The 64763-nt window shown below is 39.5% G+C and overlaps 1 protein-coding gene across 1 annotated transcript; it reads right to left on the reverse strand.

Moving 5' to 3' along the window:
- Positions 1-56624: 56624 nt before the first annotated feature.
- LOC145796515 (uncharacterized) lies at positions 56625-59484 on the reverse strand. Its single transcript, XM_082881754.1, has 5 exons — positions 58742-59484; positions 58453-58614; positions 57766-58359; positions 57585-57683; positions 56625-57376 (listed from the first exon to the last, which is right to left on the reverse strand). The coding sequence occupies exons 1-5, from the start codon at positions 59402-59404 to the stop codon at positions 56936-56938; spliced, it is 1959 nt and encodes a 652-aa protein (XP_082737880.1). The 5' UTR covers positions 59405-59484; the 3' UTR covers positions 56625-56935.
- Between the last annotated feature and the right edge of the window lie 5279 nt (positions 59485-64763).

Here is a 64763-nt window from a genome sequence, read left to right on the forward strand (position 1 = left end):
GACCGAGTAAGAAACGGAAAATGACAATTACCAATTTCAGGAAGATCAAGAAAAACCCGAAACACATCCCCCGTGATAACAAGTGACTTCTTCCTAACCCAAGTCTTAAAGGATGCCGGAATTTCTTTCCGAATGGAATGGATATTGCAATAGAATTCTCGGATGAGACTCAAATTTTGTGGACCTGAAAAATGCAACACTTGATCTCAGCCTAATGAATCAAATAAAGACCGAATGGTAAGAACCTCAAAGGCACTTGGGAGGACATTTCGCTCTAAATGGAATTTACGAGATGCAAACGACTCCCTAAACAACTTGGCCTTTTCTTTTTACTCGAACTTTTCAGTGTTGAAAGGGGGACGGGAAACAGTGGTTTTACGACGCTTGGATGACTCTGCCATGACTAAAACCACCCATAACATAAGAAGCCAACAACCCAAAATAAAGAAAGCATGAGACAACATTAGTCCAACATGCAGAAAACATTAGTCCAACACGAGTCCAAAACAAAGAAAGCGTGAGAATCCCAATACTCAGACCACAGTTTAAACACTAAAATGTCAAAACATGAATTAAACATGAAAAACAAACAGTATACCTGAAAGACACCAAAATGCTTAAGTGAAACACAGTAAACCCCCCACCAAGGGTAGAATAATAGAACCCCCAAATCCAAACAACAGATCACATTCTCACAAGATAATATATGAAGACAAAAACAATCCCCAATGTGAAATCCTAAATCAAAATCTCGAAATTTAAACCCTAGCAAAGAACAAAGTACAATGCTCCAACTTACTAACCCTAGGGACAAATGAGAGACACAAAAACAGTATGAAATAATCAAAAGCAACAAGAATAAAACCCAGATGAAAACAGAGCATGTACATAGTCACACGACAAACGAAGAAGAAAAAAAATAAAAGAAAAAAACTTACCAACTGGAGAATGCACAAGAATGAACGGAAAAGCCCCAAAACCAAGAGAGAAATCACAGATGAGGCTAGCAATGGACAACTCAGAAACCCTAGGGGAGAGAGAGAGAGAGAGAGAGAGAGAGAGAGAGAGAACACGAAGAAGGAGGGGAAAAAAATAAACTGAAAAGACACCCCTTTAGAATTTGAACCGCGACAGGTCGCTCGAGCGAAAACTTTGTAGATCGAGCGAAGACACCTATGCACAGGGGTTCGCTCGAGCCAAGAACTTGTTGCTCGAGCCAAAAACACACGCTCTCAGGTCTAATGCAGTAACAGAAGCACGCTCGAGCGAGGACTTCGTCGCTCGAGCCAAGAAGAGAAAAAACAAGACCCAAAAAAAAAAACTTTTTTTTTTTTTTGAAATAAACAAAAAACACAAGATACTCAATATCATGAAGTGAGACCTGGAACACAAGTAGATGATCACATTTGGCCAAAATTGATACTAAGATAAAATAATCCGCAGATCATGAATCCTGTAAACTTGCAATTTAAAAAAAAAAAAACAATGACACTGGAAATCATGAGCAAAGTAGATAAAATATAATCGGTGATCGTAAGCTACATGAGAATGTACAACTCAAAATCCAACATGAGATCTCACAAAATAAAGTGTGTGTGTGCAATCCATGAGAGTCCACTGAGCTAGAGTTAATCCTCGTAGTGATCGGATGGCTGGACCTCCGGCAAGAGTAACTGAACATCACAAAGAAAAGTCAAACCACTAGGAATCACGGGGTAGTTGTTGAGTAAATGCGGAAGCTCCCCCTCAATCAATGAGTCCCTTTTTTTTTTTTTTGACATTTTCTTTCTTGTGGGCACTCACTGGTGGCATTCACGCTCAAGAGTATGGAAACCAAACCAGAGAAGAATGAAATCATAAAGGATGTCCTGGTTGGTGCCTCTGAGGTAGCCTTTTCCTAATGCCCGGACTCCAATGAACTGAGGGAGAAACCGTGGAAGTGAAAAATGATGGTAGATGGTTAAGAGACTCAACATCACCCATGATGTACTAGTATCAGTCAATTCCACTATAAAAGTACAAGAAACACTGTTAGTGGTCCATAGAGAACTTTGATCACTTGTGCGGAAACCCCTGCAACAATTTATCTCAAGGATATGTACAGAATGAGATCATGAGGTTAATGAGCATGGGCATTCAAAATGAGCTATGAACAAAGAACAATGAGATCTTGTAAGCAGCATGAGTAGTGTGCATATAAAGATGTATACAAGTAAAACAGAAATCAATGACAATCTGATTATAACAACCAAGCACACATAAAGCCAAACACTCACACCCACTCAAGAAACAAGTAACACTCTAGTGATCGAGCATGACACCCAAGGTCTTTCTAAGGAACTCAAACCGAAGAAGATCAAGGGGTTTTGTAAAAATATCAGCTTTTTGATGCTCAGTGGGAATATGCTCAAGAACAACAAGGCCCTCTTCCACTAACTCTCGAATAAAATGATGACAAACGTCAATATGTTTGGTGCGAGAGTGTTGGACAGGATTTTTTGAAATGTTTATAGCACTTGAGTTATCATAGAAAAGAGCGAGAGTGTTCTGTTCTATCCCATAATCATGAAGCATTTGCTTCATCTACAGCATTTGTGCACAATAACTCCCTGCAGCAATGTACTCAGCCTCAGCAGTCGAAAGGGAGATGGCATTTTGCTTTTTACTATGCCAGGAAACCAGATTATTCCCAAGGTAAAAACACCTCCCGAAAGTACTCTTCCTATCATCCGCACACCCTGCCCAGTCGGCATCAGAAAAACCATTAATTTCAGCTGTAGTATCAGTAGAAAACCAAACCCCATACCCCAATGTCCCATTCACATATTTGATGATGCGTTTGACCGCAAGAAGATGAGACTTTTTAGGACTGGCTTGGTAACAGGTACAAACACCTACACTGAAGGCAATACTAGGACGACTGGCTGTGAGGTAAAGAAGACTCCCTATCATACTCCTGTAAAGGGTAGGATCAACATCAATACCAGCGGAATCTTTGGAAAGGTGAAGACTGGTGCCCATGCGAGTATGGGCATGTTTGGCAGACTCAAGACCAAACTTAGACACAAGACTTTTGGCATACTTAGTCTGAGACACAAACATTCCAGAAGGAGACTGTTTAATTTGAAGACCCAAAAAATAGGACAGCTCTCTCATCATGCTCATTTCAAACTCACGTGTCATGTAATTCGAAAAATATTTCACAAGATGATCAGCAGTGAATCCAAACACAATATCATCAACATAAATCTGAGCAACAAGAATATGAGACTTAGTATATTTCACACATAGAGTCTTATCCACACTACCCTTTTGAAAGTCATTATCAAGAAGAAAGGTAGTAAGTCTATCATACCAAGCCTGAGGGGCTTGTTTCAACCCATACAAAGCCTTGTCTAACTTGTAGACATGATTTGGACATTTAGGGTCCTCAAACCCTTTTCATTGCTCAACATATGCCTCTTCTTTCAAGTACCCATTCAGAAAGGCACTTTTCACATCCATTTGAAATAGTTTGAAACCAAGATAACAAACAACACCAAGTAAAATATGAATAGATTCGAGACTTGCAATTGGGGAAAACGTCTCATCATAGTCAACACCTTCTACTTGAGTGTAACCTTGAGCAACCAACCTGGCTTTATTCCTGGCCACAGTACCATTCTTATCAGATTTATTTTTAAAGATCCACTTGGTACCTATCACATTCATGTCTCTAGGCCTGGGAACTAGAGTCCAAACATTGTTATGTTCAAATTGACCTAATTCTTCATGCATAGCATTGGCCCAACTATCATCTAGCAAGGCCTCTTTGAAATTCTTAGGTTCAATTAATGAAATATAACACATATGTGATACCTCATCCCGAATCTGTCTTCGGGTTTTCATTCGATCCGATACACTTCCAATCACCTGTTGAGCTGGATGATTCAGTTTCACCCTTGCTGATGGTTTGAACTCAGGACTTGCAGTGACAGAAACATCAGGAGTGATGTTTCTTTGTCCACTCTTTGGACTTTGACTTACCTGTGAGGATAGTGCCGTCTCAACTTCTTGTGCTTAGACCTCAGCTTCTCTTTGACTTTGTGGTTCAGTATCCAAGATTAGAGACTCGCCATTGTCATCCTCATTTGTTGCTGGAGTAAGGGAACCTGTATCATCTATAACCACATTGATAGATTCCATTAAAGAAGAAGTTCTCAGGTTATAGACTCGAAAAGCCCTACTAGTGGTTGAATACCCTAGAAAAATACCTTCATCACTTCAGGAGTCAAATTTGCCCAAAGGCTCTCTATCTTTGTAAATGTAACACTTACTCCCAAAAATTTTGAAGTATTTTACATTAGGTTTCAATCCCTTCCACAATTCATATGGAGTTTGTAAAGTGCCGAGCCTTAAATACACGCGATTTATGACATAAACAGCAGTATTTAGGGCTTCAGCCCAAAACTTTGGAGGAAGTTTCTTACTAAGGAGCATGACCCTAGCCATTTCTTGAACAACTCTATTCTTCCTCTCAACCACTCCATTTTGTTGTGGAGTAATAGGTGCAGAAAATTCATGCTTAATTCCATGCATATCACAAAAATCCGAAAACGAACTGTTTTCAAATTCACGACCATGATCAATTCGGATTCTTATGATACGCCCAATGGAAACACCCTGTTCATTTTGAATTTTAAGGACTAAGGCCTGGAAAGCATCAAACGTATCAGATTTTTTCCTTAAAAAATTTACCCATGAAAATTGGGTAAAATCATCAACAATTAATAAAATATATCTTTTACCTCCAATGCTTTCAGTGCGAGTAGGACCCATTAAATCAATGTGAACCAATTCAAGAGGACGTTAGGTTGTAAAGTTGTTCACCTTTTTGTGAGGGGCATGGGTCTACTTTCCAAGTTGACATGGTCCACACACATGGTTCAGATTCTTACCCAGTTTAGATACCCCTCTCACAAGCTCTTTGTTGGCTATCTTAGTTAGGTCTTTGAAATTCATGTGACCTAATCTTTGATGCCACAAATCAATGTTACTCATGATGGCAGCGTGACAAGTGAGATCATTAGTAGTAACAATCCCATAGCAGTTATCAGATGTGCGAATCCCATGTAAGACAGTGTTTCCCTTTTTATCCAAAATTTCACATTTATTTTTTAAAAATAATACTTCATGATGGGAATCACACATTTGACTAATGCTCAAAAGATTTGCTTTAAGACCATCAACAAGTAAGGCATTTTCAATCTTGGGAAGACTAGCAACACTTATAGAGCCCTTACCAATGACTCTAGAAGTGCCGCCATCTCCAAAGGTAAAATTCCTTCTTCATATTTTTCAAGGGAGGTAAAGTAGGATTTGTTACCGGACATGTGACGAGAGCACCCACTATCAAGATACCACATGTGTGAATCATGTGCTTTTAGAGCAGTGTGAACAACTAAACAAGTCAAGTCATCTTTTCTCACCCAAATCTTTTTGGTCTTAACAAAATCAGGTCTAGTGGTGTTGGTAAATGTCTTGGCGTTGTGAACACCCTCATGAATCTTGGTATTCCGCCTAGACATGTAAGGTTGTCTCCTAATCCAAAAAGTATTCGAATTTCTACCGTTTTGAGACACCTTACCAAACAATTCAAAGCAATAAGGACGAATATGGCCATACCTACCACAGTGATGACAAATAAAAACAGGTCTTACCTCCCTTTTGACGATCTTACCCCCTTTAGGTTGATGAAGAGAGGGATCAACCTGGTCTACCTTCAACTTTCCCTTTGCTTGAGTCTTCAGGTCATGTGAAGTAGAGGCCTGTCCCGTGTGAGCTGTTGCACCATAGCCTAGCCCACTTTTGTCACAACCCATTTGTTGAGACCCGAGGATGTCTTCTAAGGATTTAGAACCTTTGTTCCACATGGCAATAGTGGCTCTAGCAATACGGAGTTCTTCATCTTTCTGACAGACTATCTCTTCCAATGTAGCTTGTGACATCTCAAGACTTTCAAGCTTCTCTTCATATGTGGAATACACCTTCAGAAGTTCATTCCTTTCAGTTTCACAGGATAAAAGTTTTCCATATAAGTCTTGCCTGTCACTTGAGATCTTGATGATATTCTGCTTTGTTGCTACAAGTTCTCCTTTCAGCTTGACATTCTCACTTTCACATGCTTTGAGTTTGAGAGAGAGTTTGTCATTAATTTTGGACAAATTTAGAGATTCCTCGTAAAGCTTTTCATAAGCTTGTTGCAGTTCATCACCATTAATCTCATCATTGTCTTATGATGTTTCATCATCCTCTTTTTGCTCTTCATTCTCCTTGACCTGATCCAATCTAGCAACTAAGGTAGGAAAGTTGCTGGATAGTGGTGAAAGTGAATCTCCTTTTTCATGAAATTAGCTCAGAATTTCCCATGCATCTTTAGCCTTTGTGCAGTGAGCAACCCGTTGCTTTTCTTTATCAGAAATTGCTCCATGAATAGTAATCAAGGCTCTCTGATTGCTTGCATTGTCAGCACTTTCTGTATTTTCTTCAATGGCCTGCCAGCCTTTTGGATCAAAAGCTCTCAGAAAAGCCCTTATTCTGATCTTCCAAAATAGGTAGTTACTCCCATCAAAGGTGGGAGCATGATGCAGGTTTTGACCACGAGCTAACTCCGCTGGCTTTGGAAGAGGTTGAGTGAAAGTGGACCAAAATGCCATGAAAGCACTATCCCCGTCTTCTCCAGATTCAGGTTCTTCGGGTTCTTGCTCTGACCTGCTTTCATCATCCCAAGTCACAGTGTAGACTTTCTTTCGATTCTTTTCGAAGGGCATTCAAGGGCAATGTGACTAAACCCTTGACATTCATAGCACTTGACCCCTTGCCCCTTTACAATCTTCTTTTCAGTTTTTGGAGCAAGTTTTGCTGGAAAAGTTTTAGGTTTTTCATTACTCTTGTCTTTTGAAATAGGGTCTCGGAATTAGGCTTCTTTTTCTTCAAATTTTTTTTAAACTGTTTAGTAAACATAGCCGTCATCTCAGACTCTAAATCAAATTCAGTCTCCGGAGTTTTTGCAGTCTCATGAGCACTAGTGAAAGCCACACTTTCTTTTTGTTTTTCCTTTGAAATCTGGTGGGCTTCATAAGTCTGTAAGTTTCCAACCAACTGATCAAGCTTGAGGGTACCAACATTTTGAGCCTCCTCAATGGTTGTCACTTTTGATTGGAACCTCTCGGGTAATGACCTTAAAATTCTTCAACAACTTTAGCTTCTAGGATTTTTTCACCAAGTGTGAAACAGGAATTCACGATATCACTGAGTTTTGCATAGAAATTATCAAACGTCTCATCATCGCGCATAAAAAGGCTTTCAAAAGCGGAGGTGAGACGTTGAAGTTTTGACCTTTTGACAGAAGTAGTAACTTCGTGAATCGTTTCCAAAATGTCCCAAGCCTCTTTTGCTATCTCACACGTGCAGATACGACGAAACTCTTCAGGTGTGACGGAGCAAAACAGGGAATTGAGAGCCTTACTGTTCCAACTCCAGTTTTGGTGACCAGTTGTGTCCCATTTATCAAGGGGTTTAGGAATATCAACACCATCAATGGTGACAGTAGGTTCACTCCACCCATAGATTACGCTGTGCCAAACTTTCTCATCGATGGATTTTAAAAACGCTCTCATACGAGCTTTCCAATAAGAATAGTTTGTACCATAGAGTAAAGGAGGTCTATGGGTCGAGTTACCTTCACGAATAGAATCCATATCACTAGTCACCCAAAATCACACTCCTATATTTTTAAAAAAAAACAAAGAGTGACCTGCTCTGATACCAATTGAAAATCCAAAGTGATTCGTGATTAGATCAAGAGTAGAATATTCCAAATCTCAATTATTCAAAACACGCAATCTAAATCATTAAGCACTTACGAAAGTGATTTAGATTGTTGTTTTTCAGAATAAACAATAAATCGACACAAACGATTTTTACGTGGAAAAAGCCACAATTGAAGAACCTTCAATTGTAATAAAAAACCACGGGCGAAACACCACTAATCAATCCACTATTGAAGAAATAAAGATTACAAAGATAATACACAAATTACCCAACTCAGTCAATTTACCTTCAAATCTTCTGTAACTCTTTCACCAAGCCTTCGTCTTGGAACTGATCCACCTGAAGTTGAATCCACAACTTCACTTGTCGAATTAACGACTACGTACAAAATCAAACGCCTTTTGAAACTCTACGTTTGAATCTTCGGAATCCACCGAAGAATAACACTCTTGTATGTATACGAACAATCTCCTTGATATGTGCTTCTCAATTCATGAGTTGAATGCTCATTCAATTTTATCAAGGAAAACTCACAAAAACCTCTCCAGAAGAAAACCTTAGAAAACCTCAGAAAACCTCAAAGTAGATCTGGAAAAGTAATCCTAGTTTTTTGGAGAAAACCAACTACTTATAGAAATCTAGATTTTGAAGCTCGCTCGAGCGAGAACCTTAACTCACGTGATTTCCATAAGTGCCTTCGCTCGAGCCACTAAACCTTCGCTCGAGCGAGAAATGAACTCTTTCAGGTTTTATGCAGACGCAGTTCTTCGCTCGAGCCACCTAGTCTTTGCTCAAGCACACATTCATCTCTTTCAGGTTTTAAGCTAGACGCAGTCCTTCGCTCAAGCGAGCACTTCGTTGCTCGATCGAGCAGCACAAAATAGCACAGAAAATTACAACTCAAGCACACAAGTTTGTTCGCGGGTTTGACAAGACTTAGGGACCTAACAGAAACAAAATTTTTCATTTCATTTCATTTGGTAAACTTTCAACAACACATTAAAATTCAAAATTAATGATTTTTAATTATCATGTAAGTTTAAGTTTAAAAATTTTACTTAACAATATTTTTAATTTAAAATAAGGATAAATTGATGTGGAACTTTCTCAACTATTGATTATGGATGGGAGAAATAAACACAGCCTTGGTTTGGCAATCCAGTTTTGGGTTAATTTAGCCACATCCATCCAAAATAAACTAAATTAGCCACAAGAGACAAAACATATTCACTTGCTAGGGAACAACTCAGCGTCGATGGAATTTACGAAACTACCCCCTAGTGCCAATCTGTTTCACACCAGTACCAATTCAAACCACACAACACTCTCTCACCTAGGTCACCGACAGACGCTGAAGGAAGGAGGCGAAAACACGACGCTGAATAGCGAAGAAGACTAGCAAAGCTCTCCATAGCCCAAGGCCACCGGAGTGCACATCGGCGGTGATGCTTTATTCATCGTATCCTTGACACCACTGATCGTTAGGTACTAAATTTTTTTTGTTTTGTTTTGCGTAATAACGTCTCCTTCAACCCAATCTGGTGGGTTTATCTCTGAAAGGCATTGTTTTGGGTGATTCAAAAATTTCGTCCAATTTTTTGTATGTGTTTATGTTCTTTGTTTGTTTTGTATGATGATGGATGGTCCATAAACAAATTCTGATGGATTATTACTTTCGGTTTTCTTTACAAATTATCTCTGAAATTTTTGGGGTCTGTTACCAAATTTTCCTTATCTCTTTCATTCTTGGCAGCATTTGTATGTCGATTTGTGTTCGTTCTTTTGGATTTGCCCTGCTTATCTTCAACTTTTATTGAGTAATTCTTGAAATCATTGTACACTCAGTGATGAAATGGAAGTCCCTGATTTCATTGCCGAAATAATTTTTTCTTAATTATTGTACACTCAGTTAATGAGACAAACCTTATTATCATTTTCTGTTACTTTTATTTTTTTCATTTTATTTTCATTTTAAGGGTTATTAGATATGGTCCGATTTTTTGATTTAAATATATATATATATATATATCTTTAAATGAATTCACACTCATTTGTGTCTGTCCCATGATTTTTTGGATAATGTATGTCGTGTGAATTTATAGAAAGTGAAAATATGATGAAATTTATCTGAGATATGCTGAAAGGTTATCACTTCCTTATCACAGCCTTTGACCAGATCAGAGACTTTGTTATAAACTTCCCAAAATAAATTCTTCATACCCAGGGGTTCATACTGAGAACCCCCACAGAGAATCATTTACTGAATTGTAGGGGGAAAAATCATCATACAACTCTTATTATTTTCTACTTTATCAACCCTATTACTTCTCAACGTTGTTGCTAGTATTTTCTGTCTTATTTGTCTAGTGGGTATTATTTTTGTTGTTTGGAACAAAGGAAAACAAATATCTCAGTTGAATCTATCTGAGCTTTCAGATGGATAGATCAGTTCAACAACAACGTGAACAGTTCGTTGCATCCATTAGAACTAAAAGTGAAGTATTATAATTATTTGGATTTAAATACTTTTTTTAAGTCTTAAGGATATACTTTATTTACACCAACTTGGGTGTGGAACAGTCGAATAGACACGTCTTTGCCAATATTGTGTTTTATAGGAAAATGCTAAAATATACATAGATTGTATAGGAAAATTTATAATGTACTAATGACATTTTTGTAATTATAATCCTTATGAGCCTTTGACTTCCAACAAATTATTATCTATGAAAAGATAACTGGTATTCCTCTTCAAAAGTATATATTTTATACTTACAGAAAAATAGCATAAGTCCACAACTTAAAGGGAATAGGAAATAGCACAGTTAGGACATTTGATGTACACAGTTCTTGTTTACTATTAGTCAAGTGCTTTTTGCTTGTAACATTTTTTTCTTTTGTAAAACCCCCATTTTTAAATAACAAATGGGGACATTTCTCATTTTATATATATTGTCGTCAAAAAGAAAATATTTGCCATCTTCAGTTTTTAGCTACTAATTTTTTAGTCGCTAAAAACAAGACACTCCTTTTTTGCTACCAATTTTTTAGTCGCCAAAAACTTTTATTTATTTTTTTTGGGCTACTAACTATTTAGTCGCCAATAAGTTTCTTTTTTATTTTTTGACTACTAAATGTTTAGTCGCCAAAAGCTCAAGCTTTATTTATTAATTTTTTTAAAATGCACAAATTGAATATTTTTCATTAATTTCTAAATTATATGCATTTCATTATCAATGCAACCTGTAACGTGCACGTATATAGAATAATACATCTATCAATTATAATCTAAATCCATTATCAATAATACCCATTTCATTATCAATTATTCAAAAATTTTAACTTATAACATCATATTCCAAATATCATATAAATTCATACAAACCAAATATAATCCATCTTAATTAAATATTACATGCAAAAACACTGAATTTCCAAAATAGAGGATTGTTCCAAAATAAATGTCTTCCATACACAGAACAAATGTTTTTTTGTACACATCCACAATAGCCCACGCAAAAGCAATCTGTAAAGAAAGAAAAACAAAATTAACCATTAGCACTTATTCAATAATATTGACGTTTCAAATTATAACAATTATAAAATTAATAATTTAAATATATTATACTCTGCAAATTATAACAATTCTAAAATTAAAATTAATTATTTAGATATATTATACTCTGCACATAATCCCATCAAGATCATTTTAGTGTTTCTGTTTTTTTGAAAATTTATACAACCTCTAAATTGAACTTCATGCGTGCCTAGTAAACTCTAGTTTGACAATTACATGCAATGTTTTCAAAATTTTCTTTTCTCACCAGTATGCAACATGATCCTAATTGTTTCAAAATCAAAATCCGTCAGCAGTTTTCATCAAATTTTGTTACTTTTGGCAATCTACATTTTCACAAATCTTGAACATTAAAGGCACTACAGTTCCACAACCTCCAAGAGTCTAAATAATTAGTTTACTAAACAAAATGATTCCTCTTGTTGCTGACACAATAGGCATTCATAAATAAGTAAACCTAAACTCCATCATAAATTATATCTAGTACCAGTTCTAACTAATGAAAATATCATCAAAGCACAAAATAAAAGGGGAAATAAGTTCAAAAAATAATTTCAGATACATAAGAAAGTTTGTAAAATTATCTTTTAATGTTGTAGCATTTAACATTAATATGTAAATATATATATATATATATATATTAATTTGCACTGAAATAAAATTCCCCTAAAATGAAAAACATGACAACTTAGGTTCAAACTTGAACCTTCACCAAAATTGTCCTATTTTCACACTCTTCTAGTCCCCCCCTCTCTCTCTCTCTCTCTCTCTCTCTCTCTCTCTATACAACCACATATATGACAAATAGCAAGAACAAAATCCCCCAAGAAATTGGACAATTTACAGAACCAGCAAAATTTGAATTGTAACAAGAGTCAAAAAATTCCAAAAATTGATAACCCAAACATCAAACTATTGTTCTAATTTGACAAATCACATCATATTGCAATAACAAAACAATCAAATTTGAATAAAACCTACATATAATCATACACATAAAGAGAAATTATACAGCCATACATACAAGTATGAACCAAGTGAAGAGCCTTACCATGAATTGATCAAGTATGAACCAATTGCTCTCTTCGCCATCGCTCTCGCTCCTTCGACTTGCCTTCTCTTGATTCATCGCCGTCGCAATCTCCAACACATCGGCATTCTCGTCATTGATGGATAGATAGATATATGAATATAGAGAGATTTTTAAGAGAGAAAATAAGGCAAATCTAGGTGAATCAGTGCTCCAATTGCATGCGACCGCGAGGAAGAGCGGCAGAGGTGGAGCGGCGGTGAGAGAGGGATGGGAGAGAAGCAACGGAGATGGAGAGGTAGAGGGAGAAAGAGAGAAACGCTGGAGAGAGAGAGAGAGAGAGAGAGAGACAGAGGCGCTGGTTTGTGATTTGGAAACCAAATATATATATATATATATTACACCATTAGCAACTAAATATTTTTAGTTGCCAATTAATTTTATAAATCCTTCCAAAATTTGAAATGTCTCCCTCTAAATATTTTAGTTTTTTAGTGACTAAAATTTCTTTTTGTCGCTGAAAATAAGTTTTTGGCGAACAAACTTTTGGTTGCCAAAGATAAAAAATAATTTTTTATTTTCCATTTGGCGACTAAATGGTTTTAGTAGCCAAAACTCAATATACAGTGACTAAAAAAAAAATTTGCTAAAAATATGTTTTTAGCGACCAAACATTTGGTCGCCAAAGATAAAAAATAATTTTTTATTTTACATTCGGCGACTAAATGGTTTTAGTAGACAAAACTCAATATATGGTGGCTAAAATATTTTTTTTGTTGCCAATTCTGGTATTTTAGTGACTAAATTTTTTTTTTGTCGCCAATAATTAATATACCCCAACTAAAAAAAATTAGTAGCTAAATATTGTACTTTTGCCAACTAAAAAAATTTCTGGTCGCCAATTCCAAAACTTTTGACAAATAAATTTTTTTTAGTCGCCAATTTTGATTGCCAAAGGTGCATTTTGTTGTAGTGATAATTGCATTTCATTCTGAACCAATTGACTAATAGCTTCGTCATTTTCACTCGTCAGCCCTGTGTCAGTTGGATTAATTGGTGCAAAGAACCAAGGAGACAGAGCACGGACTATGCCTCCTCCACAAACGACATTGTCATGCAATTACGGGATGATGCCATACACATTCAACAGTCGTTGCATCTCCTTAAAACCATTGTTTGTGTGCTGTGCATTGTCATCGTCATTTTGTTGTCGCATATATAAGGAAACTTAGAGTTTCTAATCCAGAATTGTTGTTAGGATGTTGATTGTAATCACTTTAATTTTGCCTTGCATTCCATGACTAGTTTGGGGGAGACGTTAATGACTACTTTATGTACTGTTTGTATTTCAATGTGTACTCGTTCTGCATGAATGTTATGTGTTGGTATACTTATGTTAATTACTGTGTAATGGTTATATATGTAAGATTCCTGAAAGCTTTTCTGTATATTCGATTGTGTCAATTTACAACTAGTTCATCAGTTTATATAGCCCTAAATCTATGACTGAAAAAAGAAATACTAGCTAATTCCTATTTACACAAACATGCCATATATACAATATATTCTCACACCCCCATTCAAATTTAAGGTGTTTTAGCAAAAAACACTGAGAGTTTACTAAGAAAAACTGAAACCAAACGGTAGTGTGAGTCTTGGTAAAGAAGTCCGCAAGTTGCAAAGTAGAGGAGACGAAAGGAAGCGAGATAAAACCAGACTGCAAATGCTGTCGGACAAAGTGACAATCAATCTCAATGTGTTTCGTTCGTTCATGGAAGACAGTATTGTGGGCAATCTGAATAGTACTGCGGTTGTCACAATAGAGAGAGGTCGAAGAAAACTGAGGTACACCCAAATCAGAGAGAAGACAACGAAGCCAAACAAGCTTAGCAGTAGCATGAGCCATAGCACGGTACTTAGCTTTTGTAGTAAAGCGAGCAACAACAGTTTGTTTTTTACTTTTCCAAGAGATCAAGGAATCGCCAAGAAACATATAGAAACCAAAGGTGGACTTGCGATCAGTAACATCACCAGCCCAATCAGAATCAGCATAGGCCACAAAGTCTAAAGAAGAAGTGGAGGACAACAATAAGCCCTAAAAAATAGTATTCCAGAGATAGCGAAGCATGCGAACCAAAACAGCCTAATGGGTAGAGCGAGGAGCAAAAGCGAACTGAATAATCACATGAACAGCATAAGTAAGATCAGGGCGAATGACAGTCAGATAAACTAAATAACCCACAAGCTCGCGATATAAAGTGGGATCAGCCAAAGGGACTCCATCAGTAGAGGTGAGCTTCATATTAAGCTCAATAGAGGTATCAAAAACCTTAATTAGTATCAATAAGACCAGCACGGTGAATGACCTCATTAGCATACTTAGCTTGAGACAAAAAATAGACCTTTGGAGAAGAAGCAACCTCAATACCAAGAAAATACCGCAATGGATCCAAATCTTTCATTTCGAAGGTGCAAAAAAGATGCTGCTTGACCTCAGACACAGCAGAAGAGTCAGAGCCAGTGATGATCATATCATCCACATAGAGTAAGAGAGCAACAAAACCAACTGAGGTATGTCTTAGAAACAAAGTAGAGTCAGAAACAAAGGATGAAACCCAAGCTCGATAACAACAGTCTGAAAGTGATCATACCAAGCACGAGGAGATTGCTTCAAACCATACAGAGCACGCCGAAGATGACAAACCTGCCCAGAGGAGTGGAGAAGGCAGGGGGAGGACGCATGCTGACCTCTTTAGTGAGATGACCGTTAAGAAAGGCATTCTTAATGTCCATCTGATAGAGAGGCCAATGTCGAACAGCAGCAACAGAAATCAAGGTACAGACAGTAGTTGTCTTGGCAATAAAGGCAAATGTTTCCTCATAATCAATACCATACTCCTGTGAAAAACCCTTAGCAACCAAGCGAGCTTTGTATCGCTCAAGAGAACCACCAGAATGAGTCTTGACTTTATAGACCCATTTGCAACCAACTAGATTCTTGCCAGTAGGCAAAGGAACCAACTCCTAAGTGTTAGTCTTCTGCAAGGGAAACAACTCATCCTTCATAGCTTGAACTCAATTAGGATCCTAACAGGCCTCCGTGTAAGACTGAGGTTTTGAAAAAGAATGAATAACAGACAAAAAAGTATGATAGGAAGCAGAAAAACATGTATTAGACCAACCCAACCTGTTTGGAGGATGATGCTCACAAGTAGGATATCGGTGTGCAATAAAATCAAAGTCGTTAGAGGCAGGAGGATTAGTAGCAGGGGTAGAGACAATTGGTAGAGGAAGAGCCTTACGACAAGAATAAAATAACAATGGAAGAGGAGAAGAAGCCGAAGGAAGAGAAGCAACCAGAAGTGAAGCAGGAGGAGAAAATGGAACAAGCTTAGAAGGAACAATAGAGATGTACTCATCAGACAAGACCTTAGAAGGAAATGGATCAATATGAACCAAATCCTCTTTGGAAACTGGGGCGACGAGAGGAGGAAGCTGAAAGTAAAGTAGACGTTAGAGAAAGGCAACATGGCAAGAGACATAAAAGCGACGGGAAACAGGGTCATAACAGCGATAACCTCTCTGAGTGAGATTATAACCCCAAAAGACACATAGGACAGACCAGGCACTAAGTTTGGTCCTATCTTTACGGGGTAAAAGGACAAAACAAGAAGACCCAAACACACGAAAGAAAGAGTAATTAGGAAGTTGGGAAAACAAAGCCTCATAAGGAGACCGACCAGAAAGAAGGGGGGTAGGCATACGGTTGAGAAGAAAAGCAGCAGTAAGAACTGACTCACTCTAAAATGGAGTCGGAACGAAGGTAGAGAGAATGAGAGACCTAGCTGTCTCAAGAAGGTGACGGTGTTTACAGTCAACTCGACCATTTTTGGCAGGGGTATTAGTACAAGAAGTTTGGTGAATGGTACCCAATTTGGCTAAGTATTCACAGAATTCTGTTTTAAAGTATTCCCCAACCTAGCCAGACTGCAACAATTTAATAGTAGGTCCAAACTGTGTAGTGACCATAGACTGGAAAGTACGGTATATCTAGTAGAAGTTAAAATTATGAGTCATAAGATAAACCTAAGTGTAACAGGTGCAGTCATCAACAAAAGACACATAGTATGCAGAACCCCTTTTGGTCAGAACAGGAGAAGGGCCCCAAACATCAATACGAACTAAAGAAAATGGTGTATCAGATATAGAAATACTTTTATGAAAAGGTAAGTCTATCATTTTGGCTAGTTTACACCCCCGATATTCAGTAAGTTCACTAGGAGAAACTTTACCTAATATACCCGACTGAGCTAAAGACCGTAAGCGATCAGCAGACAAATGCCCTAATCTAAAATACCACAAGTAGAAAAGGACTAGATAAAGAATCTAACTGAAAAGAGGAAAAGGCAGTCTGAGAGGTTGCCAGAGGCAGATGCAAGCCCTTCATCACATTGAGGTCTCAAACTCGACAGTCGATTCCAATCAGCTGCTTAGACAATTGATCCTGTATAGAATAAATAGAAAAAGAAAAGATAACATCAAAACCAGAGGCATCCAGCTGACTAATAGATAATAAACTGACAAATAATTGAGGAACATATAGGATAGATGGAATAGAGACAGTAGACATAGCAGTTGGTATGACAGATATAACAAATATACTAGACCCATTAGCAGCATTAATAGTAATAAGAAAGGCAGGGGGAGTACAATTTTGAAGTAAGGAGAGATGGGAAGTCATATGATGAGAGGCACCAGAGTCAAAAATCCAAATAGACGAAAAAATACCTGAAGAAGACCCAAACAAACCTGAATAAAGAGAGGAAACAATAGAGGTAGACGGAGATGGCTAAAAAGTAGACAATATATACAGAAGTTGACTAATTAGTGTATGCTGAAGCTGACTAATCTGAGTAGTCAAGGAAGCCAAGTCAGGATCAGGAGCTGGAGCAGATGTAGTAAAACCGGTGGGAGGCTGAACGGTACTCAAAGGAAAAGCGTAGAACTTGATCAGAAACTGCTGAGAAGACGAGGCAGACACAGACGAAGTAGACAAACATCCCTTCTTGGGATAATAATACTTCTAATGACTCCTCTGATGGCAAAAGGTACACTTGTCAGAAGCCAGAGGCATTATAGTAACCAAAAAACTTAGGGGTTCAAGTGCAATCAAACCAAATAGCCAAACGAAGGGTTCAAGTGTAATAATCACAATCTGAGGGGTCAAACTATAATAATAAGGAACTTATTTAGTCCAAACAAGAATAAAAGATAACTGGGTCAACCAAATTTAGAACCAAGTCGCGATTTCAAATCTCATACAGAGAGATGTCAGAAATCAGGTCCCGACTTCGAACCACAGACAGAGAGATGTCATAATGGGTTGACTTCAAACCACATACAGAGAGAGACAAGAGTCAAAGTCGACTTTGGAGCAGCCGACACAGAGCAAAGGGCTGAAGTTAAAGCCTGATCGAAAGGAACAAGGGCAGACAGCGCTTTGATCGTGCGAATCGAAGCAGAAGAGAATCAGGGATGCAACGAGACGAGCTAGACGCAACTCATGAACCAAAACCAGAACCAGAGAGGAAAGGTTACACAATCATGACTTGTTCTCTCTAAGGTTAATAGCATTCCGAATCAGAGAAAGAGATGCAAGCTTCAGACGAAAAACCAGAAATTCTACCAGAATAATCGCAAATCAAGAGAGAAAATAAGCTCAATCAATTTGTGATTCAGAAACCAGAGAAAGAGTTGGTGTCATGACCTGAATCCGCCCCTATAGATTAAGGTCATAACCGTCCAGTAATCATGAGATTACCTATGGCCTCAAACAAGATTAAACATATCTTAATGGTAATAAAGGGGCCAAAACGGAAGCATACTTAAAAAATTTGTCGAATGAGTTGTGCTTACATGGAAAATTAAAAACATTTCCCATATACTTGATAACAACTCACACTATATATTAGTAGTTAACGTCTTGTGCACCCAGGATCATTCAAACACATAGTCAGCTATACCAAAAGCTTATATACATTAATGGTCTATCATGACCAATGGAAATAGCAAAAGAAAATACAAAAGATCATAAACAAAGTCTCTTGTGTGAGGCACCTGGGCTGGCTTCACAAAACTCGAGTTCCTTTCTCAAACTCCACTAAGGCTGGGGTTGAACATCCCTTTGTTCACCTATATACATATAAATAAGAGTAGGTTAACGCCCAGTGAATAATACCAAAGTAAAGGGGTTATATGAATGAGATTCGTATTAAGTACATCGAACCTGTTAATTTCATATACAAACGGCCTTGACCCATTCTGTGTTTTTGTTGTACATGTCAAACGGCCTCGAGCCCATTTTAGGTCCTTAACAAACATATCAGATGGCCTTGGGCCCATTGTATAACTTGTCAAATTCATCAAATGGCCTCGAGCCCATTTCAAATGTATCAAACGGCCTCGGGCCCATTATTTCCATATTCATATTCATGTGCATTTCATACTCGTGGTCATGATCACCTTTTCATTCAAATGGTCTTTAGCCCATTACATTCATATTCAAACGGCCTTTGGCCCATTATGATATTCTAATGGCCTTTAGCCTATCATAATATTTAAATGGCCTTTAGCCCATCACGATATTCAAACAGCCTTTGGCCTATCATAATATTCAAAGGGCTTTTGGCCAATCACGATATTCAAACGGCCTTTGACCCATCATAGCCTTTGACCCATCATAATATTCAAACGGCCTTTGGTCCATCATAGTATTCAAACGGCCTTTGGCCCATTACGATATTCAAACAACCTTGGGCCCAAATCATGTTCTTTACAGAGCCTTATACAAAAATTAAGCATATATAATACTCATTCGTAATTCAAATCAACAATCCATGAAGCTTATATAGAAGTAGCATTTGGAAAATAACATACTTGAAAATATCTTTACTAAGATATTACTCACAATATTCTACCGATGGATTTGCCCTTGCGCTTGACCCTACACATTTCATAACGTATTGGGTCATAAGTGATTCAATCTGTTCTTAATTTGTTTATTTCTCTTAGGCCTCTTTCTTATTCCTTTAGTTCATTTACAATGTTCAATGCATGCCTAAGAGTGCTTAGAGATGAAAGAGAATGGAAAACAAAACACAAAACAACTTTTCAAAATTTCTAAAACAGAGCTCTCCGCTCAAGCGCAGCTTTGGTCACTCGAGCAGCCTACAAAGCTCTGTAAAAGTACTGGTTGCATGAATTTTATGCTCGAGCGAGATTTCTGACGCTCAAGCAGGGAGTGTTGCAAAACAGGGTTCGCTCAAGCATAAAGTCTGCCGCTCGAGCCACTGTGCAAATCTCTACAAAATTTCTGGGAGCTAAATTTTCATGCTTGAGCGAGTCTTTCCTCGCTCGAGCGGACAGGTCGAATTCTGGGTTTCAAGACAGCAAATTTGAGTTCCAAAAATGCATTTTAACATGTAAAAGCTTGCATGGCCATTCCAAACTCATGAAAATACTTTGATAATCATAAAAAAACATTTTAGAAAACTCAAATACAAGATCATCCATAAATCATTTGCTCAAAACCTCATGAATTTATCAAAATTGAACTCAAATCTTCATTCATGTGAGGATAAATTTCAAAACTCTTTTCATGACTTTCCAAACATAAAATTAAGCTTCCAAGACTTATGAAACAATGTTGCATGTGCAATATAACTTCTAATTTCATCATGAATCATAGATTTCAAACCCAAAATGATAAAATTCTACATATTCATCTTCTAAATTCAACATGGATGACAAGGATCATGCTCAAGAGTATGAAACTCTTCCAATTCATGAATTCATGTATTTCAAACCTTCAAGACTTAGAAAACATGATTGCATGTAAGTAACAACTCCCAATTCAACATGATTATCAAAGTTCATGTCCAAAACTTGAAGAATCAAAGCAAATACTTGCATGCATGTACAATTTGATCTCAATTCTTATAATCTTTGTTCAACTCACACATTTAATCTTGTTATCTTCTTAAATCCACAATTTAATGACATAACTCACAAATTGAGGTTCAAACTCTTGCCTACTATCTTCAATGAGGCTAGGTTTAGCAATTTCTTGAGCCTAGCTTCCAAAATCTTCAATCATCCAAGCCAATACCTCAAGATTGAGCTTCTATCTCACTAAGATGAAGATTTCTCTCTCTATATAGCTTAATCTCAGCAAAATGGTGAAGATGAGCTCAATTTTATGAGCCTAGACACTAACTCAACATATATATAGTGGGTGATTAGCTTAAGCTAATTAAGCATGATTAAGACTAATTAACCTTACTTAATTTAATTCAATTTAATCTAATTAATTTGATCCGAATCAATTTTTAATTAAATTTCATCATAGGCTCTAAAAATTACGCTGATTACAATAAATTAATCAATTTTGGTTGACGTCTCTACAACCCTCAATTTCGGATTATAGCAAAAATTGTAGCAGATATGTTTATAATCAATAGATAGGCATTCAAAAATCACATGAACACATAATTAACATCAAATTTCATATCAAGCACATTAACACTTGTACAATTAATGAATTAACAGTATAATACGAAACAGGGTTGTCATAGTTGGTGAATCAAGCAGCTAGGGTTTCAAACGTGGCTTTGATACCATATAAGATTCCTGAAAGCTTTTCTGTATATTCGATTGTGTCAATTTACAACGAGTTCATCAGTCTATATAGCCCTAAATCTATGACTAAAAAACGAATTACTAACTAATTTCTATTTACACAATCATGCCATATATACAATATATTCTCACAATATACTGACAACTTAGCATCCAATTGTTTTGTTTACTGTGCAATGGTTATATATTGTTTACGTGGCAACGAATTTAAATTATTGTGGTATGGTCATATATGTATGTATATAACAAGCAATTTTGTGATGGTGATAATTTTGGCCTGTAAATTACTTGGCTTAGCTACGTGGTTAGTCCAAATGGCATCCATACGTACTTCTCCTAGTACCCTATTGAAAAACAAAGGCATTGCTCCAGAGAAGTCTAGCAGTGTTGAAGAAACACACAAGCAATTCAACCACAAGGCATCCTGGGACAGTGAGTCAATCCAAATTTTCCTGCAGCTAATTGCCAGTGAGATTACAAAAGGAAATCACACATTCCTAGTCTTAAGCCAAGCTGGGTACAAGTCGTTGGCAAGGAAATTTGAAAAAATAAAAATAAAAAATGGAAAGAAACATGGGCTGAAACAGTTGAAGAATAAATACATGAGTCTAAAAAAAGAATAGAATGCTTGGAGACATTTGATGGATTCCAGCAATGGAGTTCCAGGGATTAGCTTTGACATCGAAACTAGTATATTTCAGGCGTCGGATGAGTGGTAGGATAAGATGGAATCGTTAAGTAAAATTTTATTTCCGCATGTTTGTTTCGTTTCATATTTTCCTGTTACCAATTAATTTTTCTGTTTTGGTTGTTAGTGTCCACCTATTGCATGTACTGAACATTTTTTTTTTTTTACAATGTCCAATTTTGCAAACAAACAAGGTGTGTGTGTGCAAAGTTTAGGAAAAAAACTTTGGAACACCGTGAGTTAATGGAGACGATCTTCACAGGGGCATCTATTATGGGTAAAAACCATTGGACCCCGGGAGAGAAAGTTGTTGAAGCTGCTACTGTGTCATCTGATTTTATGGATAGTATCTGAGCCCGTCTATTTGTTGATTCGATACCCGTACGTGCAACGACGTGGATTCAAATTCTTCAATGGAACCAATTGATATTGCCATGAAAAGAAAACGGACTCCATCAACAAGTTCTACAAAGTCGAAGAAGGTAACAAGTGGTGCGTCAATTATAGCAAAAAGTACGAATAATTTGACAAACGTGGTTCGGATCCAAAATCAGCAAGTTACGGTTAGGCACATCACAGGTAATGAATCATTGTACACAATTTTGGAGTGCATGCAACGACTCAGGAACATTCATTCCCTTCTCAGTACGTTGCTATTCGATTTTGCATCGACGTTGATGGATAACACAGATTACCAGGAAGTGATGATGTGCCAGCCCGATGACAACCACATTATAGGCTGGCTGACACAGAAACAACTGCAATGCAGTGCTACGATGCCATTTGCGAACCTATTCGGGGCTCACTGGGTTTGATAGCGGTGTGATGCTGAAGATTGCCTTCCATTCTCTTAGTTGCAAAAAAATTTAATTATCGTGGATATTGGACTTGTAATAAACAGTTGATACTTGTGCGTGCTATTTTTTTTTTTTCAAAGTTTGCTCAAGAAATTAAGATGTTTGTGTGTGTTTTTCATGATGGAACAGGATGGTTGTGTTTGCTTTTTATTATGGGAATTAGACTCGCAATGGCAGGCTGGCATGTCTTGCTTGTTTATTTATTTATTTGTTAGGTTTCTGTACCGTTAGTTTGGTTATGTTGGTAATGCAATTGCTCTTTTATTGGTTTGTATATTACCAAGTTGCAGTAGGTTCAATGCTTGTTTATTATGCGTTGATAGATTATTACATGTAATTGTACCCGTCTGTTAGGCATGTTTGACATTGTCACGCAACATAAATTTCTGGAAGGTCAAACAATGTATTTTGGAATTGTTATTACACTATCCCACTTCATCACATGTAAATTGATTGAAACCGTTACAATGTTGTAGGTATTGCTTAAATCGATGTGATGAACATTGGGGATGGAAGAAACAATGACGGTGTAATGGAAATGCTTAACCAAATGGCCATACAGCTTCAACAACAAAATAGCTAGACAATCCTCAAAGCATGCTAGTATGTCCAAGAGTGGTACGAAAAACACATGTGTAAGACACCATGTCGCACTTCTATTTTGACCGGACATGCATGGATAACCGAACTATATGTGGGCCATGTACGTCAATTTGAGAAAAGTGTATACATGCCGAAGGAAGTTTTTGGTCTTTTTGTCACACGTTAGTAACTGATTTCGGGTTACAAGTACCGCAACATGAACATGGCTTAGCTGTTCGAGAAAGCGTTGCAATATGTATCCACGTGTTGAGACAGTTTTATAATCGAGAAATCCAAGAACGGTTCCAACATTCAGGGGAGACTGTGTCCCGGCACGTGCATGAGGAAGGAGTTCACTGTTGCACATTTCAGGCCAACATATAGTTAGCATCATATATATTCATACGTGCAGTCCAAACGAAAATACCTACCTTTCAAGGTACTATTTTCAAACCTCACTTAGTTAAGTTTGTTTCAATGTTTGGAAATTATTTTGACGTGATGTATGAAAAATAACCATTACATGTACCCTTAGCAGTAAGATAACTAGGTTGTTGGCAGGACTGTATCGGAACTATTGATGGAACACATGTTACTGCACGGGTTACGGGGCTAGATGCCCCAACATATTTCGGTAGGAAATACTGTCACACCCAAAATATCATTATGAAGTTGGGGGAACACCTTAACCCACCCGCCCAACACTGGCCAACAAGTTGGGGGAACACCTTCACCCCAAGGACATTTGGGTAATTTCACATGTGGATACCTCACCAAAAAGCCAAAAAGCAAAAAAAAAGTCAAAAAGCCTATCCCAAACCAGGCTTTTTAGCCCTAGGCTAAAATAGCCAAAAAGCCAACTCACATCCCAAACGAACCCACAGTCGTTTGCCATTGATTTTTTTAAGTGATTTATATCATTTTTAATAATTTTTAAATTTTTTTTCCAAAAAGGTTTAGACTGCATTTGTCCATGGTATAATCACAAGTTTTCAAAAAGGTTAGAAGTTCTTGAAAGGCGACATTATGAAGTTTATAAAGGAGTTCTACCGTAATAGTAAATTGGGTTACGGAGTAAATTGCTCTTTTGTTACACTTATCCTTAAGAAGGAGAATCCAAGCTCTCTTCTTGACTACAGACCTATTAGCTTGATAAATTCTCCATATAAAGTGATGTCCAAAGTTTTGGCCAATAGAATCAAGCAAGTCCTGACTAGTGTGATTGATAAGGCTCAGTCTGCTTTTGTGAGGGGAAGAAACATTATGGATAGAGTGCTTATAGCAAATGAGGTGGTGGATTGGTGAAAAAAAATCAAAGAAGAAGGGCGTCATTCTCAAATTGGACTTTCAAAAAGCATACGACACTGTTAACTGGAATTATTTGCTACAGATGTCATCTAGCTTTGGTTTTGGGTCAAGATGGATTAGATGGATGAAAGAACGTTTGGAATCTGCTAGAATCTCCATCTTGGTTAATGGCTCACCCATTTGTTGAATATTGTCCACAAAAAGGGCTAAGACAGGGTGATGCTCTGTCATGACTCAAACCCGTCCCTATGGATTTTAGCATTGTAACCGGCCAGTAATTTGTGATTACCGAATGCCTACTTAACAATAAAACAATAATTACGACAAATAGGGGCTAGCGGAAGCCAATCAATAATAAAATACATCATCCAATGAGCTGTGATGACCTAAATGGAAACAAACATTCATATACATAACCACATATTCACAACACTTAGGCCTACAATACATCTATGTACAATAGCAAAACACAATTTAGGAATTAAAACCCTTAGTAAAAGTAGGAGTAACAAAAGTCATAAAAACACTGCATCCAAATAACAATTACAAAAGGGTGAATTCAAGACACCCGTGCCACGACACGTTTTACTTCGGAACCTCGTGGTGAGGCACAATGGTTGGCTTGACAAAATCAGGGTTCGAGTTGACGCCACTAGCTTTGATCTGGTGCTCGATCACCTACATATATATAACAAATGGACCTTATCATTTGTAAAGCTTTGATCTGGTGCTCGATCACCTACATATATATAACAAATGATAAGGACCATTATTTGCTAAGTTGCTTTGATTTTTCCTGTATGTACTGGTTAAGGCTTTGATTAAGACCTTGTTGAAGTTCAATATTTAACTTGAAATAAAGATCAAACCTTCAATGTAAACTCAATTTCCATGCAAAATAAATCAAACTCTTGAATTCAAATATAATCCCACAACTTTACATTCTTGAGTTCAAATCCTCTATTTAAAACTTAGTTACATGAAATCTACATTTTCATGAACCCAAGCTTAATTCATGTCTAATCTCTTCTCAAACTCCATGAATCAAGTTTGAAAATAAGTTTAGAATCACTGTTCTCTTGAAAATATGTCATGCATGTAAGGATTATGAGTTAAATTGATAAATTCTTAAGGACAAATTTAACTCATTTAAACTTATATCTTGGATGATGATGTGTAATAGAGCTTTAATATCAAGAATTTGAAATGATTTCTTACCTCAATTGATGCTTCAAGACCATAATTCCAGCTTTTCTTAAGGTTCCTATCTTCTTCTTTTTCAATTTCTCTTCTATGAACTTAAACTCACTCTTCCCCTCATTCTCTCTCTCTACGTGGGTCTGTTTGGTATGTGAAAAAGATGACTAAACTTAGGCAACCAAGCACTCTCTCTTGAAGTCTATATTTATGGATTCTAGATGAGTAGAAATATACTTTATTATTTAGTTTTTCAATTAGTTTGTTAAATTGAGGTTCCAATTAAATAAAGTAAAATAAAAATTAAATTTAAAAAACACTTATTTTTACCCAAATAAATTAATCCTCTACATTAAATAATCTCAATTATACTAATGTGAATTAGGCTCTAATTCCTATCAACTTGTTGATTTCTAACTTGTTAAAATTAGCAAATCAGACAGGTTTAATTCCTATTCTAATTTATTTGTTTAATCAAGCAATCAAGCAAGTCAATAATTATCAAGACAATCAATAACAATGAAGCACATAAGCACTCAATTAACAATAAACATATAATCAATTAATTAAATCAATTTTAACTAAGGAGGTGGTTGTCACATCCTCTTTCCCCTTTCTTGTTTAATGTTGTTGCTGAAGGTTTGAACATATTGTTGTCAAGAGCTAAGGAGTTGAGCATTATAAAATGAGTGGTTGTGGGTGGTAGAGAGGTTAACATATCTCATCTTCAATACACTAACGACACTATTATATTCTGTGAGACTGAATGAGCTGGGATTGTGGCCGTGAAACAAATTCTAAGATGCTTTGAAGTGGTCTCGAGGTTGAAGATAAACTTTCACAAAAGTATGATTTGTGGTATGAGAGTTGAAGATGGGTTTGTTGAGGAGTTTGCAACCAAACTTAATTTTCTGAGTCATAAGTTACCACTAAATTATCTTGGTTTGCCACTTGGAGCCAACCCAGGTAAGAAACAAACATGGCAGCCAATGATGGATAGGTTTAAAAAGAAATTATCTGGATGGAAGAGAAGGATGCTTTCTTATGCTGGAAGAGTCACTCTTATTAAATCTATCTTGTCTTCCTTACCTATCTATTATATGTCTTTGTTTAAAATACCTGAGTGTGTTGCTAAAGAAATTGATAAGATTCAGGCAAGGTTTCTGTGGGGAGGGGATGAATCTAAAAAGAAAATCCATTTGGTAAAGTGGAAAGATGTGCAACTAAATAAGAATCAAGAAGGTCTTGGAGTTAGAGATATCAGATTGGCTAATGAGTGTTTGTTACTTAAAGTGGTGGTGAAGATATGCCTTGGAAGATGAGGCTTCATGAAAATTTGTGATATATGCCAAATATGGTGTATCTGGGGGTGAATGGTTCCCTACATTGAATGATTCTATCTCTGTTTCTATGATCTAGAGAGAGGTTCTTGCTGTGACATATTTAAATCCTAGGCTGCATAATTTCTTTGTGGCAAATGTGGAGCTTAGGATTGGTGATGGGAATAGGGTGAAATTCTGGAATGATATTTGGCTAGGAACATCAAGCCTTAAATCTTAATTTCCCAAGTTGTACCAGCTGAATTTGGATAAGGAGATCACCTTGAAGATGCAGATTTCTTGTAGAGACAATAGAAACAAATGGTGCTTTAATTTTAGAAGGCCTCTCTTTGGATGGGAAGAAGAAAAGGTGATAAGGCTGCAAAATCTGTTGGGAGCAAGGCCATGCCTTCATCCTAATCAAAGGGATTCAATCAGGTGGTAAGCTAAGCAGTCAGGGATATTTAAAGTTGGCTCTGTGTATAACAGGTGCAAGCAAAGTTCTGGACCTGTCCTCAGCGTTCCAGATTTGGTTTGGAATAATTTTTCCTTTCTAAGGATAAATTCATTACTTGGCTTGCATGGAAAGGTAGGTTGAAAACATCTGCATTTCTTAGTAGAATTGGAGCTTTGAGAGGTAATGGGATTTTGCCTTGTGTATTGTGCAAAGTTGACGTGGAATCTTCTAATCATCTTCTTTTGTCTTGCTCTTTTGTTTGGCATGTTTGGTCAAACATCATGGCCTGGTGGGGAATTCAATGGGTGATACCAAGATCTTTTGAAGATTTGATGCAATGGTGGTTAGGATGGAAGTTCAGCAAAAAGGAAAAGAAAGTTTGGAGAGTTGTTCTTATTTTTTTTGTTTGGTCCTTGTGGATATACAAAAATGATTGTATCTTTAACATCACTCAACTTACCATTGATGATTTGTGTGAGTTGATAAAAATTATAGTGGCCATGTGGTTGAAGTCTTATGATATGGGGATGTTTATACTCCATTCAAGAGATTGTTTCAAATATAACATGGGTGAGAAAACCTTTAAGGGTTGGAGGAGGTAGGTGCTTGCTGAAGCGTAAAAGGATGTTGTCTCTTTTATGAGGTTGCTGGGGTTCTTTCATGGAGTTTTTAGTTGTGTTATGGCTGCATTATGGCTGTGGTTGGTTTCTCATCAACTTGATGGTGGGTTTGCAAATGTTTAGGAGTGCATTTGGGTACCAACCTAGTTGAGATCCTTGTATTCGCTTTGATTTTGCTGATTAAAAAAAAGAAGGCGTAGCAATATTGTGGTAGTAGCATTGTAACAGCATCAATATTATGCATTATAGTTGTTGGTTCCTCTCCAACCTTTGTGGTTGTGCTAGCTCATTGAGCTTTATGCACTTCCCTTCTTTATTGATGTAATCTCATATGAAATATATATTGTCGTTATCAATAAAGTTTCATTTTTGCTAATTAAAAAAAAAAAAAAGTTTTCTTTTCTTGCCTTTTATGGGTTTGGTGACTAGTATTAGGTTTATAGTGTTTTGAAGCTTTCTATGATATGAATTGAGTGTTTCCATGTGTAACTCTTTATTGAAATCATGGTGGTTTTTTTAATTTTTAATTTTTGTATACTGATTTTTTTTAATTAATTAAAATATTTTATTATAGTGAATTGTTACATTCATTGAAAATTTTGCAGTGTTTATTTTAGTGTATATATGCCTATGGTTCAAGTACTAAATAAGCCATAATGTGACACAATAGATTAGAGGGTGATATCGAGATTGTGATACAATGTTTACAGTCTAGTAATTAGAATTATTCATTTTGTATAACATTATAATTGTATATAAATTATTTATTAAAAAATAAATAAATTGATATGATATTTATAACTACTTGATTTTATTATATTTATGTTTGAGAAATAGAAGATGAATATAATATTAAAAATATTTTGGAGGGTTTATTTTCACACTCAAATGGAATAGAGACATGAACCCACGCTTTGAAGTTTTTTGACTAGCAAAAGTAACCTAGAAGATCAAGAAGGGTGAAACAGGGGCGGAGGCACTAAGAGATCAAGGTCACGTGCCCCCAAACTTTTCAAATATATATGTACTAGCGTATGCCCGTGCCTAAAGGCACGGTGTAAATAATATTAAGATTAAAATGCAGTTATAAAAATATATTTAATCCCAACATGACTAAAAAATAATATTAAGAGTAATTTTTGAATGTAGAAATGGTAGAGACTAAGAAATTGATTACAAAAAATACAACGCACACACATAAATTCTATCATTCAACAAAATTGTTTTCATCAGAAGGTTACATGTTGGAGAAAAGTTCCACAACAATAGACGCGTGTTTGAACAAATTAGAACATCTCAAATTATTCAATTTTATTTTTTTGGGTAGTGTAGTGTAGCCTAACTCTCATGTTGGGAAAATTACAGTGATACTCGGAAAAATAATTGAAACCTTGAGAAAAGTATCCATAATTCTACACATAACCCAAGTACTCCATTTCGGGCCGGTATTGTGATTTATGGGTGGAAAACGCCAAACCCACCAATTTTCCACCCATAAATCAAAATGGGATTCGTGGATATTTCTGTGATTTGGTGTGGCTCAAGTGTATGATAACATATTTAATGGGATTACTATCCCAATTGAGGATAGTGATTCCCTAAATTTAAACATTCAATTTAAAAATCTATAAACAAATCAAGAATGTTGATCCGGATCCAAACCCACCAAATTTTTTTTTTAAAAAAAATAGAACCCGGTTTGGTGGCATATAAGCCTACCAAACTTTAAATAATATTAAGATTAAAATGCACGAATCCCATTTTTTTTAATATAAAAAATAAAAAATAAAAATAGAAATAAAAGAAGAAGAAAAATAAAAATAAAAGCCTATAAGTAAAGAGACGATTACCACTATGTGAAAAGGTAAAAAGAAATACATAACCTGGAATATGATAAAAACTGCAACCTTATTCCAACATACAAAGATTGTTTGAACAGATAGGAACATCTCAAACGTGTGCGCGCGCGCACACACATAAATCACATTTTTTACAGTAGAAACTATGACAAACAATCTGGTAATTGCCGGTCATGGCATCATCGGCTTTTCCATCTTCTGCTTAGCAATTATAGCATTTTATTGCTTTGCAAAATGAACTCAAATCAATGTTATTTTTCTTATAAAAAACTAAATAATATGAAAAAGGAAAAAGAAGAAAAAAAGAAAAAAAAAAATATGATATAGTCTGTGATCATGTTTCAGAATAAAAATATTCAATGACAGGTCAAACTATCAATGGTATCCTTACTACATGTAAACCATCTTCCCAATACAAATTTCCAAATGTATATCTTCCTTGAACTTGAGCATCTTTGTTGTAAAATTGAAAAACAAAATCGAGGGCTCAACGGTCACATTTATGCCCGGGGGAGCTTCAATGCGAGCAACATAGAAAGATAATATCGGACCAACGTTTGTGACTGTTATTGACACTGTCCCAGTATGCTTCAACTCTGGAATAGAGATAGATAGCAGATTAAGGTTTAAAAGGAAGTTCGGTGTTCTTTGGCATGGGCTGCTATCCCTGGTTATTGAGCTGATGGCAGTGTCATTATAGCCCATGGAGCAACGAAATTTGACATAGTCTGTGACTTTCATGTCGTATATGAGACCGGGATTTATGGCTTTGTTAGGATCAACATGACTACACATGACCACCTCCGTAGTCGAATTTATGCACATACAAATTTGATTGCACAAAAACTATGTTATGTACTCCCGGAAATGCAAATTCAGAAACACCAGAAGTTTGTTTTTAAACTACCTTAAAAATCCAGAGCCAATAAAAAAAAAATGAAAAGGTATAGTCACTGACTCTCTTCTTCTTCTTCTTTTTTTTTTTTTTCTTCTTCTGTTTATTTCTTTTATTATTTTTCAACCAAGGTTGATTTGTTGAAGAACAAATTTGGGTTTGATGAAGCTTTTAACTATAAAGAGGACTTGGAAGTAGCTCTGAAAAGGTGAGCATTTCATGTTCTTGTATAGAAATACATCACAACACTAAAAGATTTAGAATCTGAGTACATTGTTGGATAGAATGGATGCTACTATAGATAGAAGGGAAAAAAAAAATCTACCTTCTAAATGACCCAAAGAGAGGTCGCAACTCTTTAAAACTGGCAAAGGTTTGTGATTGTCTAGAGGAATCAGAGGCCCCTGTTTGAACCTGTAGCTGCAAAAAATCTCGGCTGCAGGGCAAAGATGAATGCATATAAGCAAAAGATCTTACAATAAATATATCATTTCAATACCCATATCACATTATTCAACAAATCCACAATTACTTTTCATCTCAGAAATCCTAATTCACATTTAACTAAAACTAAGCAGATACAAAATCTTCAAAAATCAATTCCCTATTAAAAAAAAAATGGAAGAACATATCTCAACAAAGGTAGCAAAACCCTAATCGTGTGAATCAGTAATCGATGTCAAACCAATGTAAGAAACATAAAGTGAATCAAATTGATAATCAAAACAACAAAATTAAATAAATAAATAAATTCAAGAATGCCACTTTCACCGACAAAATCATAGATTGCAGATGAATTCAAATCCAAATTCCGATCAGATAAAACCTTAACAAACAAAAGATTGAGTCCTGAAGAACAAATTGCAATTATATAAATTAGGTAAAATTAGTAAAGGGTTCAAACAAAAATTAAAATGGAAAGATCATACACAATAAACTAAATCAAAATTGAAATGAAAACAATTTATGATTAAGGAACATTAGACAAACTGGATATATATGTTACTACTTGATAGCCTCACATATTAGATGAAATAGGATATTAAGACTCGACCTAAGTTCTTCATGGGTGAAGAAGTGATCCTTATGTAGGAAAATTACCTTCCTCAGAAATTGATTAACTGTGTAAGTCTAAAATGACTTCTAAATGCTTGAGGGAATATGCCCTTAGCATTATAAGTTTATTTTAATTAATGCAATCACAATATAAATCAAATATAACATATAATTAATTCAAATAAATCAAGACAGTTGTGATTGCAAATTCAATAAATCTAGATTCAATGACATCACCCACTTTTGATGTTGAGCAAACTTTAGATCCAATTTCATAGCTCTCATCTAATTCTCATGTTAGGAGAGTGACAATAGAAAGCTAGCAGTAAAAAAATACATAAATTAGAAAAAGGACTTAAAGTTCTAATGGGTAACAACTCCCCCTGAACAAACACCTCTACAATCAGCCAAAATCTGCCCGTGTGAATCAACCATTGCACACAAAAGATGCAGGAAAAAATGAAGTCATGATGGATACAGGTGTTGTTTACATAGGGGATATTTAAGGTTTAAAAATCCAGCAGTCACCTCTATTGAAAAGGAAAAAATTAAATCCAAAAGAGATCAAATAAAAAATTAAAAGAATTTACCTTCTAAATGACCGAAGAAATGTAGGCTTGATTTGTAATTTTTCAAGAATGCTGTAGGTCTTCCAAGAGAAAAGGCCCCTGATTTTCCCTTTTGGATGAATTGGCCAGGAAGCTAAATACATGCAAACCTGAATTTTCTGCACACCATACCAAACAGCACAACAATTTAAAAAATAGTAACCGAAATTTGGCAATTGAATGTTATAACCTTGCATGACAATTGAATGTTATAAACAAAATTAACATATATGCACATACAAATTTGATTGCAGTCGACTCACAAATGCAAAATCAGAAACACCATTGTTTTTAAACTACCTTAAAAATCCAGAGCCAAAAAAAAAAAAAATTGAAAAGGGAAAAAAAATATACCTTAAAAATTATTTTGTTTTCTTTCATTTTTCTTTGCTTTCCCAGCAACCAAATGTTGGGGCTAGTATTGTCAAAAATGCGTACTCACCCATTTCTTGGTGAGTTTTTCAAATACAGATAGAGCTCAAATCTAATTTTAATTTAAGATATTGTTGGTAGCTTAATAACACTATTGTTTATATTCATCTATAGTTATAGACTCCTCTCAAGTCGTTTTGATGCTGAAGTGCGATTAAGATGATTAACAAACATCATAATGTTTTACTTTATCGGTCCCTCTTAAAAGATAATTTTTTTTTTAATTCTAAAATTTAAAAAGTTAAAATAAACTTTAAAATGTTCACTATTTTTTTCCTCTAATAAAAAACGTTAACTATTTTTAAATATTTCATTTTTAAAAAAAATATATTTTTTTTTTCAACTTGTCTTGTCGTCTAGAAACTTGGGCACTCTTATATTTTGGTCTTACACATCTTCCATGTAGAGGTTAACTGGGCTAGTGATCCAAATTTCACATTTGAACTTGAGGATCTATAACCAACTTATGACCTTCAAGAACCACATATATGCCAGTTACAGGTTAAGACAGAACATAGATGCAGGGGTCCAGGTTTTTCTAAGTTTGGGGTATTGTCAAGTGAGACATGTTTTATAGGACTCTAATTACACTGGGAATCAGTTATCATCTCAGTGCTTGCAGGATTTTACCATATGAATCCTAATATCGTTGTTTATTAGAAAATGGTTTCTTTATTTTATTTTCACTATATGTTGATATGGGTTTGTTTATATTGTTTTTTATTCCAGACTTTGAATAAGTTTTTATGCGTAATATTAGGAGACTCAGCACGTGTTTTCTATAAAATATTCACTTTCCCTGAATTGAGTAGGATTATTAATTGGCAGTTTATCAATTATGAAACAGTTGAACAGAGTACTTAAATGGTTGGGTTTCACAAAGAATGAAGCTGATTCTCAAGTAAAATGGGCTGCTGTAAATACTCTCTTAATATTAGTTCGTCATCAGGAAGCTCGATGCAGAATAGCAGAAGCCATGGCTTTGGGAAAGTCCGTTGGCTCTTGCATTGATATAATGGAGAACACATTAATTGACAAAGAAATATAGATATATTATTACCTTTTGTTTCTGCCAAAACTATGTGTTAGTTGGACAGATCAAAGAAAAATCTTTCAAAGCCTTCTAGTCAGAGTTTAAAACTTGCTCCATATTGAGAAGTCAAGAAACCTAACAGATTACTAATGCAATTCAATTACCCATAAAGCCATAATAGATTTTTAAAAAGAAAAACCAAAAAGAGAAAAACCATTGTACATCACATAATTTAATTTTAAAATTATTTGAATATAAATAAACAAATAAAGAACGCATCTAATTTCGTACCTATCCCAATTTAAAACAAATGAGTTAATATGTTATCATTATTTTGGTGGGTTTGGCGTTTTTCATTATAAATTATTTCTTTTATTTATTTCTCAAATCGCAGTCTTTTTTTAATTAAACACATGAACTATCCCAATTTGAAACAAATGAGTCCCGGACATTGTCATGATTAAACCATACCTGTTTATCGCGAAGCCGCCACAGATGAGAGAGAAAGGTAAAGAGAGAGATCAAAGAGAGAGTAAAGTCGGGTTTCACAAAGAATGAAGCTGATTCTCAAGTAAAATGGGCTGCTATAAATACTCTATTAATATTAGTTTGTCATAAGAAAGCTCGATCCAGAGTAGCAAAAGCCATGGCTTTGGGAAAGTCCGTTGGCTCTTGCATTGATATAATAGAGAACACAATAATTGACAAAGAAATATAAATATATTATTACCTTCTGTTTCTGCCAAAACTATGTGTTAATTAGACAGATCAAAGAAAAATCTTTCAGAGCATAATGCAGATCATGAGTCATAAACTGACCCCATTTGTTTCGTATGTCGTCCACCTTATATTGTCATTTTGTTTTTCTTTTTTTTACATCTAGATCATTTCCCCTTAGGCGCCCAAGTCTCATTCACTTTTAAGTACATGTTTTTGTTTTTTTTCTTGTAACGTCTAATGTGATGTTTGGGTGTCAAATTATCTGGATTCAGTTTTCATGTTGAAGCACACATATGTTCTGATAAATGGTGTATGAAATTACTTTTCATGTTGACCCAAATTTCAGTTACTTTTCCTCAAATTTGGGTCTTCTAAAATTTCAGCTTCAATTCTTATTTTTTTGCCTAAAATTTCAATTCTTATTTTTTTGCCTAAAATTTCAACACACTGAAAATTCATCAACAAAAGAACCAAAAACAAAACAATTAATGATAATAAGCAAAACTCATGAAGCCGTAACCTGATAAATACCTGATATTGCCAAATATTCTCGTACTCAGCTCCAACAAAGATTGTAGAAAGAAAAATAAATCAATTGAATTGAATTGAATTGGGTCTTCTAAAATTTCAGCTTCAATTCTTCTATTTTTGCCTAAAATTGCAACACACACTGAAAATTCATCAACAAAAGAACCAAAAACAAAACAATTAATGACAATAGACAAAACCCATGAAGTCGTACCTGGAAAACCAATCGCTACCTCTTCGTCTCCAAGGGCATCAACGGCGATCTCGCCATCTCCGGATCCAAGAAAACAATCTCCGCCAGCCAATCTCTACGTGAATGATTCGCTCCATCAGATTCGAGTTTGTTCTCCGATTTCCTTCGCCACGTTGTGCCGGGACGATTGGAGACACTATCTCCTCAGAATAAGGTGGTTATTCGATCGGTTCTCCGAATCTAATGGATTTCGGTTTGATTTCCTTCTCCACGTTGTGCCGGGACGATTGGAGACACTATCTCCTTAGAAGAAGGTGGTTATTCGATCGGCGAACAGCGTTGTAATTGTCAACGGCGTTGCGATTCACAGTTCAGAGGTTGTGCTTGCTGTTTCACACACCATAGATGAACTCAAACATTCTTCAGCCAAGGGTCCGATTTCGAAGGGGAGAGAGAGATAAAAAGGGAATAGGGAGACGTGAGAGCAGAGAGGGAGAGAGAGACAGAGAGGGAAGGTAGGGAGACGTGGGTTGGTGGAAAGCTCAGGAGAAATGTTTGGGCGGGACTATAATTGATCTGAACCGTTAATATAAATATAAGATTCATCTTAGCCGTTGAAACAAAATGTATCTCTGATACATTTTACACATTTTCAAAAACATTTCTATCTTATTATATAGATATGGCTAATACTACATATATATATATATATATATATATATATATATATATATCAATTAATGTATTAACTAGTGTATTAATTGATGATGCGACATAATTTAAGAGATTTTTGGTATTTGAAATGTGATTAATGAGTGAGGTCAATAATGATATTATAACTAGTGTTGGTGTACATTAATTGGTATATGTAACACCACCGTATATATATTAACACAGCCTCACTTGTCAATTTTATTTTATTTTATTTTTTTAAGCCCTATTTAAACTGAACACTAATATACACAGCCCATAGCCTCCCAAAATTACACACATCCCAGCCAAACACTGAATGCCCTACTGACTTTTCAATTTAAATTTTTTTAAGGGCTGTGATTCCTACACCCAGTGGGGCGACCCCCACTGACGACCCCCAGTGAGGTGTTGCCTCCACATTGGCCGAAAATAAAAAAAAAAAAATAACAGTTTTTTTTTTTCCACCAATCACATGCGACCCCCAGTAACCCCACTAGCGGTCGGAGGCATTTTCCTTTTTTTAAATTGAACTGACCCACACGGGTCTCGACTTTTCTATATTTTTTTTAATATATATATATATATTTATTTATTTATTTATTTATTTATTTTTATTTTTTTTTAAACTTGCTAGGCAAGGGTCAATTTTAAAAAAAAATAGAAAAATAATAAATAAATTTAGAAGGCAAGGCTTCAGCGACAGTCGGCAAGATTTTTAAAACTTTAAAAATGTATGAAATTCTTTATTATTATTTTTATTTATTCACATTACTTGTTAAGTATTTCCGTATTTTCTTTATCATTTTTGTCTCTTTTTGTTACTTTGTAATTTATCGACTTGCGATTTACTAGATTGGAATCAAACAATACAGATTTGGGATCATGCTACAACTTTGGTATCTTCTCTTAATTATTTACAGGTAATTTTATTTATTATTTTTTTCTTTTAAATAAAAATAATGAGTATTAATTTATAGTTATTTATCAAGTTTTGATTTGTAAAAAAAATTTATCTGTTATTATTTATGTTAAAATAAAAGATTTTGATATACTAAAATTATGAATATTCATTGGCGATGATTTATATTAAAATTAAGGATTTTGATTTGTTGTTGTTTATGCTAAAATTAGGGATTTGATTTGTGCTAAAATTAAAAATATTAATTTGTAGTGATTAATATTTAAATTAGGGATTTTGATTTGTTATAATTTGTGGTAAAATTAGAAATTTTGATTTGTTGTGATTTGTGATAAATTTAATTTTTTTTTATTTTTATTATTTTTGATAGCGTTGACAATGATACTATCATGGAAAATTTTCAAAAGATGAAAACTTGTCGGGATCAATTATAAAAATTAAAAATTAAATTTTTTTTGTAATAAATATTAATTTGTTATGTTTAATATAAGCCTGAAAAATTATTATTATGTTATTAGTATTGATTAAAAAAAATTGAAATTATAATTAATAGATGTCCATATATTAAATTTCTAACTCCGGTGAAAGTATCTCACGGCTGGCTGTAAAAAGCTCCTCCAAAGCCCAATGTTTTATGTCAGAAGGATCAAGAATTAGAATTTTCATATTTGATCAAGCGTCATTTCTTAAGCTTTGCTTTCTCCTTCATAGTTGAGCCCTTTCCAAATTGACAAGAACGAAGATGCTGCCTAGATCCAGAAGACTACTACATCTTTGTTCAATAAAAATAAATAAATAAATTACAAATACACTCCTGAGGTTTCCTTAAAATATAAATTGCCCTTATAATTTGAAAAATTACGAATACTCTCTTATCATAATTTTTTATTTAACCGAATTAACTAAAAAAATGAAATTCATAATTGCTCTCCTATATAATAATAAAATTACCTAAATTATTAATTGAAACATATTTCTAAAATTATTAAAAACTGTTAATTGATTTGATAATTTATTAATAAAAAGAACAATTTGTTATGAAATTAAAAACCTTAGGAGATGGAATGTAATTTTCAAAATTATAAAGAGTGATTTGTATTTTAATCAAATATCAAGGATATATTTGTAATTTATCCATAATAAAAAATGCTTCTTGGGCCAAAGTGTCATCTTCTGACCATCTAAGTGATGGGCCATCTTTTTCTACTGCGCCCAATATAGTTCAGTTATTCAAACCCTCGTCAAATATCTAGTTAGGATTAATTATATTGATATAATTTCTTTTATTTATTATAAATGATATATATATACACAAAGTCTCACAAAATGGACGTCGATTGTCAGAGTAGGATGCGCAATAAGCCCATGGGCCCAACAATTCTTTAATATTGTATTTGATGGGGGATTTAAGAAAATATTTAGAAAAGAAAATGAAAAATATAAATAAAATATATCTATATTTCAATTAGTTTCATACATATTTTTTTTTCTTACTTTTTCAAATCTCTCAACCAAATACAACATAAATCTACACAAAATAGAGAGAATCCTCAAAACTATTACAAAAAACCCCCAAAATATACCATCTATAATATACTATTTTGAAAATCTTTCTAAACACATAGACAAATGCTAACTTGTATACTTGGAGCTTTGTTTGTATCGGAATTGAGGTGAAAATGTTAAAAGAGTTATAAAATCTGTATAAAAAAATCAAAAATAAAAAAATTTAAAATTGGTTTAAAATGTCCTATTTAAAACAAAAATTAAAAAAAAGTCAAAATAAACACAAAAAAGAAGTTCACCATTTTTTGTGTTTATTTTTGTCTTTTCTAAACATTTTTTGAAATTAAAAAAAAAAAAATTCTAGTTCGTTTCATCAAGCTGAATCTTGAGCCTAATTTTTTTTTGACAATTTTTCTTTTAAAAAAAAAATCACTAAGGCCTCATTTGGGACAGGCTAATTTAGTAATTTTTTGGCTATTTGGCTAAAATATAAGCTAAAAAAAACTAGTATGTTTGGGATGATTTTTTGACTTTTTACGAAAAGATGTGGAAAAAGTAGAGAGAAAAGAGGATCTTTGACTTTTTGGTATGGGTTGTTGGCTTTTTAGCTAATTTAGTAACTTTTTGACTTTTTTGCTAAAATGGAGGGTTCCCAAACGAGGCCTAAAGAAGAAATAAGTCCCCAAAAAAAAAATACAAAATAAGCAAGGGAAAATTAGTCTAGGGTCCCTCTCCCACTTTTCGTAATGGAAGGGATCCACAAAATTATTTTTTGATGTCTAAGCTCCTTCAACCCCAAACTCATATATCACAGAGAAATTTAAGAAGTCTCTCTCTTCTCACTCTCTGCTCTCTCTCTCTCTCTCCTACATCAACCCCAAACCCTAGCTTCTTCCTTCATCCTTGTGAGCTTGCTCACAGCTATCAGACCTTGTTCTTGCTCAAACACGTCTAGACCCACGAACCGTGGTCTTGACGGAGCTGTGAACATAGACAAAATCAACGAGTTACTCCGAAAGCACCGAAACGGAATCGCAGCAATCGACAGGCCGACGAAGAGGACTCCGCTCTCTCTCTCTCTCTCTCTCTCTCTCTCTCTCTCTCTCTCTCTCTCTTTCTTACTGGAAACTCTCTTCTATTTTTTTCTCCCTAATCTCTCCCTACAAAGTGTGAGTTTGCTTTTTCTGTCCTTGCCGGCTTTGCCTCTGGATGGGCTTTTTCAAACTTTCCCCATTTCTCTTCCCTTCATTTCTGACTTCAACATCTCATTTTTCTCTGATATATTTTGCAATTCCGTCTCCTTATCCATCAAATTTGCCCTCAAATGTTCAATGTTGTCTTTTGATTTCTTCAGTTCCTTTTCCAGTTCATATTCTCTCTAGCTTGGTAAGCTCTTCTCAAGCTTCATATGCAGCCCCTCATTCTCCTCCGAGATACCTTGCAATTTAGTTTCCTTGAAATTTCTCTGGTTGTTGAAATTTCTCTAGTAGATCTTTGGTTTGTTCAAATTTCTCTGGTAGGTCTCTAGGTTGTTCAAATTTCTCTGGAAGTTTTGTTATTGCCTCATGCTATCTCCAGTTAATCATTTATCTTGTTGTGTATTTGTGTTGATGCCATCAAAGTGCTCTTGCTTATTTTGCTTTCATGGTGCTGCTACAGATGATGTAGAAAAAAGATGATGATGATGATGATGATGATGATGAAGGTTGCTTGCTGCTTTTTATGGTTGTGAAGAAAGATTTCAATGTCAAATGGAATTTGATGAATGAATTCTGAGAAATTTTCAACTATACCAACTTTATTAGATTTGATTTCATTGAATTTTCAAGACCTCCTCCTCTGCAGAGAAATTTCAATTTTCTTTGCAGAGAAATTTCAATTTTCTAACATCTCATTTTTCTCTAATATATTTTGCAATTCCGTCTCCTTATCCATCAAATTTGCCCTCAAATGTTCAATGTTGTCTTTTGATTTCTTCAGTTCCTTTTCCAGTTCATATTCTCTCTGGCTTGGTATGCTCTTCTCAAGCTTCATATGCAGCCCCTCATTCTCCTCCGAGATACCTTGCAATTTAGTTTCCTTCAAATTTATCTGGTTGTTGAAATTTCTCTAGTAGATCTTTGGTTTGTTCAAATTTCTCTGGTAGGTCTCTAGGTTGTTCAAATTTCTCTGGAAGTTTTGTTATTGCCTCATGCTATCTCCAGTTAATCATTTATCTTGTTGTGCATTTGTGTTGATGCTATCAAAGTGCTCTTGCTTATTTTGCTTTCATGGTGCTGCTACAGATGATGTAGAAAGAAGATGATGATGATGATGAAGGTTGCTTGCTGCTTTTTATGGTTGTGAAGAAAGATTTCAATGTCAAATGGAATTTGATGAATGAATTCTGAAAAATTTTCAACTATACCAACTTTATTAGATTTGATTTCATTGAATTTTCAAGACCTCCTCCTCTGCAGAGAAATTTCAATTTTTTAACATCTCATTTTTCTCTGATATATTTTGCAATTCCGTCTGCTTATCCATCAAATTTGCCCTCAAATGTTCAATGTTGTCTTTTGATTTCTTCAGTTCCTTTTCCAGTTCATATTCTCTCTGGCTTGGTAAGCTCTTCTCAAGCTTCATATGCAGCCCCTCATTCTCCTCCGAGATACCTTGCAATTTAGTTTCCTTCAAATTTCTCTGGTTGTTGAAATTTCTCTAGTAGATCTTTGGTTTGTTCAAATTTCTCTGGTAGGTCTCTAGGTTGTTCAAATTTCTCTAGAAGTTTTGTTATTGCCTCATGCTATCTCCAGTTAATCATTTATCTTGTTGTGTATTTGTGTTGATGCCATCAAAGTGCTCTTGCTTATTTTGCTTTCATGGTGCTGCTACAGATGATGTAGAAAAAAGATGATGATGATGATGATGAAGGTTGCTTGCTGCTTTTTATGGTTGTGAAGAAAGATTTCAATGTCAAATGGAATTTGATGAATGAATTCTGAGAAATTTTCAACTATACCAACTTTATTAGATTTGATTTCATTGAATTTTCAAGACCTCTTCCTTTGCAGAGAAATTTCAATTTTCTCTGCAGAGAAATTTCAATTTTCTAACATCTCATTTTTCTCTGATATATTTTGCAATTCCGTCTGCTTATCCATCAAATTTGCCCTCAAATGTTCAATGTTGTCTTTTGATTTCTTCAGTTCCTTTTCCAGTTCATATTCTCTCTGGCTTGGTAAGCTCTTCTCAAGCTTCTTATGCAGCCCCTCATTCTCCTTCGAGATACCTTGCAATTTAGTTTCCTTCAAATTTCTCTGTGTAGACACCCCATTTTTGACAGACCTTAAGACTCAAACGTCGCCAATTGAGCGCTTGGTGATGTTGCATAATGTGCTCGTTCAGAAGTTTCAGAGTCGCGGCCGTAAGCCCTGCCTCCGGACTTCCGAACCCTTTTCTGTGCCTTGTCTCGGTTTGCGAACCAGACTCGGTTTTCTCTGTTTCTTTTCCTGAAGGGAGGGAGAGGTCCCGTAGACCATCTCTCAATGTCCGTAGGCTACATTTGGTGGCCGTAGGCCATTTTGCCCATTTCGGAGTCCGGTTCCCGGTTTTCGGAGCCGTCAGGCCGTGTGCCTCGGTTCGGGACCGCTTAACCATCTCCTATTGCTCTGATTTTTGGCATACATCTTATTTCATCCATTTTGAGGGACACTGGGGGCTGAGAAACCCACTTCGAGGTCGAATACAATTTTCGGTGCTTAACAGCCCATTTCCGGGACCCCGAACTGCGTGTTTTGGCTCCGGAACATTCGTTTTGCAACGGTTTTCGCTCATTTTTGGCAGGTACCTCTGTTTTATCCCGAGGAAGGTCACTGAAGGGTGGGAGGCCAGCAATTGTTGCAGCAACCAGTTATCTCTCCTCCCGAGCCTCCCGGCGCCCGTTTTTCGCACTTCCGGGCTAATGTTGAATACCTTAGAGCTAGCGTTGCCAACTTTCAACCACGTATCTGTGATCTACACACCTGAGAGGCCCCTAAAAGTTCATAGCCGGCCATTAAGGTCACCTGACCCTTTTGACCCCTTTCTTCCGGGCTAATGTTGAACCTCTTGGACCTTTTTTCTTGAACTTTGAACCACATATCTGTGATGTACACACCTGAGAGGCCCCTAAAAGTTCATGGCCGGCCAGTAAGTCAACTTGACCCTTTTGACCCCCTCTTTCCGAGCCATTGTTGAACCCCTTGGGCCCACTTTCTTGGAATTTCAATTACATGGTTGTGTTGTACACACATAGGGCTACCTCCCCAATACCTGGCCGGCCAGAAAAGCTGGTTGACCCTTTTGACCCCTAGCCGGCCGGCTAGGGGGTGTGGCCGGCCGGCCACCTCCAGCAAAAGTGAGCGGCCGGCCGTGCTCTCCTCACTGTACCCTTTCCAGCTGTGGGGCAATATCCCCCAGATATTTTCTGTATCCGGGGGATATTTTGGGAGAGAGGATTCCTCTCCAACTCACCCCCCTTTTACACCCCTTTCTTGACCTTATAACCAGCTGAGGGTCTTCTTCATGAAGGTTAGAAAAATTCTTCTCCAAGGACAAACCCTAAACTCCATTGTCTTCTTCTTCAATTCTTCAAAAAACCCTAAGTCTATAATCTTCATTCCTTCTACACCACCAAGCTCCACCACCACCATCTCATTTCCAGCAGCTAGGAGGGATTCTTGAAGGCTAAAGAAGCTGCAAATCAACCCAAGAAGTAACAAAAGCTTGGATCTTCAAGGGTAAGTTACACTTTGATCCTTTTGACCCTTTCCTTTGATCTATTTCTAAGCCTCATTTATTTTTGGTTTCAAGCTTCGGCCCTAACTGAAAAGGGCCATATTTTGAGCTCATCTTCACTTCTCATTAAGGGCTCAACCCTGTTTGAGCCCTCCATAATACACTTGCTTCATTGACCATCTTGTATGTCATAATTTTGCATGCTATTTTTGACCCATGAGCAATTTATTTTCGAGCATGTTGTAAACTGATATGAGGCATATTTTGAGCCCCTCTTCAACATTGGAGAAGGGCTCAACATTGTTTGGTGTTTCCATATGTCACTTGTAGTTGTATCCCCTATTTAGCCCCTTTTTTGCATAAATTAATAGCCCTCTTTTCTTCTGTTTTTGGACCTTGGTCCGAACTGAAAGTGGTCTTATTTTGGCCTATACTTCATGTTTCATTCACACTTTTTTTCTGTTTGGTGATTATTTTATACACTTCATGTTTTAGCACCTTTTGAGCCTTATTTTGCATCATATTTTTAGCATGTTTGTATACTGATTTTGAGGCTGCCATATACTGTAAATGTTCATATTTTTGGTCCATCTTCAGTGTTGTAGAAGGAAATTTTTCAGTTTGAGTTTTGCTTATACCACTTGCTTCATTACCCCTCTTTTGGCCCCTATTCTTGCATGCTATTTTCGCCATACCTATACTTGCTGTTTGGCCATGTTTATAACTGGAAATGTGCTTATTTTGGGACTGTCTAGCTTCTGTCTTTGCATTGCATGTCCATGTTGTGCATGTCTAGTATGGCTATAGGCCATTTCGGATGCCTAATGTTGCATTTCGGGACATTTCCTTGCATTTCATGTCATTTCGCTTCATTTCGGGACTGTTTTCCCCCATATTTTGTTGCTGAAATTCCATTAGCATGCTTGCATATCATTTTTGCCATGTTTCATTGCATTTTATCATTGCCTCAGTTTGCGTGCTCGTGTGCACGCATTTCGAGGCACTCCGTTTTTATCCGCTGGCATCCGATGTGAGTGTGGCTGAGGCTCACTCATGTTGGTATAAACCCACTTGTCATTTCCATGCCATTTCATTGCATTTTAGCACCGCCTCGGTTTGCGTGTCCGTGTGCACGTACTTCGAGGCATCTCATTTTCATTGCATCTGTCATCGCCTCGGTTTGCGTGCCCGTGTACACGTACTTCGAGGCATCTCATTTCCATGTCACTTTAGCAACGCCTCGGTTTGCGTATCCGTGTGCACGTACTTCGAGGCATCTCATTTTCATTGCATCTGTCATCGCCTCGGTTTGCGTGCCCGTGTGCACGTACTTCGAGGCATCTCATTTCCACGTCACTTTAGCACCGCCTCGGTTTACGTGCCCGTGTGCACGTACTTCGAGGCATCTCATCTTCATTGCATCTGTCATCGCCTCGGTTTGCGTGCCCGTGTGCACGTACTTCGAGGCATCTCATTTTCATTGCATCTGTCATCGCCTCGGTTTGCGTGCCCGTGTGCACGTACTTCGAGGTATCTCATTTTCATTGCATCTGTCATCGCCTCGGTTTGCGTGCCCGTGTGCACGCACTTCGAGGTACCTCATTTGCATTGCATCTGTTATTGCCTCGGTTTGCGTGCCCGTGTGCACGCATTTCGAGGCATCTCATTTTCACTGCATTTACCATTACCTCGGTTTACGTGCCCGTGTGCACGCATTTCGAGGCATCTCATTTTCAACATCCCGTCACTTCCTCGGTTTGCGTACCTGTGTGCACGCATTTCGAGGCATCTCATTTTCATAGCTTTGAGTATGTTAGGATTGTATCCTAGTTGCATTTCACGCATATCATGCACATTGCACCATGTCCGGAATAGGAGTTAGCCCGGGCACGGGAAACGAGGTACATTTCGTACTCCGAGTGACGGAATGTGTCTCAATTCCCCAGTCACCGACACTCCGAATTATCCATGATGGAGTTAGGTTTTAGCTGTAGTTTCATGTGCATTCATCCTATATTGAGTTGTGCATTTCGACTCCTCGGCCATCATGCCTCGGTATGCGTGATTGGTGGCACGAGGATCGAGACATGCATATATTTGTGCAAATACATTGCTATGCCCCTTTCCTGCTCTCTGTTGCAGCAAAACGCAGAATCAGCAACTTTTCGAGGCTTGGCACGCATTTCAAGAAACAGGTGTAAACAGAGGCTAATTGGGGCATTCCGGTGGATTTCCGCACAAGACAATCCGGACATGCATCATCCATCAGAAGCAAGACAGCCCCTGGCTTGCACGCCAGTTTATTTGCTTTCTAGTTAATTCATTAATTAATTAGAATTCTGTAATATTTTGGACTGTAATATTCTTTTATTTGGGGACTGTAATATTTGGACTGTATTATTTATTTGGACCCTCCGAGCGAGGGCACAACTGTAATAAGTGTGGGTGAGTGTGATGTATGTCTTCCAACCCCACGTCTTTCTCCCTTTTATTTATCCGCTTTTGATGGTTAGATTAGGGCATATTTTAATTAGCATACAGTATGACAGCATGTTTGCATCATTCATCTGTATTGCATGCATCGGGCTCGGCGCATCATACTAACTGCATTGTACTTTCAATACCAAGTTGAATACATGTTAGTTGTAGCATTTCATATGTCATCTTAGAATAGCCGAGCCTACTATAGTTGCATTTTGCATGTGTTGCATTAGGCATTTCTGTACACTTAGGATCATGCATGATTTCTAATATAGTTTCTATTTTGGCTTGGAGTACTCGGTGAGTTTTATGCTTTAGCATCCTTGCATGTGTGTGAGTGAATGCCATGATAGCATGCTTACCATGAGGCTATGTGCTTATCTGATATATCTGCCTGAATGCCTGTGGGTGAAGGTTGGGTTATCTGAATTGGAATGAATCATCAAAATGTTTCAAGCCTACCTACGGGTAGCAAACCATTTTCAAAAGCAAACATGAAATGTTTTGTTCCAATTCGGGCGACCCGGTCTATACTTATATGCTGTGAGCATCACATAGTAACCTAGGCTAATAACCGGAATAAGAACTCACAATGTTTTCAAAAATTGATATCATGGTTAGTAGAGGCCGGTCTATGACCGGGCGAGCGGGGGTGCTCACGAAGTGACCTTCCCCAATCGTACCCAAGTTCCCGAGCCGAGGCAACTTTGGTGATGACGGACACGTGGCCTTTTGGCACCGAGTCAGGGTTTCCTAAATTTCCCAAAATAAAATATTTAGGTGGCGACTCTGTATCTGGCAAAGCAGTCCATGTTTGGCACTTCTTTCAAAAATCAGTTTTCCTAAAACGATTTGCCGGATTTGGACTCTTTGGTTCAGATTAAGAACCGTGACAAACAAAAGTCGAGTCCGAGCTGTAGCGAGGTCCCCCGCGGGCTTGTTACAGTTTCTGGCGACTCTGCTGGGGATTTAGAGAACTTGACTCGAACTCATGATATCTATTTTTAACTACACTTGTATGTTTCTTTGCATTGCATTTGCATTGGTGCGCCTAGGACACCGTGTTTGCCATCTGCTATTCCTGAACGGTTTGCCGGAGGCTTGTCTTGTCAAGGCATGACCATAAGGCTGACCGGTTGTGGGCTCTGCCAGTATGGGAACACAAACCCCGGTTTTACCGGGGCACCCTTTTTGACCATTCGACCTAGTGCATATTCGGATCCATAGTGACCATTCTAAATTAGGACAGGTTGCTTACCCGTTTATAGGTTGTTTGAAACCGCTGTGTGCATAGTGAAACCCTAGCTCCTGACAAAATAGGACAGGGAAACCCTACCCCAACATAGGGGTGTTTTGGCTCTCACTTATCTGTTATGTGCTTTAGAGTGCGTCTCTACAGGAATGCATGTATCAGTATATGAGTTTGGGCATCAGGCCTGCGGGCATCAGTTCAGAATTGTCAGCATCAGGCCTACGGGCATCAGATCAGTATACGAATTTGAGTATCAAGCCTGCGGGCATCAGTTCAGAATTGTCAGTGTCAAGCCTGTGGGCATCAGTTCAGTACATAAGTTTGGGTATCAGGCCTGCGGGCATCAGCCAGTATTTGAGGATTAGTTATCTGCGGATATCAGATTCTGTTTCAGGGAACAGTGATACAGGGATAATAATCAGTGTTCGAGGACAGTGTTTATTCAGCTTTTTGACTGTGTGTTGATTATGCCCGACTGTGTGTCTTGCATTTTATTTTAAAGCTGTTATGCTGTCCGTTTATCTGTTTATTTATTTCCTTTTCGCTTTATTTATCTTTTGCTAGGTCAGTTTTAGCACGATTGCTTCCAACCCAACAGGCATTCCCCAAGCACCTTGGACACGAGGTCGTCGACTCCATCGATCTGAGGATCTAATCGACGGACAGCCAGTGTTCCATTCTCTACCCCCTACTACAAGAAGGAAGCAGAGAAAACGCAGTACATCTGAACAGAGAGCACCTGAACAGTGGTATCCTTCATCAGTGGACAATTGGATTGAGGTCCCCATTGAGACAGATCTACCGGTAGTTCAGACAAATCGAAACAATATGACGGCACCGACAGGGGTTGAGGATATGATACGCCAGATGCAGGAAACCATGCGGGCTATGCAACAAGATGCCGTCCGCCGAGATGAACTCGCTAAGCAGCAAGCTGAAATTATGACTCAGCAGGCTGAACTGATTACTAGACTGCAACAACAGAGTACAGCATCTGCTTCACACCAGATTCCTCCTCCAGCAGGAGCCCCATTACCTGAGAAGGCTCCTGTTATTCAGGACGTCCCTCCTAACACCCAGAATACTGTACCGGCTGTCCAAATTCTGCAAGAGGACACGAGTCTTCCAACGGGGCCTGTCCCGCCCCCGATTCCACCACAACTGTCCAAGGTCCACACATCCAATCACCCGGACTCTCCATCCGAGGTCGAGGTTGATCAGACAGCTCTGAAATTGAGCAAACTGGAGAAGCTTTTCAAAAAATCCCAAGGGACTAAGGCTATGCCGGATATCGGAGATGGATATACCGAGGAGGCCGTAACACTTCCCGATAGGTTCAAAATGCCACAAATAGACCGTTTTGACGGGACTGGTGACCCCATGGTTCATATCCGACTGTTTGCGGATGTCTTGCGGCCAATGGGCCTAACACGACAACAGAAGCTCTCACTATTCGGCCGAACCCTGTCGGGTGTGGCCTCCCATTGGTACGCAAGATTATCGGATGAGGTGAAGAAGAATTGGGACGAGATGGCTGAGGCCTTTGTCACACAATATTCGTATAACACTCAGATCGAGATCACAACCCGTGATCTTGAAACGACAAGGCAAGAGCCTAAGGAATCTTTCTCGGACTTTGTGATCCGATGGAGGGCAAAGGCGTCGACGATGACTTTAAGACCCACTGACAGAGATCAAATCCGGATGATTGTGCGCAATCTCCACCCCAAGTTAATGCAAAGAATGATTGTGGTCCCCTTCCCTACTTTCGCAGATTTACATGATATGGGGGTGCAAATAGAAGATGCTATGAGGCAAGGTCTGTTTGACCAGGACAGAGAACAACCGAGGAGGACCTTTAACCGTAACAACAATGCAGGCCCAAGCGGCGCTGCTAATACAAGAGCCTCGGAAGTTGGCATGGTCACCACCACTCCCCCTCCCCCTCCAAGGCCCATGACTGCCACACCATTCTCCGGCGCGTCCGGAAGTAACTCACAAAGCAACCGATTCCAACCCCGGGGCCAAAGAACCTTCACCCAACTATACATGCCCCTGTCCAAGGTTCTGGGAATACTGATCAGGAAAAATCATTTAAAACCCCTGGAACCAAAACCATTACCAAATCCACTTCCCCCCTCATATGACCCGTCAAAATATTGCGCATACCACCAACAACACGGTCATGATACCGACCGTTGTTACAGATTACGTCATGAGGTCCAAGATCTTATTGACAAACAGGTAATTGCGCCTCCTGATAAACCTAATGTCACAACTAACCCTCTTCCACCACATAACCAACCTCCCCCTCCCAACAGAATTAATTTCATCCAGACTGGGGTCGTGTCTTACGATCCTAGCATCTATATTACGCCCACCCACCTACCCAAGCCGGAGGTGCTCCTCCCCGCTTGCACTGACCTTTTGTGCATGGTGGACGTCTCCAAAACCCAACCGGAGCCGGTGGTGGTGACCATCGAAGACAAGGCAGGGCAGATTTTAGGAGAGAATGAGTCTGTTAAATCTGGGACTGGGCAGAATTTTGCTGAGGGAGCTTATGATCCGAGCAGGCACATCCTATCAACGAGCCGAAGTGGGCTAATTGTAGAATTTCCCGAGACAGGAGAACTGTGCATGATCCGAGGGGATGGATCTGGGCTATGGACAGATGAGCCGACAACCGTAGAAGAGGATTTTGCTAACTTGCAATTTCTCGATGATCAGGAGCTGGAGGATGCGTCCATTAACTGGAATGATTATGAGGGATCAGAGGAGGCCACGGGATGGCTCGAAGATCAACCGGATGCAGTGGGGGAAGCCCAACCAGAACAGAGCCCGGCAGGGGCAGAAATATCAGTTGTGGCCGGAACGGCCGAAAATCAAGTTGTACCGCCGGAGAGCGCCGGTGTTAAGAATTCCACTCAGGACATGGGCATTACGGATGTGGGAACTGTTGAACAAACAATTGTACTGACGCAGTTGGAACAAGCAAAGTTTGAGGAAGCTGAGAGGGCCAGAAAGGCGAAGGGCCCTGAGGGGACCGAAAGTGCTGTGTGCACAAAGACAGACAATGCTGCGAGCATTTGGACAGAGAGCACTGAGAGCGCGAGTAGACTGGAGCCGGACAGATGTCTGTTGGCTGCCAGCGGAATGTGGTGGGAAGATGACGATTTGTGTCTTGCCCACACCGATGAAGACTGGGGAAATGGCCAGCCGGATGATACTTGGTATCTAGATGAAGTGGACCACATGACAAGAAGTGGGCGGTACTTCAAACCCCCACACCTGGACCAACCCGAGGCATCCGGGAAAGACAGAGAAGCGGAGAGACAGAAGGAGAAGCAGATTGAGGATGAAGCTGTGCTGAAACAGTTAAAGAAAATACAAGCAGACATCTCCATCTGGGGACTGCTAATGGCATCACGATTACACAGAGAAGCTGTCCTATCTGCCATGGACAAGTCCAAACTCTCCATAAACACCACGCCTGAACAGCTGGTTGGGCTGGTTTTTCCGGGAGGAGGTTCCCCGGCATTAACTTTTTCGGACAAGGAGCTACCGCCTGAGGGCGCAAATCATAACAAGCCTCTCTACATCTCTATGGAATGTAGAGATAAGTGGATACCGGTGGTACTTGTTGATACCGGGTCTGCGATTAATGTCTGCCCAACCAGAACGGCATATGCAATCGGGTTAAAACCCGCGGACTTCATCCCAACCACCCAAGTGATCAGGGCATATGACAATACCAGCAGAGAAGTGATGGGGACTGTTAAAATTCAAACTAAGGTTGGTCCAGGACAACACAACATCGAATTTCATATCCTGGACGTTCCCGTAACCTTTAACTTACTATTGGGGCGACCGTGGTTGCACCAGGTCAAAGCAGTCTCTTCCACCCTACATCAAATGCTGAAATACCCTCACGGGAAAGGGGTAGCGATCGTTTTTGGGAATTCATCAATCCATCCGCCGTCGGAAGTGTCTACACCTGTCTTGGAGATCGAGCACGGCACGGAGGATGTGTTTTTGTCGGGGTTCACTTTGGCCGAGGCTCAAGTGGTGCAGAATGTCATGGCTGCGAATGAGGGCATGTATGTCAGCGCACAATCTATCTACCTCATGAACAAGCTAAAACATACCCCTGGGATGGGATTAGGGAGAAGTGGCCGGAAAGGCGTCTCAGTGTTGGCCGAAGTGCCACACAACCCTCACACCTTTGGACTGGGTTATCTGCCCACCAAAGAGGACTGGTTGAGGAAAGGAAAAGAAATGGCCGGAAGAGCCAAAGCAAAGAAGGCCGGGAAGCCATTTGATTTAATGCACAGGCCCATCTGGGGTACCCTAAACGGACGCTTCGTCCGGGAGGGGGAAGATTTTCCATTCTGCGGCTTCCCGGAGCCATGGCTAAACGCGGAGGGGACGCGCGTGCCTGGTTTTGAAATCTTCTTCGATATACAATTATCTGGGGATGACGTTGCCGAAGCACAGACAGACCCACCAACTGAGATTGAGCAATATGAAGCAGTGGATCCTGAGAGTACAGAGCTGGAAATGGGGGTAGCACTGGCGAGTCTACTATCAGATCCTCCGATCGGCCAAGAGTGCTTGGGGGATAACTCTTCGGTTTCTATGATTGGAGATGAAATAGCTGCGGGCTTTCCAGCGCCGATCTTGGATGCATCTATCGCACCTTCTCTCATCTGGCAATATGAAGAAGGCTTTTTATCTAGCGATTCCGGGTCAGGTAGTGAGCCGGAATCTGATTCTACCGAATCTTCTACGTCAGAATCAGATTCCAGCTCGACTGAGTCTGAGTCCGGTATTCCTGGGAGTGATAACCCGGATACCACAGTCCTGTCTAGGTCGTCTTTTTCATTTTCTTTTGAGTCTGTTGTAACAGAAGAATCTGACGGCTTGGAAGTACTTAATGAGAATGATGTGGATGTGGTTTCCGAGTATTTCTCTGTGCCTTTGATTTATTGCTTAGACCAGGATTTTCAAAATTTTGACGAAAACGACGAGGGAGAAATTCCTCCGGTTTTGCAACGATTAATCAATCAAGAGCAGGAAAGATTTGTTAAACCTTTAATGGATGAAATCACTACTGTAAATGTTGGTACTGAGAAGGACTCGCGGCTGGTCCAGATCGGGTCCACGTTGTCTTCAGGGGAGCGCGAGCGCTTAGTCGCTTTATTAAAAGATTTTAAAGATGTTTTCGCGTGGTCCTATGAAGACATGCCTGGAATCGATCCTGAGATTGTACAGCACCGGATCCCTCTTGATCCAGAGGCCCGCCCTGTCAAACAGAAACTCAGAAGGATTCGCCCGGACTGGGCCCTCAAGATTAAGGAAGAGGTCACCAAGCAAATTGACGCAGGGTTCCTGCTGGTATCTGAATATCCAACTTGGTTGGCCAACATAGTTCCGGTGCCAAAGAAGGATGGAAGAATTCGGGTCTGTGTAGACTTTAGAGATTTGAACAAGGCCAGTCCGAAGGACGACTTCCCCTTGCCACACATCGATGAATTGGTGGATTTCACGGCAGGACACGCCTTGCTTTCATTTATGGATGGTTTCTCAGGCTATAATCAGATAGTGATGGCACCCGAAGATCGGGAGAAGACTGCGTTCACTACCCCGTGGGGGACATATTGTTATAGAGTGATGCCATTCGGGCTGAAGAATGCTGGAGCTACGTATCAACGGGCAGCAACTACAATATTGCATGATATGATCCACAAGAAGGTCGAGGTGTACGTGGACGACATGATTGTCAAGTCCAAAGATAGAGAGGGCCACTACACCGCCTTACAAAAATTCTTTCAACGGATCAAAGAGTTTCGGCTGCGACTGAATCCCCAGAAATGCACGTTTGGTGTTACAGCAGGGAAGATGTTAGGGTTTCTGATCACACAAAGGGGCATCGAGGTCGACCCTTCCAAAATCAAGGCCATCTTAGAAATGCCACCACCAAGGACTGAAAAGGAGGTGCGAGGCTTTCTAGGTAAAGTGCAATTCATAAGACGGTTTATCTCTAAATTAACCTTGACTTGTGAACCACTTTTTGGTCTCCTGAAGAAAGGAAAGAAATTCCAATGGGATGGCCAATGTCAAGCAGCTTTTGAGCAGATCAAAGAATATCTACAGAACCCACCCGTGTTGTCACCGCCAGAGCCGGGGAGACCGTTGATACTGTACCTTTCGGTAACTGAGACTACCATGGGTTGCATGCTCGCGCAGGAGTCGGAAGACAAAGTGGAAAGAGCCATCTACTATCTGAGCAAAAAGATGCTAGATTACGAGACCCGCTATACACCGCTGGAGAAGGCTTGTTTGGCCTTGGTATGGGCAGCCAGGAAGCTGCGGCACTACCTGTTAGCCCACTCTGTAATGTTGGTTTCGCGTTTGGATCCCATCAAATATCTCTTCGAGAAACCAGCACTTACGGGTAGGCTGGCTCGCTGGCTGCTGTTGCTCTCCGAATTTGATTTGAAGTATGTAACGCGCAAGTCAGTAAAAGGCAAAGCGGTAGCGGAGTTCCTTGCCGACCACCCGGTTGAGGGGGATGAAGCGTTTGAGTATCTATTCCCAGATGAAGCCATTCTGCACGTCGAAGATGAAACTTGGACAATGTACTTTGACGGAGCGTCAAACCAGTATGGGTATGAGATAGGGGTGTTGCTGATAGCGCCTGATGATTCTCGTATCCCTTTAGCATTCAAGCTCCGGTTCAAAGTTTCCAACAATGAAGCAGAGTATGAGGCATGTATTGCTGGCCTAGAAGCAGCCCTGGAACTAGGGGCAAGACAAGTGGACGTCATTGGGGACTCGAACCTTGTTGTGTCTCAAGCAAAAGGAGATTGGAAGGTCAAAGAGGAAAGGATGATAACCTACCACCAAGCCTTGGATTTGCTAATTCCTCGGTTTGAGAAGCTAAATTTCACCCACCTCGTAAGAGAGAACAACAGGTTTGCAGATTCACTAGCAACTCTATCTTCTATGATAGACATCCCGTCCGGAGTCCGGATGCGTCCAGTCATTATTGATCAGAAGTTTGCGCCAGCATACGAGTCGATTTCCGCCATAGATGAGGTTCAAGACGGCAATCCCTGGTACTACGATATCTGGAACTTCTTGGAAAAGGAGACATATCCACTAGGGGCAAATGCCAAGGATAAGAGGGCTGTCAGAAGAATGGCTGCTCAATTCGTTATCTGCGGGGGAAATTTGTACAAAAGGGGTCATCTGGGAATGCATAAGCTCTGTGTAGAAGCTGAAGAGTCAAAACGCCTGATGGAAGCCATCCATGGGGGGGAGTGCGGTGCACACATGAATGGAGTAATGCTGGCCAGAAAGATCCTTAGACAGGGCTACTACTGGTCAACCATGGAGGAGGATTGCATTGGTTTTGTTCGGCGATGCCACAAATGTCAAATTCATGCAAATCGCATGAACATCCCGCCGTCAAAGCTATACAACATGACTTCGCCATGGCCTTTTTCAGTCTGGGGAATTGATGTGATCGGAGCTGTTACCCCGAAGGGGTCAAATGGGCATGAGTTTATCCTAGTAGCGATAGATTATTTTACAAAGTGGGTCGAGGCCCAATCATACGCAGTGTTGAAGGCGTCGCATGTCGCAAAGTTCATCAGGAACAACATCATCTGTCGCTACGGGGTGCCAAACGAAATAATTTCAGATAATGGTTCCCACTTCAAGAAAGAAGTGATAGACTTGTTGGAGAAATACAATGTGGCTTTTCACAAGTCATCTACATACAGGCCGCAGACCAACGGAGCGGTTGAGGTCGCCAACAAGAATATCAAGCATATACTGCAGAAGATGGTGGAAACCTATCGAGATTGGCCAGACAAGCTGCCGTTTGCTCTGTGGGGCTATAGGACTTCAATCAGAACTTCTACTGGAGCAACTCCATATTCATTAGTCTATGGAATGGAGGCTGTTCTACCCATTGAGATTGAGGTTCCGTCGTTACGAGTATTGGCTGAATGCCAGATAGCCGAAGCGGATTGGCAGCAAAGCAGATTCGAAGAACTCATGCTCTTTGATGAAAGAAGACTGAAAGCACTGTACCACATCCAAGGCTATCAACGCAGAATCGCCCGGGCTTTCAACAAGAAAGTTAAGTCCCGGAATCTGAAAGAAGGAGATTTGGTGCTCAAAGACAACCGAGCTCCCATCCACGACCCAAGGGGCAAGTTCAAACCAAATTGGACCGGTCCTTACATCATCAAAGCTATCTGGTCAGGTGGAGCTGTGGTTCTGATGGATCTAGATGGCTTGGAGTTCTCACAACCGATCAATATGGACAAGTTGAAGAAATACTATCCTTGAGGGGCTCGCTAGGCCGAAAACCCGAAAGGGCGACCTAGGCAAAATTCAGAGCACAAAAAAATTAGAAAATATAAAAACTGAGCTCGCAAGGTTGAAAACCCGCAAAGGGCGGCCTTGGCAAAAGTTAGGGCGCAAAAGGAGAGTGAAAATACTCGAGCGAACCCAAGCCTGAACTACGTAAGACTTGATTCCCATCTTTGGGATACGTAGGCAGCTTCGTCTTGAAGTTCAGTCATAAACTTTTCCCCGATCAACTTTGTCCATTTCGATCATCTCAGTCATCTTTATCTATCAGCATTTACCGTGATCTCCGATACAGTGCTGTTCAAACTAGGGGCAACTTTCCGTTGCTTTGGAGTGCCACATTGTTCTTCAGACTAGGGGCAACTTTCTAGTTGCAGGGATCTGAGGTTGTGCATCTCAGTGACAGATTTTCGGCATGTCCAGTTCTGATCCACATCGAAAATAGTTTTGAAAAGTTTTAATAAAAGTTGACTTTGTTCAAATTAATCCTTTTTACGACTAAGACCATTTTCGGACCAAAAGTGGAAAATTTTCAGTACCATAACTTTCAATTTCATTGATTTCAAAATAGAGTTCTCCTGCTCTTGCATTACAATCGAGGTTGCTTATTTTAGTACATTTATAAAGAAAACTTGAAAATACTAAATAAGCAATAAATTCGGGGCATAGTTGAGTCAAGTATCTCTGTGTCCCCTCCCAGAGCTGGACGGAGCATCTGATGCCAAGCTGGGCCCAACCTGTGCCTCCTCATTGAGCCAATCCACGCACTCATCGGACAAGGTGCAACTGAAAGTGGAAGCAGGGGCCAGAAGCTCTCTAGTCCTCCATGCCGTGGCATATCTCTGGCTGGCCAGCCATTCACTTTTTGCAAAAATGGCCGGCCAGCTCCCCGGGATGGCTAGCAATGCTGCAGTGTGTCTCCTCGGCCCTGTTTTACTCTTCGAAGGAGAACTCCAAGCATTTCCATGCAACAGGGAGAGTCGAAGGCCTTCATTCCGGATGCGTTCCGATGCCCAGATCGTCAGAAGTACACTTTGTTGTTGTTGAGTTTTGCTTATCGAGTTGTTTGTCGAGCGGACGTGTTTTGTGTTTTGAGTCATTGCTCTCTGTTTAAGCAATTTTTGTTAAAGTCTTGTTTATTTGCGTTGTTGCATTTTGCTTATCGAGTTGTAAACTTGCTAAAGATTCTGTTATATCTTAGTAAGTTGAGTTGTTTAGTTTGTTGCGTCGGTTCACTACCTGATTTGGTGATTACACAACGTACATTTCCTTTCAAATTCATTTTTGTGCGAAATAAATGATGCGATACGATGCTAAAAGTTCAAAATACAAACACCTTTTCAAAAGCTATTTCATTTCATCATGCTTTACAACAAACAAAAGGTACAGGTTTTACAAAAACAAAACTGCCTAACAATGTGCAAAGTGCTACAAACTACTAGTAAAAGAAAAATAAAGCAGGAAATAGCAACATCAAAATCCTCGGGAACGGGAACGAGAAGCACGCCTGGTCCTCTTTTGTGGAACAACCTCCACACCATCATCAGAGTCGGAGCTGTCGTCCTCAGGATCCTCCTCAGCCTCGCCTCTGTTCCCCGAGCCAAAATCGGAGCCTCCCTCCTCGACAGATGTCTCGAACTGACGATCGGTAGCCTCCTCCTCCTCCTCATCAGACTCCACCTCCACAACATGAGCCCTGCGTCTGCGGACAGGCCCCCCTCGAGCTCCTCGAAAAGGCCTAGATGGCCCGGCTCCTCGGGAAGGCCGAGATGACCCCTCCCCCTGATAAGGCCCGGATGGCCCAGCTCCCTGATAAGGCCCGGATGGCCCAGCTCCCTGATAAGGCCCAGATGGCCCAGCTCCCCAATGAGGCCCAGGTGGCCTGGTCTGTGGCTGACCGGACCATGAAGGCATCTGAAAACAAAGAGTTCAATTCAAATACATCAGTCCAAATATATACATCAGATGCAGATACAAGCAAAAGCTACGTAAAGTGGGTGCATGTAAATACAGTGTACAAGTGAGGTGTGTGTCAGATGTGCTCTACACAAGTAGTCTATCAATGCAGTAGAAATCAGCATGTCATCAGAAGTATGATAAATGCCAAAAAACTGAAGAGTACCTGAATGCCCGCGACAGACAACTGTGCCTCCCTGCGTAGGACCATGCCCTCGAGTGTGGCCACCAGCCCAACCATCTCCTCCATGTACCCTCGCGATGGCTGCAAAAATGAGTTCATAATCATCAGTGAACAAATGAGTGTCTAAACATCTGAAATGATGAATGACGAAAGTGGAGCATACCGGCGGTGAGTCCGGATCAATGGCGTATCGATCACTGGGCATCGGAGGCTCTAGTGGAATCGGAATCGGAGAGCTAGTCCCATACTGCCACGCCATCAACTCAGTAGGCATATCTGGCCATCCCAGATGAGGATGAATCGACGGGTTCGGAGGAAACGGTCTACTCCCACCTCTAGATGCGCCAGCCCTGCTAGAAGAAGGGATGTCTGTAGCTCGAGCCTGAGCCTGATCCGAGGATGACATACCGGCAGGTCTCATCATCGGAATACGAGCTTCTGTCAATGGAGGCATCAAATATATGTGACGATAGGTGGCGTAGTCCCCCTCCGCAACATATAACAAAGCATCACTGCCCAGCATGGCGCCGACTACCTCTGAGTAAGAGAGCCTGTCAGCGGTCCGCATACTAGCTGGAGGTACCGCGGGAACATCCTGAGAAAGATACCCCCGTACCTGGCACAGAAAGCGCTCCCCCAGGAACCAGACTCTGCCGACTGGCCCTTCGAGCAGGACCCTATACCGGGAGATGCCTGATGCTCCGGTATACTGAAGTAGGAGATCATCACCCAGAGGTGCCCAAGGCTGCCAAGTAATCTGCGGATGATAAATGTATAAACCAATCAGAGAACGAGAATATACAGAGCAAGTCAAAGATGAAAATGAAAAGAACTGAAAGTTCTGAAGTACCTCTGAGTGTCGCACAGTGTCGAAGTACTGTCGCAGGCGAACCAGGGTCTCTCGAGGCCTCGCCCGGTGCGGGCCCTCAAATATCAATGAATATGGGGTCACGGGAATCCCCACCACCTCCAGCACTGGGGCTAACGATGGGAAGTATACATAAGCCCATAACTGAGAAAAGCAGTGCAGAATGTAAGTACGAAATGCTGAGAGCAAAATGCAGACTGTAAAAGTACGCTGTGTGTGCAATGTACAAGTAATGAAGAGCAGAAATGTAAATCGAGGGGACAGAAAATACCTCCCAAGCTCTCCAGTAGCCGCCAAGCAAATCGCCCCGCCCGCGGGAGGTCGCGCTCATGTAAAAGTAGAGGGTAGCCAGGCCAGCGCCACCCCAATCATATCTACTGACCTGTGATAGGTCGACTAGAGCGCTCAGCAGATATAGCCCAATGGTGTTCCCTCTGTCGGCGAACAGGGTAGTCCCGAAGAGGAACATCAGGAAGCCACGAGCATACTGCTCTGTCTCCTCAGGAGTCTCGGGCACCATCTCCGCCCGCCGGAAATGGGAGGAGAACCAAGTATACCTGACTCTCCCTGAAACCCTATCAACAGGTGGGCGAGCCCCCAACAAATACATCCAGGCGGCCTCCCACTCGCCCATATCCTCGTCATAGGGGATGGCCCAACCTCCGACATCAAGGCCGGTCAATACAGCAAAGTCAAAAGGGGTCATGGTCATGTCCCCGGTGGCAGAGAAATGAAAGGAATTGGTGGTGTCCCACCATCTCTCTACCAAAGCTGCCATCAAGGTCCTCCTGGCAGGACAGCGTGACAACCCGGCGCAGAAGGGCCCAAACCCTGCCAAGTCTACCAAATCCCTGACGCCCTCCGGGAGCTCAGCATACCAATCCCGCGCCATGGTGGAACCATATCCTCGCACACTGCGGGAACCACCCTGCATTCAGAATGAATATATGTGTCAATAATGAAATAAATGGGCTGTATACCAATGATAATGAAATGGGCTGTGTGCCAATAAGATGAAATGGGCTGTGTGCCGATGAAGTAAAATAAGCTACATGCAAATTCTATCTACCTGGGCTGCGTGTTCAGAGAATTTGAATTTTGGGCTGCATGTTCAACTTTCAGTTAATTTGTGGGCTGCGTGTTCACTATCTACCTAGGCTGCGTGTTCAGAGAATTTTGAATTTTGGGCTGCGTGTTCAACTTTCAGTTAATTTGTGGGCTGCGTGTTCACTATCTACCTGGGCTGCGTGTTCAGAGAATTTTGAATTTTGGGCTGCGTGTTCAACTTTCAGTTAATTTGTGGGCTGCGTGTTCACTATCTACCTGGGCTGCGTGTTCAGAGAATTTGAATTTTGGGCTGCGTGTTCAACTTTCAGTTAATTTGTGGGCTGCATGTTCACTATCTACCTGGGCTGCGTGTTCAGAGAATTTGAATTTTGGGCTGCGTGTTCAACTTTCAGTTAATTTGTGGGCTGCGTGTTCACTATCTACCTGGGCTGCGTGTTCAGAGAATTTTGAATTTTGGGCTGCGTGTTCAACTTTCAGTTAATTTGTGGGCTGCGTGTTCACTATCTACCTGGGCTGCGTGTTCAGAGAATTTGAATTTTGGGCTGCGTGTTCAACTTTCAGTTAATTTGTGGGCTGCGTGTTCACTATCTACCTGGGCTGCGTGTTCAGAGAATTTGAATTTTGGGCTGCGTGTTCAACTTTCAGTTAATTTGTGGGCTGCGTGTTCACTATCTACCTGGGCTGCGTGTTCAGAGAATTTTGAATTTTGGGCTGCGTGTTCAACTTTCAGTTAATTTGTGGGCTGCGTGTTCACTATCTACCTGGGCTGCGTGTTCAGAGAATTTGAATTTTGGGCTGCGTGTTCAACTTTCAGTTAATTTGTGGGCTGCGTGTTCAGAGAATTTGAATTTTGGGCTGCGTGTTCAACTTTCAGTTAATTTGTGGGCTGCGTGTTCACTATCTACCTGGGCTGCGTGTTCAGAGAATTTTGAATTTTGGGCTGCGTGTTCAACTTTCAGTCTAATTGTGGGCTGCGTGTTCACTATCTACCTGGGCTGCGTGTTCAGAGAATTTGAATTTTGGGCTGCGTGTTCAACTTTCAGTTAATTTGTGGGCTGCGTGTTCACTATCTACCTGGGTTGCGTGTTCAGAGAATTTTGAATTTTGGGCTGCGTGTTCAACTTTCAGTCTAATTGTGGGCTGCGTGTTCACTATCTACCTGGGCTGCGTGTTCAGAGAATTTGAATTTTGGGCTGCGTGTTCAACTTTCAGTTAATTTGTGGGCTGCGTGTTCACTATCTACCTGGGCTGCGTGTTCAGAGAATTTGAATTTTGGGCTGCGTGTTCAACTTTCAGTTAATTTGTGGGCTGCGTGTTCACTATCTACCTGGGCTGCGTGTTCAAAGAATTTGAATTTTGGGCTGCGTGTTCAACTTTCAGTTAAATTGTGGGCTGCGTGTTCACCATCTATCTGGGCTGTGTGTTCAGAAAAATTTGAAGTTTGGGCTGCGTGTTCAATTTCCATTTAAAGTGTGGGCTGTGTGTTCACTTTCGAATTCGGGCTGAGTGTTCGACAAATCAGTGTTTGAGCCATGTGTTTTAATGTGGGCCGTGTGTTCGCAATTAATTAATGAACCGAGTGTTCGAAAATTCAAGTGTTGAAACTACATGTTCAAGATGTAAGGAAAGTACTATGTCACAAGCTAAATGTTTAAGCATGGCAAGGGTGCGAAATGTAAAAAACAGAAGATGAGGTAAATACCTCTCGGGCCTCGTGAGAGAGATGCTGCTCCGGCTCTCTGAGAAGCAGATCCGCAGGTGCTCTCTCGTCGAAACTGGTAAAATGACGGAAAACGGCACGAGGGAGGACGTGCACTGCCGGACGGTACCTCTCGGGCATGAAAGGTCGAGTCCTCGGAGGTAGAGTCGTGGGATCGAAATCATCTCCGTCACCTGGGAAACCCCCGCCGTGAGGAGAATTGCCTGCCATTTTTCAAGAATCTGCAAAAGGGGAACAAAAATGAGCAAAATGCGCAAAAATTGGAAAAAGTCAACAAAAGTCAACTCTCGGGAAATAAAAAGTCAACAAAAGTCAACTCCCGAGAAAATATTCTAAATATTAAAATGAACTTACCTCAAGTGGTGAAAATGCAAAAAGAAGCTCCGAAGCCGGAATTTAATCGCTCCAAAGTGTTTAAAACTAAGTGTTTTTACAAAAACAATTTGCGCGAGGCGTTGGAAAACGCGCGTAAAACTCAAAACTGGAGAGAAAAGTGTTGAAAGAGGCAAGAAATGAAGTGGGGTTCGGCTGCCATTTATAGGCTTCAAGCCTTGGATGAAAGGCATGCAAAAAGGAGGCAAAAAGACCAAAATACCCTCGGAAAAAGGGCATGGCCGGCCGGCCCCTGTTTCTGGCTGGCCAGCCATCTGCTTTTTGCAGAAATGGCCGGCCAGCCATTAGCTTTTGTGGAAAATGGTTGGCCACCTCCCCTTGGGAAGATAAACGGCCGGCCATCATCCCCACATGCTCACCTAGCTCTCTACAAATTTTGAGGAAGATCGGAGTTCCCGGGACCTGAAAAAGTTCAAGAAAAGTACACTTCCGGTCGCGAAATTGCTCCGTCGGGACTTCGGTTTCAAGTTCTGACATATGTCTCATCATCATTCATCGAAATCAAAGTGTATCCTTTTTGAATGAGCTGTAACCTTTCAAAGAAGCAGATCGGAGGCCATGATCGAGTTACCCTCGCCGAAACACACGTTTCCATACTCGTTGTTTCACGACGAATGACACTCTGACTCATGCTCGTTTTTGTACTTTCATGCACACATCTTGCATTCTCATGGGCATACTCACATTGTCATGTACATTTCTTGATATTGGCGTACCTCCGTGTTTGAGCATGCGTTGTCACACATATTCCATTCTTACATTGCGATGCATTCACTCACCAACACTGCGTGTGTCGAACTTCCAGAATCACATCAAATATGTGTTGTTAGCATATTGTACTTGTTGCAATTTCTCTCTTTTGCAGGCACGATATTGTACGATATTGTATGTACGGTTCAATTGAGGCTGGTGCGACCAGACGAATCGCGCAGGTATCGTATCTTCTCCGTGTGAGACGTGGCGGGGATTGAATAATCCTCCGCATTCTTAACTGCATGAAATGTAGTTGTTGCTTTGCATTCTTGCTTAAAACTGTTGCATCTATTTGCGAATACTTGCTTCATTACAGCTTGCTGCATTTGCACGATCATTGGGTTACCTTCGGTTTCTTGTATATCATTTGCATTTTGCCCCCTGCCTGCGGGCACATCTCTGTTTATCCTGTATGTTTGTCTAAGTCTTCGGCCTTGTAAAAAATGGGTCGTCTCTTGGCTTTGACATTTACTCCCGTCACTTGTGACTTCCGAGTTCTGTCAAAGAGGGGCAACTGTAGACACCCCATTTTTGACCGACCTTAAGACTCAGACGTCGCCAATTGAGCGCTTGGTGATGTTGCATAATGTGCTCGTTCAGAAGTTTCAGAGTCGCGGCCGTAAGCCCTGCCTCCGGACTTCCGAACCCTTTTCTGTGCCTTGTCTCGGTTTGCGAACCAGACTCGGTTTTCTCTGTTTCTTTTCCTGAAGGGAGGGAGAGGTCCCGTAGACCATCTCTCAATGTCCGTAGGCTACATTTGGTGGCCGTAGGCCATTTTGCCCATTTCGGAGTCCGGTTCCCGGTTTTCGGAGCCGTCAGGCCGTGTGCCTCGGTTCGGGACCGCTTAACCATCTCCTATTGCTCTGATTTTTGGCATACATCTTATTTCATCCATTTTGAGGGACACTGGGGGCTGAGAAACCCACTTCGAGGTCGAATACAATTTTCGGTGCTTAACAGCCCATTTCCGGGACCCCGAACTGCGTGTTTTGGCTCCGGAACATTCGTTTTGCAACGGTTTTCGCTCATTTTTGGCAGGTACCTCTGTTTTATCCCGAGGAAGGTCACTGAAGGGTGGGAGGCCAGCAATTGTTGCAGCAACCAGTTATCTCTCCTCCCGAGCCTCCCGGCGCCCGTTTTTCGCACTTCCGGGCTAATGTTGAATACCTTAGAGCTAGCGTTGCCAACTTTCAACCACGTATCTGTGATCTACACACCTGAGAGGCCCCTAAAAGTTCATGGCCGGCCATTAAGGTCACCTGACCCTTTTGACCCCTTTCTTCCGGGCTAATGTTGAACCTCTTGGACCTTTTTTCTTGAACTTTGAACCACATATCTGTGATGTACACACCTGAGAGGCCCCTAAAAGTTCATGGCCGGCCAGTAAGTCAACTTGACCCTTTTGACCCCCTCTTTCCGAGCCATTGTTGAACCCCTTGGGCCCACTTTCTTGGAATTTCAATTACATGGTTGTGTTGTACACACATAGGGCTACCTCCCCAATACCTGGCCGGCCAGAAAAGCTGGTTGACCCTTTTGACCCCTAGCCGACCGGCTAGGGGGTGTGGCCGGCCGGCCACCTCCAGCAAAAGTGAGCGGCCGGCCGTGCTCTCCTCACTGTACCCTTTCCAGCTGTGGGGCAATATCCCCCAGATATTTTCTGTATCCGGGGGATATTTTGGGAGAGAGGATTCCTCTCCAACTCACCCCCCTTTTACACCCTTTTCTTGACCTTATAACCAGCTGAGGGTCTTCTTCATGAAGGTTAGAAAAATTCTTCTCCAAGGACAAACCCTAAACTCCATTGTCTTCTTCTTCAATTCTTCAAAAAACCCTAAGTCTATAATCTTCATTCCTTCTACACCACCAAGCTCCACCACCACCATCTCATTTCCAGCAGCTAGGAGGGATTCTTGAAGGCTAAAGAAGCTGCAAATCAACCCAAGAAGTAACAAAAGCTTGGATCTTCAAGGGTAAGTTACACTTTGATCCTTTTGACCCTTTCCTTTGATCTATTTCTAAGCCTCATTTCTTTTTGGTTTCAAGCTTCGGCCCTAACTGAAAAGGGCCATATTTTGAGCTCATCTTCACTTCTCATTAAGGGCTCAACCCTGTTTGAGCCCTCCATAATACACTTGCTTCATTGACCATCTTGTATGTCATAATTTTGCATGCTATTTTTGACCCATGAGCAATTTATTTTCGAGCATGTTGTAAACTGATATGAGGCATATTTTGAGCCCATCTTCAACATTGGAGAAGGGCTCAACATTGTTTGGTGTTTCCATATGTCATTTGTAGTTGTATCCCCTATTTAGCCCCTTTTTTGCATAAATTAATAGCCCTCTTTGCTTCTGTT

This window comes from Camellia sinensis, chromosome 8, assembly GCF_055761805.1.
Source record: "Camellia sinensis isolate YWXY chromosome 8, ASM5576180v1, whole genome shotgun sequence".
Classification (NCBI taxonomy): domain Eukaryota; kingdom Viridiplantae; phylum Streptophyta; class Magnoliopsida; order Ericales; family Theaceae; genus Camellia; species Camellia sinensis.

Excerpts from the sequence above, each read along its gene's own strand:
- LOC145796515 (XM_082881754.1), bottom strand. The coding sequence starts at position 59,404 with ATGCAGGGTGGTTCCCGCAGTGTGCGAGGATATGGTTCCACCATGGCG. Across the intron at positions 58,615-58,741 it reads GCTACTGGAGAGCTTGGGAG|TTATGGGCTTATGTATACTT; the intron begins GTATTTTCTGTC and ends TGCTTTTCTCAG. Across the intron at positions 57,377-57,584 it reads TGTCTGTCGCGGGCATTCAG|ATGCCTTCATGGTCCGGTCA; the intron begins GTACTCTTCAGT and ends CTTTGTTTTCAG.